This window comes from Quercus robur, chromosome 2, assembly GCF_932294415.1.
Source record: "Quercus robur chromosome 2, dhQueRobu3.1, whole genome shotgun sequence".
NCBI lineage: Eukaryota > Viridiplantae > Streptophyta > Magnoliopsida > Fagales > Fagaceae > Quercus > Quercus robur.
In genome coordinates this window covers 56,087,728-56,157,361 of record NC_065535.1, presented here as the reverse complement: position 1 = coordinate 56,157,361, position 69,634 = coordinate 56,087,728, and the positions used below count along the sequence as shown (strand labels likewise).

Here is a 69,634-nt window from a genome sequence, read left to right as displayed (position 1 = left end):
TGAAAACTTTTTATTTGGCTTCCATTTTTCATACTTTTTTATTAATACAACTCAATTTTTGAGCAACGATGCCATGAAATTTTTTATATTTCTTTGAGGAAAAAGCCTTTGGCTTTGGCATCATACATTTTGTTCCACATTTTCCTAGTCAAACTAGTTTTCGAAGTAACGCCTTTTCAACCCATTCTCTTTTTAGAGATAGACGTTTGAAGAGCCTTTTGACATAAAAATAAATGTGAGATATATAGGAGTAAGTCTATGCATGTATCAAGATCAAACAAGACCACTGGCTAGATATTCATGACAAGCTTAAAGATCTATTTACAACAATCAAACATAGATTTCTAGATATCACTCACACTTAAAATGTGCATACATAACAAGTTAAGCTCGTAAATGCACTATGTCTTTAGTACGAAGGTACTTGACCAAACTCAACATGTGATATGACACAACACAAACAATCAAACTTTTTGAGATTTTATACTATTTATGAGTTTCTGGATTTTTTTACTCATTCAAAACAAAAACATTAAAGTAAAATCAACAAGCAAAACAAACAAAGCAAAAAGCATTGAAAGAAACATCATGATGACATGAGTGACCCCTTCTACATGAATGCACTAATGATATAAATGTGAGGGTCACATCAAGGATATAAGTCAAGGAATGATACTGACAGTGATGGTCTTATGAAGATACTCAAATCGAGGACCATCAAAGGGTTTAGTGAAGATGTCAGCCTTTTGATTTTTGGTGTTGATGAACTCTAGCCATACTTCTTTCTCCTCCACCAAGTCACGAATGAAGTGATATCGAATTTCGATATGCTTTGACTTTAAGTGTTGAATAGGATTCTTGGATAGGTTAATGTCGCTTGTATTGTCACAGAATACACACATGGTGTCTTGAGAAATCCCATAATCACGAAGAAGCTTCTTCATCCATAAAAGTTGGGCACAACAACTACCCACAGCAATGTACTCCACTTCAGTAGTCAATAATGACACTAAGTTTTGCTTCTTGCTCATCCATGACACCAAATTGTTTCCGAGATAGAAACACCCTCCCGATGTGCTTTTTCTGTCATCTACACACCCAGCCCAATCAGTATCCGAGTAACCAGCTAGGAAATCATTTGAATCTCTTAAGTATCAAATCCCATAGTCGAATGTTCCATTGACATAACGAATGATCCTTTTAATCGCCATCATATAAGACTCCTTTGGTTCTATTTGAAAACGTGCACAAACTCCAACACTAAAAGCTATGTTTGGCCTACTTGTGGTGAGATATAAGAGGCTGCCAATAATGCTCCTATATAGGGTTGGATCAACTTCCACACTAGCTGGATCTGAGCTAAGTTTGGTAGAAGAACTCATTGGAGTGGATGCATGTTTCTTTAAGTCCAAACCAAATCTCTTAACTAGAACCTTGGCATGCTTCTCTTGAGATATGAAAAATACCATCTTTTTTTTTGCTTCACTTGAAGGCCAAAAAAGTATTTTAGCTCCCCCACCATGCTCATTTCGAATTCTTTCTTCATTTCTTCCGAAAATTCTTGAGCAAGTGCATCGATTGATGAACCAAACACAATGTCATCAACATAAACTTGAGCTACAAGAAGAGATTTCTCATGTCATTTGACAAAGAGAGTTCAGTCAGCATGACCTCTTTTGAAGCTATGATCCAAAAGATATGATGTTAAACGGTCATACCATGCCCTTGGTACTTGTTTAAACCCATATAGAGCTTTCTTCAATCGAAGAACATGGTCAGAAAAATGAGGATCTTGAAACCCTTTTGGTTGTTTCATAAATTCTTCTTCTTGGAGAAGCCCATTTAAAAATGTACTCTTCACATCCATTTGGTAAAGCTTGAAATTCATGATACAAGCTATGGATAGAAGAATCCGAATGGACTCAAGTCTTGCTACTGGAGTAAATGACTCATCAAAATCTATACCTTCAACTTAAGTATATCCTTGAGCCACTAATCTCGATTTGTTTCTCACAACCTCACCATCCTCATTGGTCTTGTTCTTGAAGATCCATTCGGTGCCAATCACATGAGTGTCTTTTGGTCTTGGAACCAATTCCCTCACATCATTTCTAACAAATTGATATGGTTCTTGGTGCATGGAATCTAGCCAATTTTCATCTTTCAAAGCTTCTTCCACCTTCTTTGGTTCAAATTGAGCAAGATAACAATGATAAGTCACATGATTACACTATAGCTAGGTCCTTTTCTCAAACGAAGGCCCTCATCCAAATCTCCAATTATATTACTTTTAGGATGATTTAAACTCACTCTTGACAATGGTTTCTTTGATGTAGAAGGCTCATCATCACGAGATATTGGAGGTTGCATTTCTGGTGGAATAAGCGGACTTGATGGCACTTGGGACAACCTAGTTTCCCTTCTTGATGTGATAGGAGTAGTTTCCTTTTCCGGTAATTGTTTTTCAACATCACCATTTTGAAAGGAATTACTGTTGTCATCATTCTTCTTGAGACTTGAAGCATCTTCACTTTCATCAACACTCTTTTCTAGAATGGCATCATTTATGACCACATTTATTGACTCTATAGCCATCTTAGTTTGTTTGTTATAGACTCTATATGCTCGGCTATTCACAGAGTACCCAAGAAAAATTCCTTCATCGCTCTTGGCATCAAACTTCCCAAGATTTTCTTTATCATTGAGAATAAAACATTTGCTACCAAATACCCGGAAGTATTTTACCTTAGGCTTCTTTTCATTCCATATCTCATACGATGTTTTCTTAGTACCCGCTCGAAAGAAGATTCTATTCCTAATATGGCATGATGTGTTCACGGCTTCACCCTAAAACTTTTGAGAGATATTCTTGTTTAGAAGCATTACCCTTTCCATTTCTTGTATAACGTGATTCTTCCTTTCAACAACTCCATTTTTTTGAGGGGTTTTTGGAGCCAAAAATTCCTTCCTTATTCCATGCTCATTGCAAAATGCTTCAAACTTTGCATTCTCGAATTCCTTCCCATGATCACTTCTTATTTTGATGATTGAAACCCCCTTTTCATTTTGAAGCCTCTTGCAAAGTTTCTCCATCTTCTCACATGCTTTCGATTTCTCTCTAAAGAATTCCACCCAAAAGTATCTCAAGAAATCATCAAGCACAACCATGTTGTACCTCTTGCCACCCAAGCTTTTTGTCTTTGTGGAACCCATTAGATCAACATAAAGTAACTTCAAAGGTCGAGACATACCAATGTGTTAGGGACATATTTATGTAATTGGCTAATCCTTTGACAAAACACACTTTGCTTGTAATTGGGTAGATCTAGGATGGGTTTAGTACTTCAAGAAACAACTGTTCAAGTTTAGTATTGAAGTCGTGCAAGTCTGACCATGAAACAAGTGAAGAATGTGCTACTCATTAAAGCTCGACACAAGTTGTATTTGTTGAGAATTAAGAAATCAGGTTTTCCAGATCTGATTACACGCATATCTCTGAGTATTTGTGTAGGGTTTCTTTTCTCACAACCCTACACATATACAAGGATTATTTTAAGAGTCGTTACAAGTGATGCAAGGTATTAAAAACAAAATGCATGCATATTGTGACCAAAGATAGAAATTGTTCTACTTCATCATATTCTCTGTAGAAATTACTGCGTCTTTACGCCAAGGGTTTTGTAACCAAAGAGCTTCCTGATCTTCACTGTTGATGAACTGAAGAACTTTGCAGCCAACATCTTCCTTAAGTTGGTGCGTTAGTCACGTAGTGGGATCTGTGCATCATTGGTTAGTCATGTACTAGGATTCGTGCATTGAACAGAGAGATTGCTGCTACAATACAAGTCTAATTGGATATTTGGGTAAGGGTTCAACTGTAGGTTGGAATTGGGTACTGGGATTTCTTTTACTTGTAACCACTTATGATTGATAATAGTGGATTCTCGGGAGTGGTGACCTCATATTCACCTCGTGGGGTTTTGCCTTGGTGGTTTTCCCCATTTGTAAACAAATCACCTATGTCAAACTTATTTTCCGCTACATTTAGTTATTTGGTGATTTGTTTGTGCTACCACACAATTGCATGTTAAATTAAATTAATTAATTAATTGGTTTGCTAAAGGGGTTAATACATTTTTGGCCTATCATAATGACATTCACTTTAGAATGACTTGACTTGGTTTGTTTTCCCAATTGACATAGTCCACAAACGTTCTTCTCAACTTTTCCAAACTTTGGTAAGTCAACCACCACTTCAAGCTTGGAGACTTTTGCCACTGGCTTGTAGTTGGCATGACCAAATTGTTGATGCCATAGCTCTAACAAGTTGACTTGAGCACTTCGGCATGACACATTTGATTTAGGAACCACCCCATAGCAATTGTCGGTAGTTCTAAGTCTCTTCAACACTTGAACACCATCTTCACTAGGGATGACACACCCTTTCTTTGAGAATTGAACCAGAAAATCCTCATCACAAATTTGAGTAATGCTCAACAAGTCTGCTTTAAGTTCCTTTATGTACAACACATCGGTCAACAATGGTAGCCCCGGAATTTCAATCGTTCCTTTTCCAAGAACTTGAGAATGACTACCATTTCTAAGCATGACATATCCATCTTCCTTTTCTTTAAGACTTTTGAAGAGGGATTTATCACCTGTCATATGCCTTGAGCGATTTGGGAACCACACCATAGCAATTGTCGGTAGTTCTAAGTCCCTTCAACACTTGAACACCATCTTCACTAAGGATGACACACCCTTTCTTTGAGAATTGAACCAAAAAATCCTCATCACAAATTTGAGTGATGCTCAAAAAGTTTGCTTTAAGTCCCTTTATGTACAACACATCGGTCAACAATGGTAGCCCCAGGATTTCAATCATTCCTTTTCCAAGAACTTGAGAATGACTACCATCTCCAAACGTGACATATCCATCTTCCTTTTCTTTAAGACTTTTGAAGAGGGATTTATCACATGTCATATGTCTTGAGCATCCACTGTCAAGATACCACAAATAAGAGTTAAACACTTTCAATGCGATATGAACAAAAAGGCAAGCATGAGATAAGCATTCTTGTTTTTCAAAACAAGATTCATCTTCCTTTTTATTGTGATCGGATAAGTGAAGTTTTCTTTTCAAACTAACAAGCTTATCACACAAGTGTCTATTCCTTCTCTTATATTTTTCAATCAAGGAATTTGACTCACACAAACTATTATGAAGCATGTGATTCCTATGCTCTAAACATTTTAGTATGTGTAAGAAAACTCTAGCATGTTTCTTTGATTTTAATAACTCTATGAGCTCATTACTAGGACAATCTCCAAAGATGCTCATCGAGTCATTAACACAAACACATGAACCACAATTCATGTTAGCTTTTTCCATTGCCATATCCATAGCAAGGAAGGGTATAAGATCACGCAAGGACAATGAAATCCACAAAGTGTACCCACTCTGATACCAATTGAAAGCTCAATTAGTGTGAAAACACTAATGCTTGTTTAGATCCCCAATTTTAAATTAAGGCTTAATTGCTTTTACTCAAACTTATCTAAGTGTGGAACAAGAGTAAAACACGTACAATAAACCAGAACACTACTCTAAGCCATAAGTAAGTACAATAAGCAATAAATGTAAAGCTTAAAGAGTAGGGAGAGAGATGCAAACACACGATAACATCGAGACGTGTTATCGAAGAGGAAACCAATCGGCGAAAAACCTCTTTGTGGCCCTCCAAGTTGAAATTGATCCATTAATGAATAAGTTGGAGTACACGAATATCAAATAGACCCTTCAAGCCTAATTTACTTAATGTACTTAAGTCCTCCAAGTTCTTGCTACTAACGGACTTCTCGGAGTCTTGTCTTCACTAGTTATTCGGATCCCGCAATTCCACCCAATTGCATCATCCACTCAATGGCTTCTTCCAACGCTTCCCAAAGGCACCAAAACTTCTCTCAACACTCAGAATGGGTGAGGTAAGTGTTTAGGCTGAACCTCTTAAGGATGTGTAAATGAAAAGGTGGGAGTAGATGGAAACTTTAGAGAAATGATGTAGAGGATTGTGGATAAAACAATCTCTAACTCTTAAGTGTTTGGCTAGGGTTTCTCTCTCAAAAGTTTCTTCTGAAAATACTCCTTCTTCTTTTTACATTTCGTGAGTAATGAGGGTTTATATAGTGTTGGTAAAGAATGGGAAAAGTCATACTCCAAAAAGTAATCAAACAATGAGTTTCACGGGTCACTCGCAACTTGGCCTGAGTCGCGAGTCACTCATGAAATCCAGCCTGTCTTGGACTCTTCAAATTCCAGAATGTGCTTCTCACATGGCTTGTTCCGCGAGTCAGCATTCTCAAGTCAATTGCGAGCAAGTCGCAAAAACCACTTCTTCATAGATTCTTCACTAAACTCTCATACACAACCCTTACATAAAATCCCACAAAATATAGGGAAATGATTGAACAGAATTACAATTAAATTTGACACAAAATTAAAGCCAACATAAACATAGTTGTAAATCACAACTTTACACTGTTGATGTTGGTTTGGTATGAGAATTGACAAGACTTCTACAAATAGTAGTTGCATGGTTAGATTTGTTGATTTTCACTACGTCAGTGATTTGGATAAGAGGAAATCTCTAACAAGTTGTGTCTTCACTGTAAAGTTGTGATTTCCAACTATGTTGTGTTGGCTTTAATTCTGTGCCAAATTTGATTGTAATTTTTTCAATCATTTTCCCTGTATGTATGTAGGTTTAATTGTAAGGGATGAGTGTGAAACCATTAATTGTTAACTAGTAAGTTACCCGTGCAATGCATGGATAATGTTGTAATGTTTTATGTAAGATTATTTTGGAGAATGTTATGTATTATAACATAATTTTTATAAAATTTTATTAGTAATGAGTTCATCATAAAAAGCAACAATTATAAATTGTACACATATATCCATTATAATTATTCAATTACAGGAATGAGAAAAAAAAATTGAGGAATATTATATAATTAAATTTGACATAGAATGTGTTTTTCTCTTTCTTCTTAATTCTAAAACAAAATACACATCTCAAACACTCACAGTCAATCATATCGTTTACAAAACCCACAAATCCACAAAGTCTGACCTAAATATCAAAATCGTAATTGCTATTATCACTCAATATAAAATGCAAGGCCTCCTTCCTTGGTTGCAACCAACTCATACGAGTTAAGATTAGATGAAATAATAATGTTAGAGTTAGGTAGGTATCGTCGAAAGATTGAATGTAAATGACATCGTTATTTGTGTGTATTTGACATGGGATGACATGAAGAGCTATGTACATATATATATAAAGGGGTAGAAGTGTAAGAGGTGAAAATGTTGAATTAAATTGCAAAGAGTTTTATGTATATGTGTGAGGGATGAAAAGTCTTGAAACATTGAACCAAATTATATAAAGAATATTTACTTTTTAAACAGAAAAGCTTTGAAACATTGAACTAAATGAAACAAAAATTCAATATTTAATTTGTTCTTATTTCTGATGTGGAATATTTCAATTCTCTTCACATAGAATGCGCCACTTAGCAAAATCTCATACTTTTTCACATGAGGTCTCTACTTATATAAATATATATATATATATATATATATATATATATATATATATATATATTTGATTGATTAGATAACTATGATTTGTGTTTAGATGGGTAGCTTTATGACAAACTAACTAAATTAGCAAGTTTACGAATCACTAAGCCCTCTCCCCCCCTCCCCCGACAATGTTATAGATTGAATGGTATATAATATTCAATTAGCACAAAATTTGTGTTAAATTGGACATAGAAAGTATGTAATCTAATGGTAAGATTTTCAAAATATTAATTTAATAAAAAATTATTAAATAGTATAACATTGCTTAAAGTCATATAACTTGATAATAATTTATATATATCTGTATATATTAAAAGGATTCAGAAAGTTAGTTATTGCTTTTTTTGCTGTCAAAAATACTCCTAAATTAATTAACCAACAACTTAAAAATGAGGTTAAAATAGTAAATTGGTAAAAGAAAGTTAGTTATTGTTTTTTTTTTTACTGTAAAAAATACCCTTACCTAAAACTTAAAAATGGGATTAAAATTGTAAATTGACAAAAATAATAAATTCCTACTTCTACGTTAAATGTCTTCCTGCTTCTAATAAACTCCTACTTTTACGTTAATTTATATTCCTAGTTTTACTCTCTAATTCCCTTCAAAATATGATTACTCTTTTGTTAGTTTTAAAACTCCTCCAATCTACAAAACTCACCCCACGTATTATTTTATTTTATTATTATTATTTTTTTTTTTTTTGTGATTGGAAAAGGTAGAAATCTCAAATTATAATAAATGCAAATTATTAATCTTTACCCAAAAAAATTGACAAAAATAATAAATTCCTACTTCTACATTAAATGTCTTCCTACTTCTAATAAACTTCTACTTTTACGTTAATTTAAATTCCTACTGCTACTCTTTAACTCTCTACAAAATAGGATTACTCTTTTATTAGTTTTAAAACTCTTCTAATCTACAAAATTCACCCATGTATTTTTTTTTTTTTGTGATTGGAAAAAGTAGAAATTTCAAATTATAATAAATGCAAATTATTAATTTTTACCCAAAAATTAAAAGAGCATATGAGCACGCGCGTGGGCTAGTATACTTGTTAAGTAAGAGTCATAAGAATAAGTTAATAACAACTAATCTTTCCCTTCTCAAAATAATAATAATAATAATAATCATTTTAATTGACCCATTTATAATCCATACGTGATTTGAACTTTACCCAATCGCATCAAAACAAGAGCATCTACGTGACACAACGGTTTGTCAAGAGCGTACGTAAAATTAACATGTTGAATATATAGTATTTTTTACAACAACAATAATAACCACTTGTACAAACGGTTATTTATACTTTCTTACATGCCAAGTCAACATCTTTTATGTAGTTTAGAGCTTTTTACTCTAATTTGTCCAAGAGGGCAGAAACATGTAATATAAGCAAAGCACGAAGCAACATTTGTGGACTACAGCACAATCAATAAGTATGCTGTGTTTTCATAACCAATCAAATTGCCGACACCGTTTCATTAAATACTTGTGGTACCCAACGAATGCGATGATTTTCATGGATCAATTGTGTACTAAAGTATTTATACAAGTTCCATCCCTAAAAGACAATACATCGGTTTTCATCCCATGTGATTTCTGCAGGGAAAAAAAGTACATAAAATAATTGTGCTAAATATTATTTCAAAGTAACTAGTATCACACCTTCTATAACACACACTAACTTCTTTGATTTTCGTTAAATTATTACACACTTTATTGCACACATTAGCTCGTTTGATTTTCGTTAAAATTATGAAATTATGTTTCAATGGAAATCAAAGAAGTGTATACTGAGTGTGTGCAACAGGGTGTAACCAGATTTAACCTTAATGAACTTCTTACACCATTTTGAAATTTCTTTTTGTTTTTTCTATGACAACATTTTTATTCCACCCATTAACCACACACACACACAGAACAAAAAGAAAATCCGTATGGGCTATAAAACAGTGAATGTGTCCAATAGTGACTGTCACATACTCTTTCCCAAAGCAGCCTTTAAGCCAGCCTTCCATAAACCAGGCACACCCATAATGATTCATATAATTTTATCAAACAGAGTTTAGTTCACTCACCTTATTATGTAAACCTCTCTGTAAAGGACAGCATAGGAGTTGGCTTGCAGCACAAGATGGCCACACAAATATCCAGGGCAAAGAAACAATTTAATACAAAGCCAACGACCAATCCAAAATCCAATATTGCAATTGATCATCAGCTTAGGGAGGCTCGTGGCCTACAGGCTGTAAGACTAACTACCGGTACACGCTTTTCCGGTCGTCTTCTATCCCTGAAAACTCTTGCATCCACCACATCTTCCCTTGTACCACAAGCAATTGCATGCCTTGGCCAAAACCCTTTCACTTTCTTCTTCTTTTTCTTCATTCCACCAGTGTCGACCTTATCTAATAGTTTCACGTTTTCTTGATGAACATTATCTCCAGCTAGGAACCTTGTATAAAAATTGTTCCCACTAGATCCTACAAGACAATCCAATTGTCTAGAAATGCTTTCAATTTCAAAGGCATCAAGAAGAGAATTACTGGTATGGATTGAACTATGTGCACTACTTGATCTTGATCCCTCCATGGCTTCTTCGGCTGTTCTCATGGCCTCTAGCCTGTATCGTGAAGGCCCGGGAGCTTGACAACCCTTTGTAATAACAAATTCGCGCATTTGCTTCCCCTCTGATCCTGATCCATGTTGGTACCACGCCCATGCAGCTGCCTTTACTACCGCCAATTCATTGGTGCTGCCTCTAGTCTTTTTCCTCTCCATGAATGGATTCATGTGAAAAAATGTAGATAGCATGAGAGACTTTGGGATACAGGAGGATTCGTAATGTGTGGGAAAATTATGTTCCACGCTATAAAGGTAGAAAGTAAGGTATAAAGTTGGTAATTCTTTTACCGTAGTAGTTGTGTATCATATGTCAAGAAAGGTATTTCATCTCATGGGTTGTTTTCTTTGGCTGCAATTTGGTCCCTTTCTTGTGTTGTCTGAATTGATTAACATCATTTAATTGAAATGGGCAATTTAGCCCACTTGAACCTTGATGTTAGTTGGAAGTTGGGGGGTCCTGTGAGGACTAGTTTGTTGTTCTAGCTGTAATATTCTCACTCATTTGCATCGAGGACAATTATACTGTCGGAAAACGTCCTTATCATGGGACTTAGGTGAGAAGGGCTTTTTAGCCCCACACTGCCCTACAAACTAAAACCACTTCTAAGTACGGCAGGCCATTGCATATGTATGCTTATAATCAGAGTCCCCATATCATAGTCGATGGTGTAGCTTACAAGTTGAAATGACATTGACCTTTGATGTTCTTGGCTTTTTTCATGTACCTAACAAGAAAACAGTATTATTTAATTTCTTTTTGGTTTCATAGATAAACAAAACAAAAAGGATTATTTCTTGAGGCTGACCTGTATTCAATTCACCACATTAAAGTAGGTGGTCCGGCCATAACGGTAATACGGACTTTGAGAGTCATTTCCAGCATGCAATTCTTTTAAAGCCTAGGCTATTCCATGACCCCGCAATCATGTTTTGTTAAATTCTGTAAGACTATTTGGAGGATAAGGTTAAGGTGATTTGCATTTGTACATGTTTTCTTTTAATTCTGAGGATTCGTGGCACATTTGTATTCAATAATTTTGAGGATTATAGCCACCATTTAGCCAATAACCATGAAACACATACATGGAACCACCTTGCTCAGTTAACGGATTCTTTTAGAATTTTTTTTTTTTTTTTTTTTTTTTGATAGGTAAAAAGACTTTTATTGAAAAATTGAATATCATGTTCACGATGGTGAACACACTGTACAAGAAACATACAATATAATCAAGAACTAAAGGAAATAGAGACTAAAAAATCAAATAAAGAAATACAATTCGTATACCCCCAAATACAAGCCCAAAGAAACAGAGTACCAAAGAGGCAAGATTTTAGATGATCTAATATTCTCTCCCTGTCTTCAAAAGTGCGGGTATTGCGTTCCTGCCAAACTAACCACATTAAACACGCCGGGACCATATTCCAAATGGTTGAACGATGCTTTCCAAACCAATTTTTCCACATAAAGAAAAAAGAGTTGACTGAACTTAGCATTACCCATTGGATCCCAAACACTGCAAAAGCCTCGCACCATAAGGCGTGAGAAAACTTACAATGAAGAAGAAGGTGATCTACTGATTCTCCATCACAACAGCATAAACAGCACCTATGAGCCAAAAACCAACCTCTCTTGACAAGATTGTCAATGGTGAGTATCCCATTATTAGCTGCCGTCCATAAGAAAAAAGACACCTGTTTAGGCACCTTTGCACACCAAATGCCCCCCAAGGAACTTCATCAGTGTTTGGACAAATAACAGCTTATAAAAAGAGTGTACATCAAATACCACAAACATAGTCAATCTCCAAACTAGGTGATCACCCCCCTCACCCTTCGGAGACAAAAACTAATAAGTACTTTTGTTTTGTAAGTACAAAAAGTTTGATAAGATACAACCTTATTAATTTTATCTTCTATCTATAGAACAGAAACAGAATTGAATGTGCAATTCCAATCATACAGAATAAGGTCGTCTATCGTTGGCTCTGCAGGTCTGCACCATGATTACTATAGTTACATGCAACAAGGATGTGGTTACAATACTTATCAAAAAATTTTGAAAAATGAAAAAAAAAAAAAAATATATATATATATATATATATATATATATATTTATAACTTGGCATATAAAATAACAATTTCTTGCTGGCCTTATTGCAAGAATCCCGTGTACTTCACACCAAAATCCCACTTTGCTGATAGGAGGGCATGGGCTACTCTGATTTATTGACAAAGGAATATCTAAAATTCTTTCTTTTTTTCCTTTTCTTTTTCCTTTTAAAAGTTATGAAGACAAAAGAGAGTTAATAGAATTATGCAAGGAAACATTTGTGAATGGCAGGTGGCATAAGTGCTGTAACTGCTGCTGCTACTGCAACAAAATCCAGCACCCAGCTTAGTTTTTCTGTTTCCTATAAGGAGAAATTTCAACTTCCAGATGCTTGATTTCATCTTCCAGCTCTTGTAAAGTTTCCCCTTTTAATCTTTGTGTCCCTACAGTACTGCTATAGCTTATCAAGCGTTTCAAACAGGAAAGATACTGGCCCTTCACTTCAGGAAAGTCAGAAATCGACCTCTCAGCTCCAAACTGCACAAAAACATGTGCAAACCTTAGCTTTTTACTATATTCATCCATAAATCAAGCCAGTACTTTGATGATGTAAACAGACTATCACAGATTTCTATCAAAATGTGAACACTTAAGGTGACTAAATTGGAGCAAAAATATCTGCAAATTACTGACTTCATCATAAATTACTGGAGTAGTTCATACAAGAAATGCATGACATTAATACTCATCATTAGTTGATAGAATGATATAAATGCAAGAAGTCACTTATGTTCCAGAAAAGAGAAAAAAAAAAAAAAAAAAAACCAATTAAACAGTCTGAATAATGAAAAAAATGTGTGCAAGTATTCTCCCTTCAAGGCATTCTCATTTCATTTACCACCAAATACTACAACTCTCCCATCTGGCAAAGGATGAACAAAACATTATGCAACCTCACCAGGAAAAAACATTAATTTATAGCAACATACATGCTCAGAAGAATAAAGAAATGACTGAAACAACCAAGCAAGACATGAATAATCATCTTTCACAAGCATATGTGCTCAAATTAAATTAGGAAGTACCACCCAAAGTAGTGCAAAATGTCATAAAGTCCGGTTGTACCTCTCTGTAAGCAGAAATGCATTGGAAAAGTGCTCTCTCAACTTCAACAGGTGAGTGCTCCTATTTCATAATAAAAACATAATATTGGTTTAGCCAATTGGGATAAATTACATAAAAAGTACATTAATAGTAAGATGATGGTAGAAAATCATTTGAAAGGAGCAGAAAATTGGTCTCACTCAAAAGCATTACCAAATTAATTATTTTACACTTGAATCACCTCCTGTTTCCAAACTTTAATGATCACAAAACCAGAAATCAAATAAAATAATTGATTATAACAGACTGATAAGCATTCATTTTTGGCTGAATTGCAAATTTGCAATAAACATGAATCCAAAAGGGGAAAAAATCTTAATGAACAATGTTTTAACATCGGACTGCTTAAAGAACCGGAAAGTCAAAAGGTTCAAGGTTTTGAGGTCGGGCTGGGGTTTGACCAAAGTTTGTACTGTGATGATGTCATAATTAATTTAATATTACTTAAAATACAAATAAATAAAATAAATTTGTAAAAGTAGTAACTTTGTATCAAAAATATCTATAGAAATTTAAATAATTTTCATACATATTTTCATAACTTACATAAGAAACGCAAAAGATAATAAAGCATAAAAAAAAAAAAATGTCAAGACCGTAATGAATCCATTAGATAGGGCTAATTACAATTAAATGACACAATGAAAAACTATAAATATATTCGCTATAGTAATAATTAATATGAAATTTTATTTATTGCCACAGTATGTACCATATTGATTAGCAATTTTTGAACTTCTTTATCCCTCAACAACTCTAATCCGTTTCAATTGAAAAAATATAATATTTTTTCAGTTCACTATATAACGAAAGAGATGTAGCCAAGTGGTTTGGCTCTAAAGTCTTAAGCTAATATTTGGGACATGTACAAGGGCTTGAAACTTCACAGCCGAAATCAACTAATTTTTCTGAAGAGATAAGCTGCAATTAACTAACCTTCTTTGGGCCAGTTTGAGGTTAACCTGATCGAAAAAGGCAGTCTGGTTTGGGTTTTCCAAAAAGTGATAATGACATGTATGGAAAAGTTTTGAGAATAATATATTAAGCAAAAAAAAAAAAAAGAAAAGGTCATCAACATATTTGGAGTTTGAGTTGAAGGAAGATTTGGTCCTATTTGCTTTCTGAATTTGAACTTAAGGGATATATGTCTGACATTATAGGAATAGTAAAAGAACATTTGGTCACTCCTTGGGTCCACCCAATTTATCTGCTGTAAGAAGCTTATTTTCTTGCTGGAAGCAACAAAGATTTGAAGCATGGATAAGTAAAAGAGTAATGAAAGGTGAAAACACAGTTCTGGAGGATCCAGCCTGCCTGTCACAATAAGGATTCAGCTGTACTATCTAAAACAAAACACAATGCAAAATGAAGGTGAAAGAAGGTTATCCGCAGACAATTTATAGTAGAGGAAAGAGCTTATCCAGTGGGCCAATCAAAATTTGAGGATGATATTCTGCAATTGTATAATATGATGTGCTCTTACCTAAAGCAATAATGCCTGCTTCAAGGTTAATTGAAGAGATTTTAGGGTTCAAGGTGAACCTTGCCAAATCATAAAATATAAAGGTTATTGGTGTTCTAAAAGCATGAGTGAGACTGTGAGAGTATCAAACTTCATATGCTATAGAAAGTAAAAAATTCAGATATATGCTGATATTAACCAAATCTTTGATGCACTACTATGGGAAAGTCCAAGATCAGAAGATGTCAACTATGGAAGAGTAACTGGATATGGCGTCTGTGGGGAATTACAAGAGGCAAAGTCCCATCAACAGAACAGATATATTTTCAAGAAAATTTTATCTCCTACCATCCTATCATAACTCAAACTAGTGAAACAATAATCTTCAAAATTCACTTGGAAGGCTCCAGTTCCAACAATTACAGTGTTCTTGGTGTTCAGCTTCCAAAAATCTAATTCCAGGGCATTCGATAAGGTACTGGGGTAACTCAGGGCCTGGATGGCAATAAGGCTCTGGGGCAGATAGCTTCACATTGGCATTTTTCAAACATTGCTGGGGAGGAGTAAGATGTTACGCTTTTTTTTTTTTTTCAGTTTTATATTAATTGTTAGTTTGAGAAGTCCATAAATGCCAATTTCAACCCCCCCCCCCCCCCCCTCCCAAAAAAAAGGTGGAACTGTAAATTACAGCAACAGTATCAATTTTTTCATATGGCAAATCCCTACAACTTGGACACCTTGTGGCTGCAGCTACTGGACAATTTTCAGGCTTCTCTATAGGTTCTACACCTAATACTTCGATGACGGTGTCTCATCTTTTATTTGCAGATGATACTCTTATTTTTTGTGATGTTGAACCTAATCAGTTAATTACTTTGAGCGAGATTCTGACTAGATTTGAGAAGGTTTCAGGTTTAAGGATTAATTTGGAGTAATTAGAGTTGGTACCAGTTGGAGAGGTACATAATCTGGATGTGTTAGTGGGGCTGTTGGGTTGTAGGCATTCTTCCCTTCCTTTGAAATATCTAGGACTTCCTTTGGGCGCTAAATTCAAGGAGGAGTCAATTTGGAATCCTACATTAGAGAAGATGGAATGAAGACTAGCAGGTTGGAAGAGGCTTTATTTGTCTAAGGGGGGTAATGTTACTCTTATTAAAAGTACTCTCTCCTCTTTACGTACTTATTTCCTTTCCGTTCTTCCTATACCTGGGAAGGTTGCCAATCGCATGGAGAAATTACAGAGAGATTTCCATTAGAGTGTTATTAGTGGTGATTCTAAGTTACACTTGGTGAAATGGTCTAAGGTTTGTAAGCCAATGCAGGTTGGGGGGCTAGGTATTAGACGATTAAGGAGTTTTAACTCTGCCTTGTTGGGCAAGTGGTTGTGGAGGTATGGTTTAGAGACAAATGCATTATCGAGGAGGGTTATTGAGGCGAAATATAGGAATGTCTGGGGTGGTTGGTGCACGAAAAAGGTGACCAATTCATATGGTGTTAGCCTTTGGAGGTTTATTAGAAGTGGCTGGTTGAACTTCTCTAAACTGCTACAATATGATGTGGGTGATGGTACTAAAGTGAAGTTTTGGAAGCATGTGTGGTGTGGGGATTGTACCCTCAAAGAGGCTTTTCCAGAACTTTACTGTCTGAGTAGGACAAGGGACTCTTCAGTGGCGGAAGTTATGTGTTGGTTTGGTGGGAGGATTCATTGGAATTTTCAGTTTCGTCGTTCACCACAGGATTGGGAGGAAGACTCTTTTGATCGGTTATGGTCATTGTTTACTCTTTGAAGGTGCGGGGGTTTGGCCTTGACAAGGTTTATTGGAAGCCAACAAGGAGTAGAGGTTTTGAGATTAAAGGTTTTTATCTCTCTTTTTACCCTTCTACTCTTTCTTTCCCTAGGAGGTTGGTGTGTAAATCGAAGGTGCCTCCAAGGGTGGCTTTCTTTTCATGGTCAGCTTCTATAGGTAAGATTCTTACAACTGATAACCTTCACAAAAGGCGTATTATTCTTCTTGATTGGTGTTACATGTGTAAGAGGTGTGGGGAGTCAGTGAATCATCTTCTGCTTCATTGCCCCATAGCATTTGAGTTGTGGTCTTTGGTGTTTTGTTTGTTTGGACTTCATTGGGTTATGCCTCATAAATTAATTGAGTTGTTTGAGTCTTAGCAAGGTAAATTCAGGAGGCAACGTAATATAGATTTTTGGAGACTTGCATTGCTTGATGTGGTGTATTTGGAGTGAAAGAAATGCTAGATGTTTTGAGAGATGTGAGCGGTCCTTGCTAGAGATTAGGTCTTTTTTCTTACATACTCTCCTTGTATGGAGTGTGGCTCTATCGCATTTTTCTTGTTTTTCCCTTCCTGTTTTACTTGATCATTGTAATTTGGTTTCTTGATTTGTGCCCCCACAGTACATCCCCAATGTACTTGGGTTGGCTATTTTTGTTTAATAAAATTTTTCGTTACCTATCAAAAAAAAAAAAATCCTTTGTTTCAAGGAAATTTCAGGCCTAAGAGTAAATCAAAGAAAACGTGAGCTAGATCCAGTTGGTACTGAAACTGATGTGTCACATCTATAGCCTCTTTGTTCGGTTGCAAGGTTGGATGCCTTCCTATGACCTATCTAGGATTACTTTTGGGTTATCCTTTTAAGCCACGGCTATTTGGAATAAAGAAGGTAAAAAGCAGGCTTGCTGGTTGGAAGAAGATATACCTATTGAAGAGAGGACAACTTACTTTAATAAGTTTAATCACAAGTATGTCATTATACTTAACCCACATAATTTAACTCTTTCACAATGCCAATTCAGGTTGCACATACTGGAAAAATTACAAAGAGATTTTTTTGTGGGAAAGAGCAGGGTATGCTCCTATGTTTTCATTAATTGGGGGTGGTGTGTTCCCTGTTAAGTGAAGGTGGTTTGGGTAATCACAAGTCAAGAAATTTTAATCCAGCACTTCTTGGAAAGTGAATATGAAGATTTGGGGTAGAGAAGGATCACTTGTGATGACATGTTATTTTACAAAATATGGGGAAGCATCAATAACAATTTGTACTGGATCCTCCTCTTTTATGAAGATCTGGTCAATGAAGGTGGCGCAAGGTTCTCATGAGGTAAGCCTTTGGAAGAGTAATGTAGAGGTGGGTGGGATTCCTCCTCTAGGCATGTTACTTTTGTGTGTATGTGTGTAGGAGGATGGCACGAGTCCGTTTTTGGTATGAAATATGGTGTGGAGACTCTTGTCTTAAAGACCATTTCCCTGATTTGTTAGATTTGGAATCAAACAAAAATGCCTTAGCAGCACCATGTTTAGGTGGAATGGGCGACAGTAGAGTGAGGCACTGGAATTCTCAGTTCATGAGATAAGTTCAGGATTGGAAAATGGAGTTAGTGGAGAATTTCTTTGATTTATAATTTCCCAACTACTCAAGGTGATGATCGAATTTACTGGATTTTGGCTAAGTGTGGAATATTTCAAGTTAAATTGTATTATGATGTCTTCAGGCGTTCAAGGGATGTTCCTTTCACTTGGCAAAGCATTTGAGGAGCTAGAGTGATTTGTAAGTCACTTTCTTCACATGGACAGCAACCCCAGATAAAATTTTGACCATTTACAATTTGCAAAAGCAACATATTATGAATTTGGACTGGTAATGTATGCGTAAGAATAGTGAAGAGATGGTGGATCATCTATGGTTTCATTGTTCTCTGGCTAGAGAGTTGTGGCCATTGCATTTGCTTTATTTGGAGTTTCATTGGTTATGCCAAATACAGTTGTTCAAATATTAACTAGTTGGCAAGGAAGGTTCCCAATGCATAGGGGTGTAAGAGCTTGGAAGGCTACTCCTTTATTCAGCTTGTGGACTATATCATGAGAAAGAATTAGCAGGACTTTTGACATTGTTGAGCTTGAACACCCATATTCACATTATCAAATAGTCCATGTTATGATCATTATATGATTGGATGAATGCCTTAGGCAACATCCTCACTGTGTCTTTTGTAGATTTCAGATATTTCTTAAATTTCAAATCATAATTGGTAAGGATTAGTTGGTTATACATCCTGTGCAATCTAACTTGTCCTTTGATCAATAAATTCTTTCTGTGCTTCTTAAGTAGATTCAGGATCTTGTGGCTCTCTTAGAGAGTTGTTGCTAGCAGAATTTTTTCAAGAAGTACAATTTTGGGAGGGAGCTTTTCTGGAAATGGTCCTCTTCTAAAGAAAGAAACAGCTCGCCAAGAGCCTTATAGCTCAACAACATAGCTTATTCTCCTTTACTAGGAAAACCAAGGTTCAAATCCCCCCTCCCTCATTGTAACTATTGAATTATCAAAGGATAAAAAGAAAAAGAAAAGAGAGAGAGGGAGAGAAAGAAACAGAACTCTTCACAGAAAAGCAGTTAAATCCGGGCTCCTAATTCCTAAAATTCACTAATTACTTATGATCAGCAGACAAAAGCTGTTAAAAATTTTTCCACTTGATTACTAACCTGAGACTCTTGTAACTCTTGCTTGGTAATCTCTAGATGGCCAAGAGCATCAAATGATTGCAACTGCAAACAGAACCATAAATTCATCAAGATAATGTCACGAGTTAGAACCAACATATATGAAGCATACAAGAACACTGGCTTGTTTTAAGTTTTATCCTTTTTTCTATTCTAGATTGTTTACTATTAGTGTGACATCATAAATCACTTTCACTAGCATCAGATCCAAAAGTAATTGTAAAACAGGTGTAACTACGGGGTTCAGGGGGGATGTGCCTCTTGAAACAAAGGTAGGCAAGTAATCCATAAGAAAGTTGCTATAGATGTGTGAATAGACTTGAAAGGGAATGAAGTGGCGAATCAGTATTGGGCATGAACGCTATCACAAGGATAAGCAAAGGCCATCTTGTTCAGCAGGTAAACTGGTGCCAACACCAGGTACAGACCCTGGTCATGTGTGTTTACAGGCATCAACACAAATGGACGGCCCACTCAGTGACTTTTATGGCTAGATGATGGAGGATTGATTGAGTTCAGAATATATGCTGATTACTTTTTATTTTTATTTTCTCCATTTTTAATGTGATTGATTATGAGCTTAATTATCTCCGTATCTGATGTAATTAATCCGTTTGGGAATAGCTTATTTATCTTTTTGCTTAAAGTTTTTTGCTAAAAATGTGCTGAAATATACTTGTATTTTGAAAAAAGTAAGAAAAAAATGAGATTTTAATAAGTTGTACATAAAAGCTAAAAGCAAAAAAACCTAGCTTATAAGCCAATGCAAAACGGACATTAAATCAATTGATTATGGATTACTTTCATTATGTTATGTAACTCTAGAAGTCCTACTTAAAAGTCTCCAAGGAAATATTGTTGGGCACATTGATTTTGATTAATGAAATGAATTGAAAATTTTCCCGGCTTGGTGGTGATTCCAGCCAGCTATATAGGTTGGGCGGATTCACCCTTGATACCAATAGTCCTTTGGAAGGATGCTTCCTAGAATTCTTGTCAGGCATCAAAGGCATTGGACCTAGTGTTCCCATGTTCAACCTTTGGAGAAAGATCTTGAACGGCTCTTACTAGGGTTTCTAGGGTTTGCTCCATAACAGAAAGTGACTAGGAGATAGACAACATGAAACTACTACCCAAATGCATGCAAAGGTTGTGCTAAATGCAGATGCAGGTGAGATCAATACAATAAACTTTTGACATAAAATAAAGGATAATTGGCTTGAAATTGATGTAGACAGTCAAACAAAATACCAAGGTATTTCATATTTAATTTTGCCACCTCCTGTTTCCAGCTTTGGAGTGGTTTTGAGAAGAATTGATATTCAACCAAATGAATCAAGGTTTCATAATTAATATATTAAAAAAAAAAAATCTGCAGTACAAGAAGAAATCTCCATGGTTCTGCCTCTAGTTGCTACCATTTAACAAAATACCCTAGTACCGAATTCAGAACAGAAAGCTTTCTGAACCATAACAGAATAGAACCTCCCAGTTGTTGTTACTATTATTATCAATAATAACAGAAACTTCAGGGTATGAAGAGGAATCAAAATCAAGTTTCCTAAAATTAGTTGTGGATGCTGATGTTAAGTACACCATATCCCTTTCTGTTATATATTTACTCTGGTGCAGTATTTGAACGTATCTTTAGAGCTTCATGTAAAATGCACCTCTGCACCAAGCATTGGTTCTGGGTTTTAATTTGAATGAGGAAGAAGCCAGAGGATGGATAACATACATACATACATACATACATACATGCTCTGTGATCGTGAATGTTGGGCAGTTAAAAGCAACATATTCATCAAATTGGTGTAGCTAAAAGATGAAGAAGTGGAAATACATGAAAAGATACAATTCAAAATGAGGAAATTCGCCTAAAAATAGGGGTGGCCCCTATTGATGAAAAGATGGAAAGATGGAGGGACAGTCACTTAACATGGTTTGAACATATTTAGAAGGGAGCGATTAATGCACCAGTTAGAAAGGTGAGTTGATTCAAGTTGGGGGAACAAAAAAAAGTAGAGATAAAAAATAAAAAATAACATTAGTTGTAGTAAAAAATGATGAGAGATTACAAATTGTCCTGAAAGCTTAAGCTGTTAAGAAGTTGTGAATTTTATCCTTTAACCATAATTCTAACACTCTCCTTTATGTGTGGACCTAAATTCCCCCTTAATAAATGGGCTCCAAAATGTGGGATTTTTAACATTTTAAATGGGAGGCAGAGTAGAAATAAGGATCGAACTTGAGACCTCCTGCTCTGATACCATGAAAATTACTGACTCAACCATAATTCTAACAAAGGACACATCAATTAAGAAAGTAACAATGTACAACTTATGGGATAGAATGGCAGAAAAGAATACATGTGGCAATCCCAACTAGTCTATTGAGGATCCATCATCAACCTTAAAATATTTGGGATTAAGGGTCCGTTGTTGTTGTTGTTGTTGTTGTTGCAACTTTGATGGCAGTAAGAATGAAAAATGTTAAAATCATTAAAAACAAGAGTTTCAGTTGATATGAGTAAAAGACTATTATCAAATACAGCTCCTGACCACTAATCAAGAAGATAAAAAGAAGAATCATGTCAAAACTAGAATTTCCATGAGAAGCAGATATCTCAATATAGAAAAGGAAACTGACCACTGACCAGTATGAGTAATGCCACACGGCCATCCCTCCTTGTTTCTCCAGGTGCACCATAACCTTTCGTGATGACTTTTTGTTTAATCAATTTATCCAAAACTCGTTGTGAAATCCTATCATGGAAAAAGAACTGTATGACTGGTCTGTAAGAATCTACAAAACAGAAAAAGGGACTCTAGGAAAAATAAAATTAGAGCAAATTTACCAGATTTGCGCATTTTGTTTGTCAAGGAAATTTTGAAAAATTAAAATCAATAATAATAAAAAACATGCAAACCAATAACAGCTGTGTTTTGATTCTCCTGTATATAAAATAAAAGAAGAAAAGAAAAGAGTGAAACATGCTGGACAATTCATGGAGGCTTGTCATGTGTGTGTGTAATATAGAGAAAATTACAATACAATAAAAATGTTAGAAGCCAAATCTGGACAATATAGAGAAAATTACAATAAGAAAATCTGGACAATCTGGGTGCAACTTCCAATCGGCAGTCCAAAGCCACATATCAGCACTTCCATTTGCATCAGAAGTGCCAATCATCACCAGCTCATTCAACGGGGCACATTTTTTCTAGGGAAGCTTCCTCCAGCTGGCATGGACATGTCGGCACCTTGACTGATCAAGTTAGCGCTCAGATTGCAGCTTATCAAGAGTTAGATGTGATAGAGCACTTTTGTAATAGTTATAGAGTTGGATAATACTAGCACATGCATAAATGAGTTGGATAACATTATTTTGTCAGGGTCAGTTTATGGCCTCATTTAACCAAGAAAGCACAGACACGGCAATTTGCCTGCCGTGCCCATGTCGTACAGGTACGGGACACAGCGTACACGTACAACACAGCTGCATGTCTGTCCTTCCCTTTTTTTTTTAATAGTTGGACACAGCCAGGACACGGCTAGGACACAGACGGGACACAGCAAGGAGAGGGGGAAAAAAGGTTAAAAATCCTAATCTGATCTTTTGTTCTTCTTCTTGTCATGCTGATCTTCTTCTTCTTCTGGGTTTTTTTTTTTTTTTTTCTTTAATTAAGAAATAAATAATAAATGGTGAAATTAGATGGTGGGTTTTGCATTTTGGCCTATTTATTTTTACTTTCTTTGTTTTGTGTGCCTTTCACGTGATAATATTTAATAGGGGAGCAGAAAGTTTCAGCTTTATTTGAACCATCTCCACTCCTATTTTCAAGCAATTATCATCTGCAACTTATTCCTTTTATTGAACACACACACACACATATAATTAATTAATATACATATCCATGTCGTACCCATGTCCTACTTTTTCAAAAATTACCGTGTTGCCATACCGTATCTGTACCCGTATCCGTGCAGGTGTTTCCCAACATTTAACACATGTTAAAATGTAATTAGACATCTTTAAATGGCAATTGGGTTTGGCAATGTATATAAGCTCTCATGTAAGCCTTAATTGATGCATTTTTCACCCTCTCTCTCTCTCTTAATCTCTCTCTCCCTAAAGTTTTGGCTCCCTAAATCCCACATACATAATCAACTTCATCACCCACTAATTCCCTCACACCTGAAAACCCTAATCTTGATTTCATACCAACCCTAACCCTTAAACACCCAAACACTTAATCCCATCACTCAACCTAAACACACACTTGATCCTTTCACAAATTCTGTAGTATTTTCACAAAAACTCCCTGGTATCTTCAAGTGAAATCTAAATAGCTTCCGATATAAAAAATGATGTCTCTAAATCGGCTTCATTATTGGAATTTTAAAGCTACTACAATTCCTTTCCTTATGAGAAAGTAAAGTTTCAGTTTGGAGCACAGGTCCCTCAACTCATCCTCAAGCAATAATTTTTTTTTTTTTTTTTTTTTTTTTTTTTTTTTTTGATAAGTAAGAAAGATGTATATTCAAAAAACTGCTTTATGCAAAGAAACACAAAGCATATCAGAGATTATAATGAAGAAAAAAGAAAACTAATTACAAAGAAAGAGAGAGCTAAGGAACAAGGGAAGAGAGTCACTAGATGTGAGCCCCCAAGCCCTAGCCCAATCATAAAGGAAACCAGTAAAAAAAGAAAGCAGCTGATCATCAAATCAATCTAAGTCGTCAAAAGTGCGCTGATTGCGTTCCCTCCAAATGCACCACATCAAACACAACGGAACTAAATTCCAAATGCTAGAAGAATGCTTCCCCAACCAATTCCACCAACCAAACAAGAAATCTGCTACAGATCTTGAGAACACCCACAAAATCCCAAAAGTTCTAAGGACAAAGCTCCATAACCAATAAGCCTTTCCACAATATAGCAACAAATAATCTACTGTCTTCCCACAACAACGACACATAATGCCAGTCAACGAAATCGAAACCCCTACTCCTAGGTTATCACCTGTGAGAATCCTATCCCAGGCAACTGTCCAAACAAAGAAAGAGACACAACAAGGTGCCTTAACCTTCCAAATACCTTTCCAGGGAAAAACCACGGAGGAAGAACCATGCAACTTATGATAAGAAGAACGGATATTAAAATCCCCATTCTTAGTCAACTTCCATCTCATGCAATCACTATCATCTGCTAAAGGTAACTTAGATGCCAAGAACCAAAAGAAATCATCCACCACGTCCACCTCCCAATCATTAGGACCCCGAATGAAACGAACATCCCAATCTCTCCTACCACCCGTTCCTTGCCATAACAAAGAAGATTCTACAGAGGCTGCTTTGTTAGTAGCAAAATTATACAAGACTGGGAAAGCCAAATGGAGAGGAAGCTCACCACACCACCGATCTGTCCAAAATTTCACTGTATTCCCCAACCCAACCTTAAATTGGATATTTTTGCTAAAAGCTTCCCAACCCTTCCAAATACTCCTCCACAAATCACACCCGTGGACACCCCTTCCCAGCTTGAAGGTCCACCCCCCCATTCTTCCCCAAATTTCAAAGCTACTACCCTTCTCCAAATCCAAGTCTCCTCAACCCCGAACTGTCAAAGCCATTTTCCTAGTAAGGCTTTATTGCAGGTGGTCAGTTTCCGAATTCCTAAACCGCCATTAGCAATGGGCATACACACCTTATCCCATCCCAACAGATGTGTATTGTAGTCACCCCACAAGAAATCCCTTTGCAACTTCTCAATTTTGTTAGCCACGTGAGTAGGAATGGTGAAAAGAGATTAAAAAAAATAAGTAGCGAGGCTAGATAGCGTACTCTTAAGCAAGTTCAGTCTACCACCTTTTGACAAATACAACTTCTTCCACCAAGATAACTTCTATTCAATACTTTCCAAAATAGGATTCCAAATTGAGGGAGACTTATGAGACGCCCCCAACGGCATACCAAGATAAGTCATTGGAAAAGATCCAACCCTATAACCAGTGTTGTTAAAAGCGCGCTTAAGCGCAAAGCGTAGAGTGCAAAGCCCTTGGGGCTTTTTCCCTCTAAAGCGAAGCGCCCTCACAAAAGCACGCTTTAAATGCGCTTTTTTGAGCTTTTTTATTAAGTGCAAAGTGCACTTTTTTGAGCTCTTTGTAATTTTTTTTTTTTTTTTAATCCTGATTTGATTTTTAGCCATTAGATCTAAATATGTTTGATATAAGCCATTGATTTAATATATAAAAACTAATAGTGTGATGTGCTACCATACACCTAAGCCTATCTCTTTAGATATTTTTGAACTTTTAACCACAACCACACAAACAAACGCTAAATTAGACACTCCCAAAGATAACATTATTTAACATTCTAGCCATTAAATATCATGGTTGCATATATTTTGTAAAGCACAAAAGAATTATATAAATATTATATAAATTATATAAAATGATTTATTGTAATTTATATGATTAATTGATCACTTGATTGTTGTATTGATCATTAATAATTTTTTTTTGAATTTATTAATTTTTTTTAAATGTGCGCTTCACATCGATCAGGCGCGCGCTTGCACTTTGCGCTTTGCGCCTAGGCTCCAGGAGGCCTTTGCGCTTAAGTGTGCTCAGCGCTTTTAACAACACTGCTTATAACCCAAAATCTCTGCCAAAGCATGCACATTATTCACTTCCCCTATAGGAACCATTTCACTCTTAAACACGTTGACCTTCAAGCCTGTCACAACCTGAGAACAAAGTAGTAACAACCGAACATGTAGGATCTGTTCCACATTTGCATCACAAAAAAGGATAGTATCATCTGCAAACAACAGATGTGAAACACATTCCCTCCACCCCTCCTACCAACAGCCTTAAAACCATGAAGTAAACCTACCCCTTCCATTCTCCCCACCATCCTACTAAACACTTCCATCATAACCAAAAATAACATGGGAGACAACGGATCTCCTTGACACAATCCCCTTGAAATACCAAAAAATCAACAGGAGACCCATTGACTAACACAGAAAACTGAACTGTGAAGATACAAGTACAAATCCATCTACACCATTTCTCCCCAAAACCCATTATCTACAACAAATTTAGAAGAGCCTCCCAACTCACATGGTCATATGCTTTTTCAATATCTAGTTTACAAATCACCCCCGAAATCTTACTCTTCACCGAACTATCAACACACTCATTGGCAATAAGGACTAAATCAAGGATCTGTCTACCGCCCACAAAACTATTTTGAGATTCAGATATCAGCTGATCTAACACCACTTTCAAACGATTTGCTAGAACCTTAGCCAAGATCTTATAAATGCTCCCCAACAAGCTAATAGGTCTGAAATTTCAAATATTAGAGGCATCATTCTTCTTCGGGATTAAGGAAATAAAGGTAGCATTAAGAGATTTTTCAAACTTACAATGCTGATAAAACTCTTCAAAGACTGCTAAGACGTCTTTTTCCACAACTCTCCAACAATGATAGAAAAAGGTCATAGAGAAGCCATCTAGACATGGAGCTTTATCCCCTTCCAATTCTTTGACAACCGATTGAATCTCCTCCATCTCAAACCTCTTTTTCAGCCAGCCCCTCTCCATCCCCCCAATTTGATCAAACTCCAATCCTTCCACAAAAGGCTGCCACTCCTCTATCTCTAGATACAAAGTTTTATAAAATTGAATAGCCACTTCTGATCCCTCCTCATAGATCACCCCATCCACTTCCAAGAAACTCAAATGACTCTACCTTCTACGGGAATTAGCCACCTTATGGAAAAATTTAGTATTACTATCACCCACCTTGATACATAACATTCTCGATTTTTGTCTCCAAGAGATCTCCTCCAATGAAAGAAGATGCTCTACTTGAGATCTCACTGAATTTCTCTCATGAATCTTTGCCACAAAGAGTCCAAGATCCCCTTCCTTAGCATCTAATAAATTTAAAGCCCCTAGTAATTCTTTCTTCTGACGACCGACATTGCCAAACTCACTACAATTCCACTAAATAATGTCTTCCTTCAAAGCCTTCAGTTTTTTAGCAAATACATAACTAGGTGTACCAGAGAAAGAATGGTGATTCCACCAAGAAAAAACTCTATCAACAAACCCATCTGTCTTCAACCATATGCTCTCAAATCTAAAAGGATTCTTCCCCCTCTCCATACCCCCAGCCTCCAAAAGAAGTGGGAAGTGGTCCAAAATAGGACTATGTTGAAATCCCCAATGCAACACCAAGGAACATTCCAATATTGCTGAATACCAACCAATTCATCCCACATATGTTCCCTAACACTATTAGCATTTGGGCCATAAACCCCTGAACATGCTCAAATAAAACCATCTTTCACACCTTGCCACTGAACCAACACAGAGAAAGAACCTACCAAAACCTCCAACTTTTCTAAAACCCTTCTATCCCACATAATCAAAACTCCACCAGCTGTCTAATCAGCATCTAAAGCCACCCAATCCACAAAAGGACAACTCCACAGGCTGCAAATCATCTGTCTATCCATGCTAACAAGCTTTGTTTCCTGAAGACATACAACATCACACTTCCACTCATGTAACAAGTTTTGCACTACCAAACGTTTCTGAGAATCATTCAATCCTCTAACATTCCAAAAGACCATTTTCAGCTTCATAAGGACAAGTACTTCCCAACTGCACTCTCTGCTGCACAACTAGCACTCTACCTCCCATCATAATTAACCGAGGAGATTAAATTCTTCAATTCTCTCTTCCCTTTACATGTAGAAGTAGCAACAGTTCGGTTAACAGTTGCTTTTCTCCGCAACATATTGGCATCCGTCATCTCCTTTTCTAGCCTTTGAAGATGAGCAATACACAGCTTCTCATGGCGACTAATAGGGAGCCCAACCAACTTACCAAAACCTGGAATTCTGTACTTCACCCATTAGAAATATCCAACGGACTTTCGAGACCCATCACCTTAGTACCACAGTGCACTTCACCTAGCAAAGCCAACCTAGAAGGAGCAATAGTAATTAGTGGACTACAATATGAAAACCTCTCCTTAGCACCCAGACCCATTTCTAACAAAACCATTTCCCCCACCATTGATAGACACAGCTCCAGTAGTACACAATTTGCCATCGATGGTAATCCTGCTAAGTTGGGCTGATTGGTCTCGGTAACTACACTTGGCATGACACACTTGTCCTCCATCCCTTGAAACAAGCACACACGACTCTCATTTCTAGCTTCAACCCTTCCCTTGTCACCAAAGTCCACAAACCCAGCATTCGACAAACTCTGAAGAAGATCGGCCAAGAAAAGACCCTTAGATGTATGCAAACTCACCTTGTCAGTCGTGCCCAGAGCCATCTCGAGTCCATCGAAGTTGATATCATTGGAAAATCCACAACTGACCTCCATCAGAGTCTTTGCCTATCGGCCCAATGTTGTTCCCTGAGATTGGATTGGGTGGAAAGTGAGTTATATAACTCAGTTTCCATCACCCATAATCCAAAAAAACGTGGGGCCCAAAAAAAAAAAAAAAGTTTGTTTGGGAAAATTTTTGAGTGTTGTTTCCATCACTCAAAACTCAAAAAATTGAGTTTGAGTGATGAAAAATGAAAACAAATTTTTTGTGTTTTCAAATTATGGAATATGAGTTATAGTGGCAAAGTTGTAAAAAAAAATTGTGGGACCCATTTTTCTGACTTGTCACTATCAAGTCATTAATGCCACTTTGCTTTTTTTTCTTCTTTCTTCTTCCTTTCTTTCTTCTTTAGACAACTCCACCCAACGGCCCTTTTTTTTCTTCTTCAGACCCACTCCACCACCAAGTCACCAACGGTTTTTTTTTTTTTTTCTCTTCTTTTTCCTAGTTTTTTCTTTCTCTCTTCTTCTTCTTTCCTTTTCTTTTTCTTTCTTTCTTTCTTTCTTTTTCTTCAGACCCACTCCACCATGTTCACCGATCAAACCCACAACCATGGCTCTGAATCTTTGGTTCCCTTTGAAACCCGATTCGTCTCAACAATCGGGCTGATTCTTGACAACCACATATACAAACCCTCTCATCAATCATCTCTGTTTTGATTTGGGTGTCTATGGGTTTATGTTTGTATGTTTAAGAGGGTTTGCATATGTGGTTTTTGGGCTGTGGGTAAGAGAGAGAAAAAAAAAAAAAAAATCTGAAACTTGGAGTGGTGTTGGAAGTGGGAGGGAAATCAGTCTCTTGCTGGGTTTTGTGAAATGGTCTTGTGGTGTGCATAGGCATAAAATCTGTTTCTTGCTGGGTTTTGTGATGGTCAAGGCAGAGCAATAAAATGAAAGTAGAAGAGAGAGAATGTCACACACGGGTACACATGTGACCGTTCTATGTAGTGACAGTGGGTGGGCTCCATCATTTTGCCAAAAATTGGAGTTAAAGAGTGAGAGATATAACTTAGATTTGGAACCAAACACAAATTTTAGAGATTTGAGTTAGAGTGGAAATAAAGATATGAGTTATGGGATATGAGTTTGAGTTCTAAGTTTTGAGATATGGGTTATGACCAAACTAAACATGGCCTAAGTGATCGCATGAGACGATAGAGCACTCCTTTGCTGTCGAAGTATGGGCTAGTGGCTTCAAGCCGGTACTGGCTTTGTAGGAGTGCTCGCCCACTTCAAAGAAACTCAGGCCTGAGAAGCAAGAGTTGGGTGGGTAACTGAAGCCCACACAGTGTTGGGTCAACGTGGGATTTGGGTCATAGCCCTTGCCATCAGAGGGCTTTGGATCACAGCCCAAATTTGGCTTGCCATCAGAAATAATTTTCCCCTGTGTTATCCACTTAAAAATGTGTGGTCCATCTTTATTAAAATCCCAAGAGGCCCGCCTCTTTCCTTTCTCACCCACCTCCACAGTCAAACCTTTCCCTGTCTAGCATGAATTCCTAAAATCATTCCCCACACCATAGTCAGAATTATTTGAATTTGAATTAAATCTTAAAGGAAATCTCTTTTTATATCCTACCGGAATTGTCTCCCCTAAATTAATATCCACGTCAATACTCCAGGATTTCACAGATCCTCCACCTACGGCTACCAGACATTTTTTGGTCACCAGTTTACTGCTCATCACCACCTTTGCAGGTTCTGAGTTTAGCATCACCTTCCTCTCCTCCCCTGACTGTATCTTCCCCTTGTCTTTGATGAACAACTGCTCTGGATTCTTGCTGTCCAAAGCTTGTGCATGATGGCCTTGCACATGGCCTTGTACAGTTTCAGCAAAAGTTCTTGAGTTTTGAAACTCTGAATTACAACTATGCGGCTGGGCAACAAACTTTGTAAGGCCTGAACCACCCACAGCATATTGGTTAGGTTCCAACATCTTTCTTAACTCAAGCCCAAATGTCTTCCAACCATTCTTTGCACTGCCCTCAGGGATAATGACAGATCTCCTAGACCCGCCAACTTTGAGTTCAGTCAAAAATAAGAAATTGCCAAAAGAGTTGGAACTCCGTTGGAAAGTGTAGGCAATATCACCATCCCTGAAAGTAAAAAACTGCTTGGAACTAATCCCGACTACAAAGTATTCGATATTCTTCATCAACCAGTGTGCCGCACTCTTACCCATAAAAACTGATTTCATAAAATATTTGCCCCATTCAAAGATCCGTAGCAAAAAATAAATGTCCCCCTTCCTCTACCACCAATTGGAAAAATTTGGATTCAATAAAGAAACTACGAAAACCACCCATACCCGATTGGAGTAGAGGAAAAGAACAAGATATCTGACTAATCTAAGGTAGCCGGGCTTCCTTAGGTGGTGAAATTCAAATTCAAGCAATAATTATTCACATTAGAAGGTTGATAGTTTTGTTAGGTGGGTATGTTTGGCAAGCCTTTTAATCAAATTAACAAACTAAACCTTATAGTTTAAGGAGAGTAACCAAATTAAACCCTACAGTTTATGTTAAATTTCCGATTATCCCAAAAACTTAAGCTATTAGGAAATGATAAATTTAATAATTTAACCCCATAATTCTAACAATTCCCCTCACATGTGAGCTCAAACTACCTTTTAATAGGTAATACTCAACACGTGGGATTTTCAATGAAAGGTAGAGTGGAGGAGACAGGGATCCAACTCAGGACTTCCTACTCTGATATCATATTACCAATTGTCCCAAAAGCTTAAACTATTGGGAAATGGTAAATTGAATTATTTAACCACATAATTCTAATAGTATAAAATTAAAAAATTAAACCTAAGGTTTCAAAAGGTAACAAATTAAGCCCTATAGTTTTCAAATTAACAAATAAAAAAATAAGTTTCAAAAGGAAATAAATTAAATCTTAGCCCATTTAAGTGGAATGGTGTACGTATGTTAGGGATTTAATATGGAATAAGGGTTAATTTATTACTTTTCAAAACCTCAAGGTTTAACTTATTTCTCTTAACACTATAAAGTTTAATTTGTTACTTAAATTTATTATTATTTGTTTTTTTACAAGATGAAAATTCTACTCTAGCCTAATCTAAGTATATATATGTGTGAAGCTCCCTCTTAGAGACTTAAATCCCGGCCCTCACCCCCCCCCCCCACACTCCACAAACACTTATACTTGTGGAGTCATCGCGTCAAGGGTGTGCGGTGGTAATTTGTTACTTATTAAAACCTCATGGATTAACTTATTACTTTTGAAACTATAGGTTTAATTTGTTCCCCTAAATTATAGGGTTAAAATGTACTTTTCCCAAAAAATGTATAAATTTTATAATGTTTGAAAACTTATACTATCCTATAACCCTATCTAAAACTTAGGCGAAGAACACTCCTTAGAAGGTATGAAAGCACTAAGAATGTTGACTTTTTCCATCTTAAGTAAGCAAATCATCAAACTATAGAGCGGAATAGAAGAAAGTAAAGTTTTTCAAGATGCAATTTCATAGCTTCAAAGATGAGAAAGTTGGTATTACTTTTCTAATTAACTGTTAGCACCTGTATCTTCCTCAATATGGATATAAATCAAATAAAAATGACCCCAGTAAGAAAGGAAAACACTAAAGTACATAGCAGAGCCGCGGGGAGGGGGGGAGACAACAAACAATAGATTAAAAAAAATGAAAAAAATAACATAGTAATCAATTGAACAATTTTTTTAATAAATAAAAAATGTATGAAACAATGAAAAACATGAATGGTTATTTTACTCTTGACATTTTTTTTTAAACCCAGTTTTTTTCTTCTTTTTCTTTTTTTAATTTAATTCTAATATAGTTAAAATGTGGCAAAGTGAAACTAACCTTATGGAATTTTCTAAAAGATCCTTTGCCTTTTCAAGCTCAGAAATTGCACCAGAAATATCCAACTTCCTTAGTCTGTTGCAATTAAGCATTGCCACCCTAGCAATGTTAAGCATGTTGGCACCAATCTGCCAATGGGAAAGAAAAAGAAATCCTCAGGCAAGGTGTCTATCATCTTTTCCTCTTGCGCATTTTATTATCAAATATCAATAAAAATGAGAGGGTGGGGGGGGGGGGGGGGGGAGGGGGGGGGGGGGGGTGGAAGACTATTATTTTAGACATCACTTTTCCAATCAAGTCTGGTCACAGTTTAAATCCTTTTGATTGTGTTTCTGTTAGACTGGATATGTTCTAGGATTTGAGTCTGAAATCAACATAGAAAGAAAAGTACCAAAATGTTGAGTTTCATATAAATATTGAGGCATTCAGAGTCTAAAGAGAAAAGAGGCCAGAGTGAGTTAAATTATAAATGTCTTGAAACTCGATAGTTAACGCTTTCAGCATATCTTAGAGGAAAAAATATATATAAAAGGTTATCATAGAGAACCCAAAGCAGTCGCTATCAACAAGTTTCCATGGTGGTATTTCCAACATATGCACTAACAACCATCGGTGGGAGCAAAACCAAACATAGGGAAAACAAATTGCCAAGCAGAGATTAGCAGAAGCAATAAGAGGCATTGTAGGCAGTTTTCTCTTATCTATTTCATGAAATTGAAATTAAATAAATAAATTGATAAGTAATAATTTTAATAGGAAATAGAAAAGCATCAAGTACACATGGGGCATACTAGATGTACAACAAACTAAACTTTGCTCAAAGTAGAGTGATCAATAAACTCTAACAAGTTTCATGAAAAACTTCCATGAATTTGAAATTTCAAGTTTTTCATGAAATTTCAAATTTAAACATTTCTTGAGCTCTTTGAGCCAAGAAAATTGATATTCGATTGTTCCAACTTCAATCTTATTATTTTTTTCTTTACTTTAATCTTATTTGTTGCTGAAATTTCTTCTTTCTCAACCAGACTTAAGTTCTCATCTCACCACATTTTTGTTGGATAAATCAACATGTATTCACTTACACTAAATACAAAGTCAAACTTACTGTTTCAGTTACTGTCCAGAAAACTCCTTGAAATTCTTAACATATACAAATGAACACCTTTTGCTTTTACAAAATTAAAATATAAATAATCTCTATGTTATGGGGATTTTAATATCCATTCATTTTATCATAAGCTACATGGTTCTTCTTCCGTTGTTTTTCCATGGAAAGGTATTTGGAAGGTTAAGGCACCCTGATGTGTCTCTTTCTTTGTTTGGACAGTCACATGGGATAGGATTCTTACAGGCGATAACTTGCGGGTTAGGGGCTTTGATTTCGTTGACTAGTGCATTATGTGTTGTTGTTGTGATGAGACAGTGGATCATTTGTTATTACACTATAGAAAGGCTTATCGGCTATAGAGCTTTGTCTTTAGAACTTTTGGGATTTTATGGCTTCCCTCACATTCGGTGGCAAATTTCCTCTTTGGTTGGTGGAATTGGTTGGGGAAGCACTCATCTAACATTTGGAATTACTATATTTGGAAGGAATGCAATTGGCGGACTTTTGGAGATTTAGATAGATCCGATAACCAGTTGCTTGCTCTCTTTACCGGTTCCCTCTATGATTGGTCTAGGGCTTGAGGACTCACATCTGGTGATTCTCTCCCTTTGTTCCTTAGCTCTCTCTTTCTTTGTAATTAGCTTTTCTTTTAAGTTTTTGCTTTTATCTCTTTTTTTGTATTGTTTGATAGGCTTTGTGCTACTTTGCATAAAGCAGTTTTTTGAATATACATCTTCTTACTTATAAAAAAAAATAATAATCTCTAAAATCTAAGAGGTCAAGCTATATTACTAAGACATTTTCCCACAACCCTACACAGAACCTAATGCTGATGTAGGACAGAATATGGGGATAATTTTTATCGTTTGTTAACTTTTTATATTTCCTTGATTTTAGGTGTATTTTATACTTTCCTAGTCAAATTAGAGCCCTATATGGTAGGGTATCAATTAGGATCAGTTTAAGAATATTTCTACTTGAAAAATAAGTTTTCTGAAGCCTTTGAATAGGCCAGCAATATGTAAAATAAAAATTAAATTCAGAAGTTTAGAATTTCATTAATAAAATTTCAGAGGTTTTCTCTTTTTCTGGTAGATTCCAGGTTTTCCTTGTGGATTCAAGGAAACCATTATGGATTTAAGAGTTTCATTAAGCTAGAACAAGATCTAGACACTGCTTAGGACCAACAGGCCACACGACAGGAGAGCGATCAACTTTGCATGCTCCATCCTTCGTCCCTTTGCCTATCGGTGTCTGGATTCCTTCTGCTTTCATGCATGCTGATGCTTTCAGCCTTACTCAAATAGGGGGTGTCATTATATTCCAAACTAACCATCAGCACCAAGCAAAGAAGCCTTATCCCACAGGAAGACTGCAAAGAGCTCCCAAAGCAATCAGTGGAAGGGAGTTTTCTTAGCTCCCAATACGCCGAATGCAGAATCCTTAATAGGTGACAATGACCATTGCAGTAGCCATGTGGCTCAGAGCTGTCACAGCCCAGGAACAACAATGCAATTATCAGGGTCACACTTTACCATTGAGCTAATAGCCCGTTGTGCGAGCTTGCCATCAGGGCCCAATATGCCAAAAGCGAGAGAAAGCCCATCCCTCTCTATCTCAACCATCCACTACTCGTGTGGAGCCACAGCAGTCGTCAAAACTGACCTCTGTAGGCATGATACCATTGGAATTTGGATTGCCAAAGCCTAGCTAAGCCACTAAGCTATCTATTCCAATCATTATTTCTCCTGATCGGAACTAGACCCAGGCCAAGTGGCAGTTTCAATTCATTCACGGCCTAAGGAGCACGGCAATCGGCAGTGAGGTGAGGCGAACGATGAAGAGCTAGAGAGTTGGTAAGACAGGGTGTAGCACAGTCTGGTCAGCACATCTTTTTAGGTTCAAATCCTTTCACCCTGGTGTGGTGAATTGTAAAAAAAAATTTTATTGGTTTCCTCTGGAAGAGTTATTTAAAGTTGTGGAACCTTTTATTTAAGCAAGCTATTTCTTCCTCATTCTGATTTTGATTTTCATATCACGGATCTTGGTTCACACTTTATGGCATTTTCACTATCCAAAAATACAATCCCACAGCGGATTGTTTATGGAACTACTATTGATAGCCAAAAATGGCTTCTTAACTTTATGAATGGAACCATAGGGTCTCAGAATGCTTCCTCATCTTCTTTCAAAAGTCCCACCTGAATACATTTAAATTTTTTTACAGAATTAAATCTATGCTCAAAAACAAAAACTATATATATATATATATATATATATATTGTCTTTGTTTTCGAGCATGGATTTTTCTGGTCCAAGTGTATCTTGTAAAAACATTTCTGGTAGGTGAGCTTTTTAGGTTCGAATCCTTTCACCTTGGTGTGGTGAATTGTAAGAAATTTTTTTATTAGTTTCCTCTGGAAGAGTTATTTAAAGTTGTGGAACCTTTTATTTAAGCAAGCTATTTCTTCCTCATTCTGATTTTGATTTTCATATCACTGATCTTGGTTCACACTTTATGGCATTTTCACTATCCAAAAATACAATCCCACAGCGGATTGTTTATGGAACTACTATTGATAGCCAAAAATGGCTTCTTAACTTTATGAATGGAACCATAGGGTCTCAGAATGCTTCTTCATCTTCTTTCAAAAGTCCCACCTGAATACATTTAAATTTTTTTACAGAATTAAATCTATGCTCAAAAACAAAAACTATATATATATATATATATATATATATATTGTCTTTGTTTTCGAGCATGGATTTTTCTGGTCCAAGTGTATCTTGTAAAAAAATTTCTGGTAGGTGAGCTTTTCAATGATCTGGTATAGTAAACAACCAAGGCGAACGTAATTGGTACTGCACTTTCATCCTGCATCAGTTGGTATCTATCCTATTGTGTTTCCTTTCTGCGCTAAATACACAGGAAGTATACAAGAGCAACAACAAAAAATATCTAACCTCTAAAATCTAAGAGGTCGGGGAATCTGTTAAAAACTTAAAATTACATGATGAGGCTCATAATTCCTATTCCATGCTCATGGAAAATGATTATAAAGCTTTACAATTACTAAAATTGTACAACTACAAAAATTTACTTGGTCCCCTTAGGTACTTGTGACTTTTTTTTTTCTTTTTTTTTTTTTGCTAGTTACACACCCACCGGGTGAGTATTGAACCTACAACCTTACCCTTCAACTTGCTCTTACAAGAGACGTCATTTGAACTAGAGCACACTGAACTCATTGGTGTGCTTAAGATTGATTTTAAATGAATGTTTCTTTCGAAGAGTATATTCATTGATATGTTATATTTGAATTCATTATTATCCAGCTGCAAATAAGAAGTAAGCAATTTTTCATTTATCCTTGTGCAAGATCGGAATACATCAATGTCTTGAGATCAAATTCTTTTAAAGATTATTGCATACATTTTGCCCCAATATACTTGATTCAGCATTTTTCATTCTTGTCTTACCATTTAAACAGGTCTTATCTACACTTTGGTGTGCTTCCAATGCATAGTATTTTTCTTTTCTTTTTTTCTGTTGCATTTGCATTTTTCAAAACATCTTTTGAAATGTGGTCATCCTTAGATCACACAAAAGTCATTCTAACAGAAAAAGATTATAACGCATGATAAGACATGATGAGACATAGATACAATGACTCCATAATGAATCATAAAAACACAGAGGAATACTATATAATATCTTATATGAAAATTGTTGTTTCTTAGAAGTTCTTTTGCTAATCCCTGATGCTGTAACTTAAAGTAAATAATTAAAAGAGAAATCTTGTCTATACATCAAGACTGAAGCCTATATGTAATAAAAATATATCTATTAGTTATGAAAAATATAAAAATCCAACTTTGACAATATATAAGATGAGTTAATGAGCAAAAACATCAAACCTGAATATGGTCTTCTGGAAGTAACATTTTCCGGGCATCAAGACACCTGCAAGGATAAGAAATACATTCCATTTGAAATCATCAGAATATTACTTTTGTGGACAGTTGTATACATTACTATTCACCTTTCAAAGAGCTCCTGTGCTTCCTTTAAGTTCTCAGCTGATTGTAGGGTCATGGCCAGCCCTTCAGCTGCAATAATAGTGTCCAAAGAATTCCATCCCTGTCTTACATGAATGATAGCAACGTAAAAATGATGACAACAAATAAGTAAAAACTCCTTACAAATATATACATATAAATATATATATATATATATATGTACACATATAGATATACATATATATGTGTACACACACACATGTATATATATGTATATGTACACATATATATAACGTTCATTAAATGTATGAAGATCAGTCATAACATAGCATTTCAATCAAAGATCTCCAATCACATCACAATATGCATTGAAAGCACCATGTAATTAAAATGCTAGGTATTTTGATAGATCTAAATTATCACTAGACAGTAGACTGAAATGTCGTATTCCGGGGGTGGTGTGTAAGCTAGACATTGAGAAAGCATACAATCATGTGAATTGGGACGCTTTGTTTTATCTGTTGGAGAGGATGGGCTTTGGAGATAGATGGAGGAGATAGCTAAAGACTCGTGTCTCTACCGTTTGCTTCTCAGTTCTGGCTAATGGATCTCCTACTGGTTTCTTTGGTAACTCTAGAGGTCTCAGACAAGGCGATCCTTTGTCTCCCCTTCTCTTTCTGTTAATCATGGAGGTTTTAAGTCGTATCCTGAAGAAAACTGAGGAAGGGGGTTTCATTCAAGGTTTTCATGTGGGTCCTGTTAATTCTACTAGTATCCGGGTTTCTCACCTCCTATTTGCTAATGATATCATTCTTTTTTGTGATGCCTCTAGAGAGCAGATTCTTTCTATTAGGCTAGTTTTGACTTGTTTCCAAGTTTTTACCGGTCCAAAGGTGAATGTGGGGAAAAGTGAAATTGTCCCTATTGGGAAGGTGCGTAACATTCAGTATTTGCCTAATATCCTTAAGTGCAGGGTGGGCAGTTTGCCTATGATTTACTTGGGTATGCCATTGGGTACTTTGTACAAAACAGCCTCTATTTGGAATCCGATCCTTGAGAGGATGGAAAAGAAGCTTTCAAGCTGGAAGCGGCTTTATTTGTCAAAGGGTGGTAGACTCACCTTGCTGAAGAATACCCTTTCAAGCCTTGCAACGTATTACCTTTCTCTTTTTACCATCCCTAAAGTTGTGGCGACTAGATTGGAATGCATCCAAAGGATCTTTTTGTAGGGTTCATCAGTTGAGTGCTTCAAATATTCTTTAGTGGCTTGGGAAAAGGTTTGCTTACCGCGTGAGTTGGGTGGTTTAGGAATTCGGAAGTTGGTGCCTTTTAATCAGGCTCTATTAGGGAAATGGCTTCGGAGGTATGGCCATGAAACCTCGCATCTATGGCGAAGGGTCATTGCCATGAAATATGGGGAAAGAAAAGGGGGTTGGTGCACTAGAGTTTGTAGTAAGGCTCATGGTTGTGGGTTATGGCAGAGTATTAGTGAAGGGTGGGAAACTTTCGCTAAGCATTTCTCTTTTGTGGTGGGGAATGGTTCTCGTATTCTTTTTTGGCATGATAAGTGGACTGATGATGTTCCTCTCAAAATTCTTTATCTTCAGTTATTTTTGCGTTCAGCTAATAAGGAGGCTTGTATTTCTGAGGTGTTAAGCCCTCCTGTGGGTGATAATGACAGAGTGTGGAGGTTAAGTTTTCACAGGGACTTTAATGATTGGGAGTTGGCGGCTTCCTACTCCTTTCTTCATTTCATCCAAACCCGAATTCCTAGGGAAGGAGGGTGTGACAGATTTTGTTGGGATCTTAATGGCAATGGGAAGTTTGATACTCGGTCTTTTTATCATAAGATTCGAAATGCAGCTCCTTCCACTTTCCCTTGGAAAGGAATTTGGAAAATTAAGGTTTCTAAAAAGGTGGCTTTTTTTATGTGGACAGCAACCCATGGTCAAATTCTAACTTTAGATAACCTTATGCTTCGTGGTCGCCCTTTGGCGAATCGTTGTTGTTTGTGCTGTTGTAATGCGGAATTTGTGGATCACTTATTACTTATTTGTCCGATAGCTCATTCTTTGTGGATGTATATGCTTCGGTTGTTTGGGATGGAATGGGTCATGCCAGGTTCAGTTGTGGACTTATTATTTTGCTGGTATCATTGGCTTGGGAAGCATAGTTCAGATATTTGGGATTTGGTTCCAGGATGTTTAATGTGGACTATTTGGACTGCACAAAATCGACGGTCTTCTGAGGATGAGGAGAAAACGGTGGTTCAGTTATTAGAGTATTGCCAGCGGACCCTCTTCAATTGGTCTCATTGTTGGGGCTATTTGGATTGTTCTACCCTTTTAGATTTTCTTTCATCTATTAGTATAGATTAGGGGCTGCTTCTATCCTTTTGTTTCTTTCTTCCTTTGTTCACTACCGTGAACTTTGTGTGCTTTTCTTGCTATTCTTTTATTAATAATATTCTCTTCTTACTTATCAAAAATAAATAAATTATCACTACTTACACTAGATCACTTTTTGATGAGAGAGATTGGAGGTTTTGGCTACAAAAATTGCAAAGCCTTAGTCCCAAAACTTTGAGGTCGGCTATGAATCCTTAACAAGCTAATCGAGCTCAACCACATTTATTCTTCTCTGCCATTCTATTATATTTAAAATCATACACTATATCACCTCCTTAATAAACATGTCTTTTACTACTGCTACCATTTTTATTTTAGGTCTTCTTCTATCTCTTCCCATCTTTATACTTGAATCAAATCACTCTTCCTCCCAAGTGCATTAATCGCTCTCCTTTGCACATAATCAAACCATCTCAAGCAACTCTCCCTCATATTTACATCAATATAGACACCCCATAATTAAACAAATTTCTTCATTTTATTTACTTATCTTTTCTTGAATTTCCACTTATCTATCTTAACATCATGACTTACACTACACACATTTTATGAATATGTTACTTCTTAATAGCCCAACATACAGGCATCTTAACATCATGACTAAAACTACACACATTTTATGAATATGTTACTTCTTAATAGCCCAACATACAGGATGGTTAGTCATTTACTAGCCTTGTAAAACCCCCCTTTAACTTACTTATCAAAAAAAAAAAAAAAACTTTCCCTTTAACTTAATATGTATTCTATGAGTATCCAATACCCTTGAGACACTTTTCCACTTTATCCACTTTGCTCTTATCCTATAATTCATATCCCCTTCAATCTCTCCATCCTTTATGAATTATTGATCTAAGATATCAAAATCACTTACTCCTTGATATCTTTTTGATAAGTTAAAAAAAATATAAGTATAGAAAAAGCATAACCACAAGTTATGTACCTAAGAGGCACCACAAATTAACAAAAATTATAAAAATAAGAATCTCTACCGTATTATAGAATGAATGACCACTTGAAAAAGCCATCCAATAATAAAAGTAATGTAAAAAATATTTTTTGTTATGTAGGTGATAATGAGACAACTTCATGGACAAATAAACAAAGTAGCCTAAAGAATTACAATTGAGAAAATATCTACACTGAATCGACTCTACAAAGGATGGAACATAGTTACTATCTGTGAGACTAGATACAAAAGACCACTCATAAAGAGAACTAATGACGAATGCTTGCAATTGAGTTGATGTGCAGTCCACATCCTCAAAAGTATGCCAATTTCTTTTCCTCCATATAGTCCACATCAAACATAAAGGAACAAGAATCCAGATATTAGGTCCCCTACTCCGCCACCCACATAATAAATCAAGAACTTTCCCCGCTAATACCCATTGAATCCCAAACATCTTGAATATAAAACTCCATAACTCAAGCTACACTACAATGTATCAAAAGTTGGTCCACAATCTCCCCACTACAACAACACATACAATACCAACTCACCATTGAATAAAACCCCTCTTTATAAGGTTTTCACAAGTTAGAACTTTCCTCCAAGCTGCTGTCCATACAAAAAAGGAAACTCTCCAGGGAGCCAACCCTAATGTAAAAAAGATTGTCTTAAAATCTAACATAGCTCATTCAATTCCTTCAAGCATATAGTTATTACACTCTCTCCAAACAGTCCACATTATCATAGGACCACATTCCAACCATCACCACTACAATGTTTAGCAAACTACCAATTCCACCAGGTCAACAAATCAACTATCCTATTAGGCATAACCCAATGTACCCCAAATAAACATAATAAGATAGACCATAATTCTTTAGCAATATCACCATTAGAATAATGGTCAAGTGATTAAATTCACACTTTCCTATCAACTAAAACTTTAAAAATAAGTGATACTTTATCGTGGCTCTAAATAAGTGAGTTCGAACATTAACTCCACTCTACCTCTCATTTAAAAAGTTAAACTCACATGTTAAGTGCCACTCTTAAACTAGGAAGCACAGACACAGACACAGGTACAATACAGTAACACAAATAATTTCTAAAAAAATATTAACATAAAATGACCGATACAACACGATATGACATGAGTACAGTACCCTAAATGAAATGTCCATGCTTCCTAGCTTTTAAAAGGGAAATATGGGTGCACAATTGAAGGGAAGTGCTAAAATAGTGGTTAAATGATTAAATTACCACTTCCTATTAGCTTAAACTTTTGGGACAAGGGGTAGCTTATCATGGTATCAAAGTAAGTGGTCCTAAATTTAAATCTTGTGTCAACTCTACCTCCCATCAAAAATTAAAATTCCAAATGTTGGACCTTGGGGGAGTCTAGACCCACACGAGCAGACATTGACTCCTAAGCTGCGACCTTGTTAGTGAAACATGCTAGCCCTTCAACAACTTTACTAGCCAAACCACCAAGCTCAATTGTAGGTGTTAGCCCAATTCCATAAAAACCATCCATGACAGCGGGCCCAATTCCGTAGCTCTTTAAACATTTTCCCTATTAAAAAACTCAAAAGCACATAGCCTGTCCAAGCCCAACATTATGTGCTTTTTAAAACATTTTGGCCCGCTATTTTTTCCAGCCTAATTATAGAACACTAGGGACTAGCCCCAAAATGGGGCGTTTCAAAACTCCCCTTAAAGTTGATGCATGGAAACCACTTGGTAACCACCCTCTTAGGACCCCTAATCTCCCATGACACCTGCCTCTTCCCATTTTCATTCACTTTAATAATGAGCTTATTTTTTAATTCATGTTTATAACATGCATTAGGTTCACTCTTTTGGTATCTCTTGACCATCAAGTTCTACAACTCCATTTTTATTTCTCATTTTACTAAGCTCACACTTCATGTACTCTATTTTAGACCTACTTAACCTAAACCCAGTAGATTCTAAACCATCCCTCCATATTTCCAATTTAATGCTGACTCCATGCCTAGTTTCATCTACTAAAGCTATATCGTTTGCAAAAGGCATATACCAAGGGACTTCACCTTGAATTAGTCTAGAAAGTTCATCTATAACTAGTGTAAAGAGATCAACTTAAAGTTGATAATTGTAAAATCCTACTGTGACAAGAAACTCACTTACTATGCCTCCACTTGTTCTCACAATAGTTACAGTTGTCATACATATCCTTAATCACCTTTATAAATGTTAAAGAACTCTCTTTTCTAAAATCCACCATATAACCTCTCTAAGCTCTCTATCAAAAGCTTTCTCTAGGAAAATAAAATCATATGAAAATCTTTACAGGCTTCTCTATATTTCTCCTTCAAACATCTGAATAAGAGAATTACTTCCATAGTAGACCACTCTGACATAAAACCAAAATAATTATCCACTATTGTTTATTGTCTTAACCTATGTTTCATAGTGTGATTATCAGATTTGGGGTTTTGCTTCTTCCTCCATTTTGGATTTTTTTTAATCTAATTATAATTTTAGATCTTGGCTTTTTCCTTCTTTTCTATGTATCTCTTGTATACTTCTCATATTCTAGGGTTGCCCTTTTTTTTCTAATAGAATCTTAAATTTATCAAAACAATTAAAAAAGATCTCATGCGAAAAGAAATACTAAGCTAAATGCAACAATCTAAATTTCAAACCTTAAGAATACCATGCAACCTTTGTCTAAAATATTTAAGTACAATGAAATATCAAGTGAGAGACTTTAGCAGCACAGAATCAAAATATAGTATATACAAAAAGAGGAAAAAGAAAAGAAATTAAACCTTTGATAATTCCATTATATGCAGTATCTTTCTCTGCAAATTCTCAGCTTCTGTGGGACGATTAGACTTCAGATAAATCTAGGTAGAAACCAAAATAATAAAATTCAAAAGCAAGAAAAACCATAAATAGACTTAAACAGAAGATCAAGAATAGAAACTGAACAATGTAGAGAATAATCTAAATGCAAGTGGCACAAACATAAACTAGTTTCAAGCAGGCATCAAAAGAAAAATCACAATTGTTAATACACATGTGAGAGCATAAGGTGCTGCCACGTGGCGCATTCTTAGAGAACTTTTTCATTTAGCCTTCCACTCATCTTCTTCTAATTACTTTTAATGTGTCACTTTTTACCCTTCCACCTAAGCGAAGCTTAAAATGAATGTATCCATTTAACCTTCCACCTAAACAAAAATTTAACAATTTATTTTAATTTTAATAACATTTATGGGAACCACTTAGCATGATATATATATATATATATATCCTTTGTAGAAAAAAATCCCAAAATAATGTGTAAATGCCAAGCCAATTATGTAAATGCTAAGAAAGCAAAACTAATAGCCAGTGTGTTAAAGCTAAGAGAGGAAACAAACTACAAGTTCATCTTGATGTGATTTGAAGAGGAAATTGCCACAAGATTGAGATAGATATGCTTGAATTTTCATTTTCAAAAAAAAAGTAATGCAATAAGACCTCATCATGTTCATCCTTACTAACATCCCATACAAAAAATGAAATCTTTTTTATGGTCTGGATTTTTTCAATCACCTTAACGAAGAAGGTGGACTTCAACCAAGCCAGCCCTTCTTACTTATGAAGTGGCTATGAAGATTTCCAACGGAAAAGAAAAGGCCATGGTGCTCATATTTGGCTGCTAAGTACCTCTTCCCATGGCAAAAATAGATTGACCAACCTACGTCTAAAAGCATTGTGTAAATCCAAGAAAGCAAACTAAGGGCTTTCTCCATTAAATAGGAGTTATAACACAGGTCTATTCCCTATCATAGCAAATATTTTTTATATTTTGGTTTCCTCTGTGTTGAGAATTTAATCTTCCATAATTTTTCTTACTATACTTTGGCTTCCCTTTCTGAGAGGCGTGTTAAATTCCAAAGTATTTTGTTCCTTTGAAATAGTTTGTGTAGATATATTGTGTCCGTTTGGGTACAGCTTATCTAGTTTTTTGTTGAAAACTTTATGCTGAAAGTGTGCTAAAGTATACTTTTTACCTTGAAAAAATGAGAAAAAGCAGAAAAAAATGACGTTTTAAAAAGTTACATAAAAGCTAAAAGCTAAAACTAATGCCAAACAAACTCAATTATCACCCATCTTTGCTAATATTGTTGTTAGAATTATGGTTAAATGATTAAATTCATAATTTCCTAACAACCTAAGTTTTTGGGACAATCAATAATTTAATATAGTATCAAAGTATGAGACCTTGAATTCGATTCCAGTCTCCATTCTACCTCCCATTTCAAATATTAAAATCTCATATATTAGGCCCCACTTATTAAGGGTAAGTTTATGCCCACACATGATGAGAGGAGGTAGAATTATGGTTAAATGATTAAATTCACCATTTCCTAACAATTATGGTTAAACGATTAAATATATGCAAAGGGGAGTGGTAGAATTGTTAAATGATTAAATTCACCATTATGGTTAAGTTTTGGGGACAATCGGCAATTAAACAATTGTGCTTTTGAAACAAAAAAGAGAGTAAAAGTATTGAGTTGCTCATCCACAAGATCAACATCATTAGGCTTCAATATGTATTTCATTTAGCACTGAAAACATCATGTGGTAGAAGATATAAAAAATGGTTTACAAGGAAGTGATGGTAGGCCCCAAATTGATTTTTTGAAACAAGAACAAAATCCTCGAATACTTTGAGAAAAGTTTTTTTTTTTTTAAGGGGGGACAAAAAACCCAAAACAATTTGAAAATGGAGGCCGCAAAGCTTGCATGCCAAAGGAGACATATCATCAAATACAAGAAAAGATTATCCGTGATATAGAGAGATAGCATTCTCACAAATGATGGGCAACAAATGCTACTAAATCGTTCTCACAAATGTAGTTGTGCATCACATGGGACACACCGGCTACTATTATAGAAAATTTAATTTAACAAAATAGACATTATTAAGTTAGAAGAAAATAAATAATACTCCCTTCGTCCCAAATTGTTTGTCCTCTATTCCAAATTGGTATGTTCCAAAATGTAGTCCTCTTTGAAAAGTCAATATATTCAGCATTGATACATTTCCTAGCTTACCCTTTATTTTATCCAAAAAGTCAATATATTGACTAGAGTTTAAATTAAGGAAAACTTGGACCTTTTTATTTGAAAGATAATGCATGAAATGATGTACCCTTAAAAAGTTAGATTTTTTTTTTTATAGGTAAAAAAATAAAAAGTAAAAAAGGTTAAATTTTAAACACATGACCAGCAATATGAACGGAGGGAGTGGTAAAATAAGAATCTGTTTTCATATCAGAAAGGGAATCCTCATGCATACAGTATGCATCCAAAAGGTTAACCTAAGAAGTTCAATCTAAAATCTAATAGACCAATAAATTCTACGAAAAAAGAAATAACAATAACACCAAAGGCAAGCACCATTCATATAAAAGATTTCAAAAATAAAGATTTAAGCTCAATTATAAACACTGATAAATTACTATTTTTTCCCAAAAACTCAAACTATTAGAAAATTATGAATTTAATAATCTAGCCCAGTGTTGGTAAAAGCATTAAGCACACTTAAGCATGCAAGCCTCTTGGAGCCTAGGTGCAAAGAGCAAGGGTGCAACTGATTGAAGTAAAGCGCAAATTTTTCAAATTTATTATATAATAATTTCCAATAAAAAGGTAAATAGAATATAATAAAAAAAAAAGTTAATAAAGTCAAAATAGTGATGTATTTTGCTAATTAGATAAAAATAGATTGTACAATTTGTAAGTTCAAATTTTATATACATTATTTCAATTTCTTAAAAATTTTATATAGTAAAACTAAAAACAATTATTAAATTTAATGGACAACAATTTGATAATAATCTACTCATAGAAAGTTTAAATAAAAAAATTTGTATAATTCTCTTGTACTTTATAGAAATACATAACCAAAATAGCTACAATCAAAAGAAGTATATGGTTCAATGAAAATAAATCCAAAAGGCAAAGATCGAAAACCATAAGAATAGTAAATTATCCTTGTTCATGCATTGTAAACAAAAAATTGTTTGAGTGATACAACACCTTAAGAACAATGTTTGTTTATTAAATCAATGTCCATGTCATTTCCTTTAAGATCAAAGAGTTAATTTAATCATTTATATTTTTTTAGCAAAAAAGAAAAAAAAGCACTTAAGCGTGCTTTTTGCATCTTCAAAAAGCACCAAAAAAGTGTGCCTAAGGCGTGCTTCATTAAATGAGCTTTGCTTCAACCAAGCAAAGCACTGAGACCTTGGGGTTTCAAGCTTTGGAGCTTTAAGTGCGCTTTTAACAACACTAATCTAACCATTATTCTAACACTCTTAAATAAGTGGGACCCAACAAGTGGGATTTTAAGTTTTTTAAATGATAAGTAGAGTGGAGACAAGATTCGAACTAGGACCACCTACTCTAATACTGTGTTGTCTACGGGAAAGTGTATAGGGTTTTTATGGGATGGACACCAAAGTTTGGAAAATATGACGGGTGTGGTCACTGGAAATGGGTAACACAAAATTGGTAGTGGCAGACCACCAATGGCAACAACAGAGTGAGATAAAATAAGGCTCTAAAGTCATAATAAATTACCACTTGTCCCAAAAGTACAAGATGTTAGGTAATGGCGAATTTAATCCTTTAACCACTATTCTAACAGAAATTATCCTCAATGAGGTCATCAACAGCTAGAATTTTCCCAAGGCAGCTGTTTTAAAAAAAAGTCAACACTTGTGAGGACACTATGTCAACTGTCAAGTACTCTTCCAAGGGAACTACGCACAACCAGACCCTCTCAATGCCTCATAAAAAGAACAGATACCAATTTTCCCACTGACATTCAGCTTCCAAAACATTTTTTTCATTCTATTCACCCAATAGAAAATTAGAATACAAGAGATCACAAAAAGAGTAAACAGATTAAAATTCCCATCCTAGAAACCATGAAAAGATCTGAAATTTCAAACGCCATTTCCTCATCATCCTGAGTACTCCTTAAAGGATAAACAAAAACATCTTTATCCTCAACTACCAAGCAAAAAACAAAATCAGGGAAAAGCTCATTTAAGACTTCCACATGAAGCATCATGCAAAAAATGTACACTCCTACTAGTCCAACAACATACTTAACAAAACCAGAAAACCTCTCCCAACCAACCCTAATGCATTCCAAATGGCTACACACTGAAGCATGCCCCATATAAACTGCTGGAAACTCCAAATTTTTTTATTTATTATTATCAATAAGTTACACACTCACCCAATAAGTCTTGAACCCATGACCTCACCCTCCATCCCATTATCATAGGTAACTTCAAATTTTACTAGGATTATGACTTTAAAACTAGAAACTATAAAAAAAAATTAAGCTAATTAATTATTTTTTTGTTTATAGAAAGTGACTAGCAAAATTAAGTTCAAGGCGACACAAAGCAGGCACTAAGGTAACCTATCCCATCTCAAAGTAAATTAACCCGCAAGCCTCTATTGCTGTTAATGTCCAGAAAATCAAGACCATGGCTCAGATATATTTGGGAGCACTAAAATAAAATAAAACCAGCAGCATACAAGTTAAATTAAAATTAAAAACAAGACTGAATCATAAATAACTTAGATTAGCCTACAGAGGATCCCAACTAGCCTGGGGCCCATGCATCTAAATGAGCACCTGGCTTTCCTTTGAAAACCATGAGTCCCTCAAACAGGTTTCAATGTCCATCTGCTCCAAGCCTCACCATTCTTCATAGCTATTACCTGCCACCATAAATTTGTATCTTCTGTCCCAAAGCACCATAACTATTTCTCCAATAAAACTTTATCGAAGGTTCCTATCTTCCTTACACCCAATCCTACATTAGCAATAGGAGAGCATACTGTATCTTACCCAACCAAATGGTATTTGAACTCAACTCCTGAATAATCCCACATCCTCCCCCCCCCCCCCCCCCCCCCCTATTGATCTTAATTGATGTTGATTGATGCAATTAGCAAGATTTATTGCTATTTAATTTTACTTCCATATGTGAAGTAATCTCATTCTTAATTTATTTTCTTTCCATGTTTCATGCACTTTGGAAACCTATTTAAAAGGCCCAAAGTTTTTACTTTTTACTATTGAAAACAACTTATGATGAATTAATAAAACTTTGGTTTGAAATCCCAAGCAACCTTAGGTGGTGAAGCCCAAGGTTTGTTATGTATTTCCTTTGCTTTTTTCATACTCTTGCAAACTTTGTGCTGCATCAACTTTCAACATAATTTATCCTCTCCATTCCTTCCGACCTGGTACAATACAAGAAATCCATAAAAGGAGGCTAGGGACACCAATTCCCAGTCCTGTACAGCTCTAACCAAACTGATATCCCAACGAGTATACCATTAGTGTTGCATGAGATCTGCCACTAAAGCCTCCTTATTTCTCACCATATAGTACAACTCCAAAAAATTCTCCTTGATTATTTGATCTCCATAATCATAAATCATGCCAAAACTTGACACGAGTACCCACACCCAGTTCAAAAACTAGTGGGACTGAGAATAATTTCCTCACTCTCTACTTGTACATTTCCATAAATATCACCATTTGGACCATTGACAATATTCTACTCACCACACACTACCATACTTCTTATCCACCATCCTTCTCCAGAAAACCTCTCTCCATAGCATATCTCTATAGTCATTTCCCCAATGGAGCTTGATTAAACAAGATCAAATAATACCCAAGCCACTGCATTAAATTGGTTCACTGATTTTGTTTCATTGAACTAGATGAAATTTAAACTCATCGTCTTACCTCTCCATAATTTTTCACATTGCAACTTCTCGATCTGGCAAGCTACACTCACTAGAATAGAGAATAAAAAAAAGAAATAGGAAGGTTGATTAGATTAAGTGTTTTTTATTAAAGTAATTCTACCTCACTTGGATAAATATAACTGTCTTCCAACCTGCCAGATGTCTCTCCACTTTCTCCAAAATGGTGTTCTAGATCGCTTTCACCTTACAAGTCGAGCACAAACAAAGACCCAAATATTCACAAATTTCATTTTACTACACATTCTAGCATAGGGTCAGTATAATGTCTGGAGAAGATCATCTAGATGACACCTTTCAGTCGATCCAAAACTAATGAGAATGAAGGTGCGAGGAACAACCTTAGCAAGATATCGTAATCTCTTGATACAAACAGAAGATTCCCCTTGGCCACCTTCCTACATGGTCAAACAAAACTTCACAGTAAGAAGGAGGGCCAAGACAGAAAAATGGCCACAGTTACTACTACTTTCAAGTAAATAATGATGTACCTCTAGTATCCTAATGGAATCCTGAATTAGAGCCTCAGAATCCTTCTCCTTTCCTTGCAGATATAGCACCTGTACATTAAGATATACACATTAATGAGAGAAATAAATAACAAATAAGAATATACAAGAAAACAGAAGCAACATGGTTAGATTAACATAATAAAACCGAAACTGCGTCACAAGTGAAACATTCATGTGACCTATGTCGTGTAGGACACTTTCCCCCCAAACAAAAATAGTATGTCAACCTAATATACATTCTAACACTTGCTTGGGCATTGTCCAAACCATATTTACTTAGGAGATGTGAAATGATATGGCAGATTGATCCCTTTTGTAAAAAGAGCCTTATTTTGATCTGAATTTATATCTTGCATTTACACTGTTTAATAACTCCGCCTGTGCTTGTGCATAGTGCCATATATATATTCAGTTCACTGTCAGACCCAAGCCTGAGTAAATGATGGAAATCAAGATCAAATAATTGAGAACTGAAATAGAATTGCATTAGAATGAAGAATCAAAGCAGGAATTACAGAGAAAACTAGAGAAACAGGGTTTCTGTCCAGATCTGAAACTAAGATAAATTCATCAAAAAACTGATTCTTCTCTTACCTAACAAGCCTCTTTATAATTAGGGGTGGCAAAATTGGACATAACCAACGAACCCGACACGACACGACACGAAATTAGCACGTAATGGGTTGAGACTTATTGGGTTCGTGTCATATTCGGGTCGACAAGACTGACCCTTTTAATAAACGGGTTAAGTTAGTGTTCAATCTATAGAACCCGTTTGATCCGTTTAATTAAATGACATTTTACTAGGTATATAAACTTATTAGTTGTTGTGGTTTACTTTCTTTGACATATTGTGATTGATTATTTGTAATATTGAGATATGCTTTAGTTTTAAATGATTATTTGTGATGTAATTACTCATTAGTTCTTAATTTTAAATTTTTTTAAAAAATTATTTGTTTGTTTTTTCATAAATATTTTTTTTCATTTTGATAAATCTAATAAATTAGTCGACACGATTGACCTATTTAATAAATGGGTCGTCGTGTTAGGGTTGAGGAATCTTGACCCATTTAATAAACATGTTGGGTTAGTATTGACCCATATAATCAGATACTCTTGAGTTGACACGACACAAACCTGATACACAAACAGAAATTGTCACCCCTATTTATAATCCTTAACTACTAGGAAATAAACTAGCTAATAGTTACAGCTAGGCTGGCTGTCAACACCATAAGTCAAAACTGAAATTAAAGAGAACAGATGGCAGATCCGAGAAGTCAAAATAAGTGGATGACTGCCAGCACTAAGAGGTCAGAAAGGGTGACTAGCTGTTTTCACTTTAGAGTAGAGGGGTGGCTGGTTGTCAGTTAATAATAGAGAAAGGGGGGGGGGGGGGGGGGGGGGGGGGGGTTTGTTGGCTGGCTGGCCCAAGGGTAGATGGTGATTAATTCAGTAAAAGAGGAGGGTTGTTGTAGGTTGATGGCCAGTGTAAAATTTAGTCACTCTCTTATGAATGGATCCAATACATATTCACTATTAAATATAAATAGAACTAACAAAGCAAGTCCAAAAACATAGTGATTTGCAGGAGGCTCGAAGAGAAGGTCAATTTAATTTAGTTTATTTTATTTGAATAGAATAAGGCAATTACATTACATGGCTATATAAGAAATAAAATAAATAAATAAATAAAACAGATTAGGGCCTCGCATCATGTCTTCATGGCCAATTTCCTATCAAAATCAGACAAAACAAGCTCCTCAGAACGTACAAATCCAGCCACTCCACTGTAGCATAGCCATCTCTCACTACCCTTGTTCATGTTCCACCTTACTGTATGCTTTGATATCATTTTTGGAGGGAAAATTTATCTGTCCGAGCTTCCACTGTTCCATTTTCTTTCCCATGTGCATTTGGTGGTTCTTCATCTCTGCATACCAAGGCTTGGTCATCCTCAGAATTTTTTTATTGCTACTTCCACAATTTGGTCTCTGTTTGCTCTTGGGATATGTCAATGCCTCCTCAGGTCCAGATTCTGTACCCAGGTCATTGCCATAACAAAGGGCTAAAGTTTGAGCATCCATACTAGGACCTTTTACCATCTTATCGTTTGCTCTTTTCAGCTGTTGTGGCTCAGATTAAAATGCCTGCATGGATAAGGGGATAACTCCACTTTTGTTAAATGACTTCTTCAATGGGAAACGGTATTAGGTAATGGAGTGTTGATTGTGAAAGCTGATTTCTCTTTGGTTTAAGATCCACAAAGAAAAGGTGGGGTCCGATTTTGCACGGAATCTTTGTTGGTTTGAGATCCACAATTCAAGATAAATTTATTCATTTGCCTGTTATAGTGGCATCTTTATTCACCGCAAGAGGAAACAAATAAGGGCAGATATCTTTAAGTGTCACATCTCTACACAATACATCGTGCCAAAAATCAAACTCCAATGCAACTCTCATCCCCAACAAATTATCTAATATACTTTGAGAACATCTCTTAAAAATATATTCTTCAATTTGTTTTCTTGATGTTTTATAGATGCTAAGATTTCACTGTTTTGTTTTTTGTAATATTGGGTTTACACCTATAGACACCCCATTTATAAGGGTGCTACACGTTCTTTTTTGTCATTAATGAAAGTGCACATCACTTACACTTGATGAGGAACAGAATAACAATAAAATTAAAATCTATCAACTTGGATCCCTCTCTTGGAGCAGAGAACATCAGAGTAACACAAATGAACATAACTCAAGAAAAGAATATTAAATGCACAGTTTATGAGGAAAAGAATAACAATAAAATTATTTATTTCAGCTTGGATCCCACTCCTGGAGCAGAGAACACCAGAGCAGCACAAGAATTTCTCTTTCCAGACAAAAGCATAGAACAAGAATGCAACACAAACAATAGTATAACACATGGCTTTAAAAAATTACCATTCCAAGATGATACATAGTATCAGAATAGTCTGTATGGCCATATCCCAGAACACGCCCCTCAATCTGAAAGATTACAAGGTTGGAGTGCATGACAATTTGATATTGAGAATATAACACAAGAACTACATGAATGGGTAAAACTGAAAAGGAACATGTTGCAAAGCATATTTCTGGTTCATACCTTTAGAGCACGCTGTCAAGAGAACCATCAGACAACCAAGAGAGAAACAGCAGCACAAGTTGTCAGTAAAAATAATACTAAATTATCAGTCAAAATATAGAGAATAAATAAATATATATATACACACACATGGTTCAGAAATTATGTGGGTTGCATGTCAGAAACATGTGCATGAAAAAAACAAGTATCCCATAAATGTGCATTTACAGATCACAAAATTATTAAATCAGTTCAGTCAACTTTGTTAATGAACAAAAAATCAATGCCCAAAATGAATTAATTCAATGTGAATCCCCCAAAATATCTGAGCCAGTGATGATATGAGATAAAAGTCTGGAAGACACCAAAGACGTAAAATTTTGTATTCATAATCAACAGCTTGAGATTATAAAGCAACCAATGTTGACAGGTAAGAAAGCCACTAAAGATGAACAAATACTTAAAAGGCTGTAAAAGGAATCCCAAAAAACAAAAAGTAAAAAAATAGATACTGTGATACTCATTTAATACATCTCAAATTTAGAAGGTCCAGTAATTCAAAACACCTGAGACTCCCGATTTAATTTTTCTATCTTGCAATTAAAACTGAATCAAGAACCTGTATACCTTTAATAGAGGAATTTTCTTATTTTGAGATGATATTCTCTAAAACCATTGTCAACCTATTTGCTAGAACATAGGTAATGATCTTATAGACCTCGTTAATAAGGCTAATAGGTTGAAAATCTTATACCTCCACAGGACTAGATTTTGTGGGAATAAGAACAATGAATAAAGCATTAACGCTGCTTTCAACATAAAGAGCTCATGGAATTCATGAAAGATTCATGATATCATCCTTGACTACATCCTAGCAAGTTTGAAAGAATGCAGAGGTATATCCATTTGGACCAGGCACTTTTAACTCCACTCAAACTACCTCAACAATCACTTTCCTCAAAAGCTCTTTCTAACTATTTTGCCAAGAAATCATGCGATGTGATTCTCTGTTAACTAACCAGGCCTTCACCTATAAGCATCATCAGCAGTCCACTGAGGTAGTTGACATGCCATGATGATGTAATGCATCACATTAACATTGCCAACCATACAGAAATCTTGAAAGGTTACCATTCGTTTGGCTTAAGATGTATTTTAATATTCTAGTACTTCAAAATGTTCTATATGCCAAGCACTTTCTAGTCTTTTTTTATCCACTAAACTCAATTAAGTAAGGTCAGCTATATGGTCCTTTTATGCAGCTTGTCCCTATCAAGAGAAATGTCCTAGGATCCATGTTTATAAGATGTGAAAAATGTTTTAAGTTGGCAATCATTATCAACCCACCATAACCTCTCTCTTTATCTGGGCTTGGGATAAGATATTACAAAATAAATGATGCTACTCTATAACATAACATATGTAGCAATTTGCTACAGTGATTAAGACTTCTAGCTTCTGGGTGAAGTTTACCTTCCAAGACTAAAGTGTAAGATTTTCACATTTTATGCACTACACTAAGATCAATGAGCACAGAAGAAGAAGGTCACGGATAGCAAAGCACTACACTAAGGTCAATGAGCACTGTAGATAGTTAGGTGCCATGAAATTCCTCTGGTTTTCACAATTAAGGATGTCTACGGGCATATTCTGTGTCCATGTATCTTGTGTGCATCCCATTACCTTCTTGTTGTATTTGTCATAAAAATTATCATGACTATGACCAGAAAAATTTATTTAACATATCAGAGCAGCTGGAAAAAAGTTAAAATAAGATGGAATAAGATAAGGCATAACGTAAAACAGAAAATGAAATAGTAATTTAAAACCATTGATAACATGGGGGAGGGTTGCCGTGTTAGTGTTTGGCATGATCCATGGAGTGGGCCTATTCCTTTGAAGGAACTCTTTCCTGCTATGTTTGCTTGCTCTTATCTAAAGAAGCATGGGTCTCTGACTTGGTAGTATCTACTTCAGAAGGAGATTCAGAAGGAGGTAGTAGGAGCTGGAATTTACTTTTCTGTCATGATCCTCAAGATTGGGAGGCAAACACTATTTATTCCTTTTTTGAGCTTATTTATTCCTCTATACCAAGGGGTGAAGAGGATGATCACCTAGTCTGAAGACTGACTACGTCTGGAGTATTTGATGTGCGCTTTTTTTATAAGCTATTATCTGGTCCTAACACTGATGAATTTCCTTGGGAGTGCATTTGGTGTGCAAAGGTGCCTAAACGGGTGTCTTTCTTCTTATGGACAACAGCTAATGATAGGATACTCACTATTGATAATCTTGTTAAGAGATGGCAGTCTTTGGTTAATAGGTGTTGTTTATGCTGCTGCGATAGGGAATCAATGGATCACCTTCTTCTCCATTGTAAGTTTTCTCACACCTTACAGTGTGAAGCTTTTGCAATGTTTGCGATCCAGTGGGTAATTCCGAGGTTAGTCAACTCTTTTTTCTTTATCTAGAGAAATTGGTTTGGAAAGCATCTTTCAACCATTTGGAATATAGTCCCAGCATGTTTAATGTGGTTAGTTTGGCAGAAACGCAATACCCACATTTTCGAAGACAAGGAGAGAACATTAGATTATCTAAAATCTCTCCTCTTTGGTATGTCATTGGGCTTGTATTTGGGGGTGTGCAAATTGTACTTCTTTATCTGAATTCTTAGTCTCCATTTCCTTTAGTTCTTGATTATATTGTTTTTGTTTCTTGTTCAAAGTGTTCACCATCGTGAACATGATTTTCAATTTTTTTCAATAAAAGTCTTATTACCTATGAAAATATATACATACATATATATATATTTAAACCAAACAAACTCTCTACAACACAACTTGCCCAATACCACAGCTCTAATCATCAACCCAAAAAAAGTGAACCATATTAGAGCATTCGCATCAGCTCATACAAAAATTCATGTATATTTTAGCATAAGATCTTACTTTTTCTATTTTACATACTCACTTTTCAAAACACCCCACATTTAGATTATTTATTTTACACTATATTTTATTAAAATATCAATTTTTCTTGATTTTTTAATTGTTTCTCTTTCTTCATACACAGCAACCACCATCCACTCTTCCTTCATCCTCGGGATGCAGAAAGAAAAAATAAATAACTAAATGCAAAATGAATAATGCCAATATGAATTTACACGGTTACTATAACAACCATGTATTTTTACTCAACTTTGCATGGCCTGATATAGGTGAATTTTGAATTTGGTTGGCTAAAATGCGGTCCTTTTTCTATTATACAAGAACTGATGCAAATGCTGTTAAGGGATTCTTGCCTCATTCCACATCAATGAAGACATTTATGAGGTCTGAAAACCAACTCCAAATATGCATCCATTGCATATAAATATGAAGGAATCCAATTATCCAACACATATATTTACTGATACATTCAGAAATATGAGACAGCTAAGCACTTGCAATTATGACTTCTTAGTTGATGCACTGATTACTAAACAAAAAATAAAAATAAAAATAAATTAATAAACTCAAGATGTAATAGAGATCAAACATAATTATTTCATTACCTCATAGCAGACACGAGCTTCTTCCAACTTTCGCTGCACAAGATATAACTGCCCAAGGTTGTGAAGAGCAGCTCCCACACTGTATTGACAACAGGTTACAGTGCTCAGATTAGCATTGGTAATGCAACATATTGAAGAAGACAATTGCTCAATTATCTAGCCTATCGGAACTAATGCTTCTGATTGGAGCGAACAAATCATCAAACTACATTCGTGAGCATTGAAGCAATGTAGATGGAAAGAATTCACAACTAGCGCTCCATTTGTTTCAGCTAAACACATTTTCTGGAAAATAATTCATTTCCTGAAAAACAATTTCTATATTTGGTTGCAACCCAAAAAATGAGCTGGTAAACATTTTCTATTGTTTAGTTCACACAGAAAATCATTAACAAATCTTGTAATTCTAAATAGTTATATAAATCAAAACTTTCATTCGTTACATGAAAATTTTTAGTTTGAGTGTATTTTGGTTTTGTATTCTTGTAGCTTCTATTTATGGCTAGACAACGTTTTGCTTTAAAAAATTTGTAATAAAATTAAAGAAAGCAAAGTAATAAAAACGGCATTGCCTTAGAGTTATGGCACTCAAAGTTCAATTTAACAATCAGCAAATTATAAGTCAAGTGAATTCTCTATAGAGAAAGGATTCACTAACTACCAAACCAAGCTATTCTACATCTTTTTCCTCCATATGTATTCCTGGTACATCATTTTTCTTTAATAAGTAATAATCACGAACATATGCTATACCGTATATCCTCAGGACCAAATGATTCCTCCAGTATGTTTGTGGCCTCCAAAAACAATGGTTCTGCTTTATGAAATGCCTTCGTAACTCTATACAGCTCCGCCTGAAACAAGAACAGTAAGGAACTGTGACTTTTTGTCAAATAAGAGCCCTGAATATAAAGTAGATAGACACATTTTTTTCATAAATAATAATTAATAAAAAATATTTGTTGTCTTAATACTTATTTGACTGAAGAAAATTCCCAGCATTAATTTCTTCAAGATAGTTCTAACAATTGACAATAGTGCTCTATCAAATGGAGGTGGAAGTATTCTCATATAATCCAGTTTACATATAGATCACCATTCACCAGTTTGAACCCTTCAAAGCAAGATAGTGTAGACAAAAGGATTTAGAGAAGTTTAACCATGTCAATAACCAAGGAAACACAACTAGATTATCTGAAGTATCTCAATAGTGAACCCACCAGATTGTTGCATGCAGATGCAACATGTGGATCCCTCTCGCCAAAACCTTCTCTTGCTTCTTGTATCGCAGAAAGGAATAACTTTTCAGCCTCCTCAATTTTTCCCTAACAGAAAACAAAAGGTATGAGATAGTTCAAGAAAACCACGTAGAACAGCAAACAAAGTAATGAAAATAACAAAGTCATGTATGCTAGAAATGCTTGCCTGCAAGAAGAAATCCCTCCCATTATCCGTAAAAATTCTCCATTTAGATGTATGTATGTTTGATATGATAGAGCCATCCTCAACCTTGCGTAATCCAATTATGCCATCCCCTTCAGCGCTACTTTCAAAACTTGATTCAGTTGAGATATCTTTTGCGAAGACAGGATTGGCATTTATCCCAAGAATTATTGCTGCAAGTCAAAAAAACATAACATCAGCATTTTTTCCAATAGTCAATTGAATTAGCAAGCAGTTTTTGTTAGTGTAAAACCCAAATGAAACTGGAACACTCCAACATCAGAGGATGCCAACCCCATGTGAAAACACGTGAATCAGCTTCTTCTTCTTTTTTACAAGTAATTATATTAAATCAATAAACAATGATATAAAGAGTGATTTTATCCAAGTTGAGGGAACGAAAAAAAAGGTATAGGAAAACCAAAAATCATATTAGTAGAAGAAATAAAAAATGACATGTCATTTAAGGGAGTAAAAAAAATATGACTTTAAATAGAGTAGAATGGAGACAAGGAATACATATGTCTGACCCTAACTAATTTGATGAGGATTCATAGCTGACCCCAAAATTTTGGGACTAAGGCTTTGTTGTTGCTGTTGTTTTAAAAAATGATATAAAGGAAAACAAAATGGGGTATACTGGCTATATATCCGAGATCAGCTTCTTGACTGTGATTGTATTCTTTAGGAAGGGATAGATTCACATCTTTAATATGTGATCTTCCCTTCATATCTAATAAAATTATATACTTGTCAAAGAAAAAATGATCTAACAACTATCTGACGCTATGAGAAAGAAGTATACCAGCATTCCCACATATAACAATCCATAGATGATGGTTCATCTGGTTCGTGCTCCAAGTATAGTCTCCAGAACCAAATTTATAAGAAAATTTCATTTTTCCTGCAGCAATAAGGGATGATGAGAAAAGCACAACTACATCTAAATATCTGATTTCTGACTTCAGAACAGAAAAGCATCACTTAGATAATAAATATAATTAATCAATTAGTGAACCGAAATTTCATGAGACCAATACATTAATGACTAGGAATGAAGAGCACTAATGTCACTTACAGGGTAATACCAATAACGATATCAGACAAACCTAATGCTTAAAAAGGATTCCACATGCTATGGAAATTGATAAAGGTTATTAAAGCACCACTTAAGTAAAGGGAACATAGTTAATAACAACAGACATTTTTCTTTGTTTGTTTGTGTACTGTTTATGTATGTATGTATGAACCATAATAATCAAAAATACTGGACCACTAAAACAGTCATTGACATGCACAACATGTACGCGGTGGATTCAAACCTTGGTTCTCCTCATAACTAAGACCAAGAAATGCCACTAACTTACAAGACTCTTAGCTTCTTCCTCTTCTTCTTTTCAATAATTCAATTGTTGGGGGAGGGGGATTTGAACTCTAGACGACTCCATTGGAAAGACCATTTTGTGTCAGCTGAGCTACAAGGCTCTTGACCTAATGTTATTAGAAGCCTTTGAATATGGATGCATTAGTCACTAGAGCAAGGACTTCTAGGGAGTATATATACATATATCATTTGCATCAAAAGAATGAACGCAGATTGCAAAGTAGAAGCCCACTTCACTTCACACATGACATGACATGACATCTAGTACCAAATTTGACATACTATGAAATAATCAACAGCATGATCAGAATAAGTTTTGAGAACCTTATATTTAAAATTGGCAATAGAAAGCTTGGTACTGCTCCATATAACATGGTCTAATTGATTTTTTTTTTTTTTTTTTTTTTTTTTGCTGAATAAAAAAGGGCCTTCCGGTATGAACCTGTCGACCTCACACCACATGACAGGCAATGAGTAATAGCATGTGTACAACGTGCTCTTACTTGAATTGAGTAAAAAAAAAAAAGGCATGATTATTTTCCCAATTGGCTTTCATAAACATAATAAAACTAAACATTTCCGAACGAGTAATGAAAGGAAATGTAAGATATAGGGTTTGGAAAATAAGAGATAAACGTAATGCTTACTGGAGAGTGAAGGAATAGGGAAGACATTGCGGGTTGGAGTTGAAGACATCGCGGTTGGAGAAGTACTGAATCGGATTCTTCTAACCAAATTAGCCGCGGCTTGTCGCAGAAACGTCATCTCTGTCTATCACCTTTGATTTTAGTGTGAGTAAGAGAAAGAGAGAATTTGATGAAAGAGGCGTGGGGTTTTAGTTTTACGGGTGGGTTTCTTCTTTGTTCTTTAAACCCTCTATTTTTTTTTTTTTTTTTTTTTATTAGTTATACCCTCTATTTTTAAGTTAACAGTCTAGAAATAATTGAGCGGTTTCATTTGTTAACAAAAGCGGGCGGATTTCCGGATTCCATCACTGGCCCGATCCGTTCTGGACTGGACCTGCACCTCCAACAAAATCATTCTACTTTCTACTCTTTGACTCAATGTCTAATTGTCTGTATTTTTTTTTTTTTTTTTGAGAAATAATTACAACATGCTGCTAACTTTGCAACTCGAACTATTTCCCCCTTAGACCCCCAAGCACTTTGTACCTGGGGAGGTGCCAATTCAGCTACAAGGCCTTTGTCTTTAATTGTCTGTATTAAATAAGGAATTCAACTCTATTTTTTTTTTATCATATCATATCACATACTATATAATAAAAGTTAAACTTAGAAATTGTTATTTCTAAGTATCAACCTGAAACATATCTAGTTCTCTCATCTTTGGTGGAGGAATCCAAGTGCAACACTTTTCCATAACTACAAGAGAGACTAGATAATTAATTATTGAGGTAGAAAGAAAAGATGTTATACCATGTGGTAAAGGAGATCCTCGTTAAGGCAATGGCTCCTAGCTCAGGTAATACATATGTATACCATGAGTGTCTTCAAACTTCAAAGTACTTAATGTGATAAGATGACAAGCATGGTTCAAAATTTTTGGTGGGGACAAACAAATGAGAAAATTAAGACAAAATGGCTTAGATGGAATAATGTTTGTACGCTAGAGGAGGAGGGTGGCTTATGCTTTTGTGATTTTAAGGTTTTTAATCTTGCACTTTTAGCCAAACAAGGGTGGCTTATCATATGCCTAATAAGATTAAGGCCATGTTTAGATGCATATTTTTCATCACTCAATTTCCGTCACTCATCACTCATCACTTTAAAATACTACGCCAATTTGGCACCATCACTCAATTACCATTACTCAATATTTTTCACACTATTTTTCACTCAGTCCAAGGTTTTTTTTTTTTTTTCTTCCCTAGTACCCAGAAACCTGAACCAGGAAAAAAAAAAAAAAAAGGTAGATTGGTCAAAAGGTGCAGCTGAGTTATGACTGGTGGGTCCTCCATGTGTGTTTAATTACAAAAATGCCATAGAGTTATAAAAACTGAAAACAGCTAAAATGTATTTTCAGTTTCCATAATTCATCACTGAAAAATCAGAGAATTGAGTGATGGAAACAGAGTGATGGTGGTGCCAAACAGACTTCTCGCTATGGGTCCCACCATTTTTGAGTTATGAATAATGGAAACAGAGAATTAAATTATGGAAATAGGCCATCCAAACACCCCCTAAGTCTTTTGCTTGGAGAGTGTGCAAAAACATTATTCCAACGAAAGCAAACTTGTGTCGTTAGAGAGTTATAGATGAAGCTATATATGAAGCTTGCGGCTCGGATGAAAAAACTAATGGCCATATGTGTTTCGGAATGTGAAAAAGCCTGTGAAGTGTGGCTATACCAAGACATGTCTAGTTTTGGTTTCTAACATGTCAATTTGGTTCATAACTTTTCAAATGTGTCAATTTAGTCCATAACCTTTCGCTATTGTGTCAAAAGAGATGGATTGAAATAGTCGACATGACCGTTTGTTGATTTCTACTGTTTGTTTATTTCTTTTTCTTCTTTTTATTTATTTTTAATTATTTTATCTTAGGGTAAACTACATATTTAATCCCTATCCTTTACACCATATTTCAATTTGGTCTCTAACCTTTCAATTGTATCAATTTGGTCCCTGACTTTTCAGTCTCGTGTCAATTTAGTCCCTACTGTTATATCTTGTATGAAAATTAATGACATGGAAAACGGCCAAAATAAAATTTTAGTTTATTCTCACATCAAGGGAAGCTAATTTTTTATTTTGGCCATTAGACATGTCATCAATTTTCATCCAAAAGATAACAATAAGGACTAAAGGTCCGTTTGGATTAAGCTTATTGTTGCTGAAACTGAAAACTGAAAACTGAAAACACTGTAGCAAAATAATTTTTAAATGTGTAAATAGTACCGTGGGACCCATTTTTAATATTTTTTAGTGCATGAACAGTGTCAGCACAGTGCATGAACAGTGTATTTACTGTTCATAACAGTAAAATTTGTCCCCCCCAAAGTCAACAATTGCGGGCCAAAAAAAAAAAAAAAAGGAGAAAACGTGAACTCATCAAAACGTGGACGCAAACACTCACTAAATTAACACGGTACTAAAAGGTTAAGGACCAAATTGACACAATTGAAAGGTTAGGGATCAAATTGAAATATGGTGTATGAGATAAGGACCAAAAACGTAGTTTACCCTTTATCTTATTTGGTTTTACGTTTCGTTTGATAAACGGTAGTATTTGAGTCTCCTTTTCTTTTTCTTTTTTCTTCATCTCCTCCTTCTTCTTCTTTTCTAAATTCTATCCTTTTTTTTATAGGAAGATTCCATCCTATTTATTATTCGTTTTGTTGATAATTTTAGATAGATACAAATACAACTATATTTACGTTTTCTTTCTTTTCTTTTATTTTCTTTTTTTTCATATCTCTCTCTCTCTCTCTTTGGTAGAATCTCTCTCTTGTTTTTAATTCTATCCTTTTTTGAAGAAGAAAATTCTATCTTATTTGACTTTAGGTTTTGTTGATGATGTTTTAAAAGACACAATATTACTTACGTTTTCTTTTTTCTTCTTTTTTTTTCATTTTTTTTTTAATCTCTGCGCTAGTATGTTTTGTCTATTACACCACTATTAGTTTAACTAGTCACTAACCCGTGCGATGCACGGGAAACCTATTGACTATGAAAAAAAAATCCAACAATGAAAGAAGAATTTAAATTATCATTTATGCAATGTTGTTGACAGTGCCAAACAGCCTTAAAAATAAACTTATAGATCATAAAAATATAATTATAAATTAATATAGTATTGATAACACACCTGAACTTTAATATGTTTAATATAGAACTCTTGATCTAACTTCAAAATAAATTCTACAAAATAGGAATTTTTTTTTTTAAATCAAGTTAAGAAAATAGAAAAACTATTAAATTCATGAAAGCAATCTTAGAAGAAAGTGAACAAATAACAATGCTATTTCCATTCAATGACACATATTGAGAGTATATAGGAACAATAACGAAACAACTCAAACTTGTCTACTATGAGTAAAAAAAAAAAAAAACCTTGTGTAGTAGCCTCAATTGATGGCTATTACATACTAGATCTATTTCAACTGACTTTCAATTCAAGTGTTTATCTAAAATTTTAAAATTTTCATCAATCTTTGGATTGAATTTTTGCATAACTTGGTTAATTGTATAGTCACTCTATTTCCACCCGTAGACACCACAGTAAACACACAACTATGATTAAGTTGTCACAAAAGGTTTTTTTTATTTTTTTTATTTTATTTTTTATATTCTTTTTCAATTCACCGATCTATGAAGGTTTTGGGGTTAAGGTGAAAATTCTAGATAAATCAACAAATAGTCAAAGGTTTCGATTATATTGTACAGTCACACTATTTCCACCAAAGTTTTAAATTCTGTTTTAAAGGTTGTTCCGAATTAGCTACTGGAACGGGATATTTTGGTATCGGTGTGTGCCGGTGCACCATTTCAGGATAACGCACCAAGTATATATTTAAATATATATAAAATAAAATTACTATTATTTATTATTATTAAGCTAAAGTTTTAAATTGATTTCTTCAAAAAAAAAGTTTAAAAAATGATTATATATAAAATTCTAATGAAGGAACGTTCAAAATTATATATGCTATTATTGTGAATAAGCAAGCATAAAAGGGTATTTGTAAAACATGCAATTTCCTGGAAACTTTTCAAAAATTCATCATTCCCAAGCACGTGACTCACCGCTCCATATCTCCTCAACCACTACCCTTCTTCCTTTCTTATTTTTACTTTTTCATTATCACAAAACCTTTTCAAACTCTCTCCTCATCTTTTTTCACCTTTCTTTAATGTAGAGTCTTTAGCCAGAACTCTAACCTTCTCGCCAAATCACAATAGTGTTGAATACCTCATAGCAATCAGACCTACTCATTCCCCATGATCAACTGAGATCAAGTACATGGAATCAAGCAAATCAGCAAGTAAGGCTAGCTTTTTATTTTGGCCCTGAAAGAGTATTTCGGCCAAAATGCTGAAATTTCAGATTTTTTTTTTTCCCTCTTAGAAGATGTGGGTGGTTTTGGTTTGTATTGGGCTTGTGGTATAAAGGGAGATGGGAATGAAAGGAAGCAGAAAGGTCAATCGGGACAGATGAGTGGTGGGGGAACAGCAGAGAGCTATATTGGATTTGGCTGTGAATCTGCGTTTTAGAGGAAGGAGAAAGCTATATTGGGTTTGGCTGTGGATCTATGTTTTGGAGGAAGAGAAGGTAGAGCATCGTGAAAGGGAAAGGCAGAGCATTGGGTTTTAGAAAAGTTTTATTACGTTTTTTTTTTTTTTTTTTTTTAAATTGTGCTGATGTGGAAAATGATGGGAGTTTCATATATATATATATATATATATATATAGATAATAGAGCTTAATTGTTTTACTATTAGAACCTATTTTATTAACAGTTTTTAACATATACGTTTACAAATATATAAATATATTATTATTATTATTATTATTATTATTATTATCTCCTTCTCCTAGTCCTAGGTTGATTGAAAATCCTAACTTGATTACAATTTGAAAATATCATATAAAAAACTAGTTATAGGCCTGTGCGTTGCACGGTTTTATGAAAAAACTTATAAAATATATGTATAAATAATTATATATTTTAATAATTATTATAAAAAAAATAAGTACAAATTTGTTAGTGACTTGAAGTATTGTTAAAAATAATATCAATGATTAAAAAATGTTAGAAGTATTTTTTTCCTTTGGAAATCTTTGAATACTTATTTGTACACTAAGTTTTTAGAGTATCATTGTTCTTCTTCATCATTGTTCTTCATTAAAATCTTTAAGCATAGTATTATAAATATTGGCCACTTTTAAGAGATAGAACTATTCGAAGAATAATAACCTTTAATTTGTTCTAATTGTAGAACCTATCATAATTTTTGCTTCCTGTACGTTGCACGATTTTATACATAAATTCATATAATACAAAATTTATTTGAGAAACAAAAAGAAAATGAATAGTTTGAATTGTAAGAGAGACACTACGTGTAAATGAAAAAAAAAAATTGCAAAGCTCTACATATAGATTACACACCTTTCTTAGGATACTTGGAATCTTTTATGACAAACCTAAAAAACAAAATCAAGAAAAAAATTAAACCGAGTAAAAAAAAAAAATTGAACTATATAGATTGGAAAATTGCATATAAGTCTATGACCATTTAATACCAAGCTTTAAAATGATTTTTTTTTCTATAAAAAGCTATCATTTCCACTTTGATTTTACTACTTTAGTCAAATAAGTTCCATAATCGCAAGGAAAAAAAAACCCTATTTTATAATGATGGTCCAAAATTTTGCAATTTAAAACCAAAAATATAAAAAGATTAATGAAGAATTTGTTGGGAATAGAAAATTATACTAATAATTAGCAAAAAAATATTAATTAATGTTGCAAACAGATACATAATTCTATGCACACTTTACATAAATAAATGCTGATATTCAAAATAAAAATAAAAAGTAAAAAGGGAACAACATGAATAAATCATACTTGAATTTATTTCATTTTGTTTGATAAATTATATAAAATAAATCCTATTAACTTAGTTTTAGTGCATTTAAATGATCTATAAAAATAATGAAGCATATACTTTTGAGCCTAATCACATCTAGCAAAATAATAAAGCATTCAAAATATTGAAAGGCGATTTAAGTTCATATATGCTTGCATGAGATACGTACTTGTCCATAGTAGTAATGGAAGCCTCATCTTTGAGATGAAGAATCAATGTAATGTTAATAAAAATAAATAAAAAGAGAGAAAGAGAACGTGGTTGATATATATATATATATATATATATATATATATATATATATATAAATGATGCAAAAATTCATATCTAGTTAAACATCTAGATGATGAAAGACAACCTACAAAAATGACAAATTTAACAAAAAGAAAAACACGGCTAAGTTCTTAGTTACGCTGACAAAAAAACAAAATGTATCACAGATAATCAACAAATATTAAGTACTAAATCCAACACTACTTTCACTCATCATTCTCATCATCATCGGCTACGGAATTAAAAACATTCAATCTCTCAATCAATTTGGCCTTCCTTTCCTCGTATGAAAACTTTTTCAAGTCGAACCTCTTGTGTTCCTTTGAAGGCTGTTTCTCAGACTTCTTATTCTAATAGATTTTTTTTTTTTTTGTTTAAAATGTCATCAACATAGAAATTATCAAATTAATTTTGATATATACTGTTTTTTGGCATAGATAAAGATTATCAAATTAATGGAGATATATACTATTTCTTGGAATAGATTTATATTAATCACCTCTTGAAGAATTTGGATTTTGCTTATCCTTAATAATCAAGTTTTGTAACTTGATATTTTGATAAAATAATATTAATTTAATAATAATAATTAATAAAAATTTTAGTTGCAACTTGAGAAAAATAGAAACAACAAAAACGTGGGATGAGATTTAAATTTAGAAATTTTTTAAAATAAACTTTTAATTAGAGTAGAATTAAAATTTTGAAAATTTCGATGATAAATATTATCTAAATTAAATTTTTGTATGTTAAATATTATCCCTTAATTTAAGAAATATATCCTAACAAATAAAAAAATAATGTTAATCTAATTTTATTTAATGATAAGAATGAATTAGAGTCCTAGTAGTATACTATTCCTTTTTAGTTCTTTAAAAATCTAAAAATTGAATAAAATTTCTACAATTTGGTGAAGACACGTGGCGTAACCACGACGTCTAAGCCCAACTTTTATTATATACTAGTCGCTAACCCGTGCGATGCATGGGATTGTTTTAAATCAAATGTTAACATGTTCAGGTTTAAACATTTCTCAAATTTCAATTATTGAAAGCTAAATTGGCACTAATATAAGATGAAACATGTAATATTATGAAGTAATATTAAAAATGAGATAACTACAAATATTATGAAGTAATATATTAGAATAATCATAATGTGTTCTTACATTTGGTTTAATAAGTATTACAAAAGAACCAGTAAATAGAATAAATATACAATTATGCTTACATCTTCAAGCTTTATCCAATGCTTTTCAAGAATGTATTTCCTCCCTTTCTTAGGCTCTTCTCTTTTCTCAACTTCTTCAAATTAGTATCAAGTATAACACCAAATTATACCAATTCATCAAAGATTTACAATGTAAAACCAAACACTCTTAATGTCAATAAATTTCATAATAACCCCACCCCAACTATTGAATTATTAAAAAAGTTCAACATTTCTATAATCTTCATGAAAATAAGTATTCCATTGGTTTTCATCATGAAATTCAGAAAAAAAAAAAATAGATTATTCACACACAAAAAAACTTCAATATATCCAAGTTATAACTAAAATACCAGTACGAATTGTGCCAAGGTGGAAAATGGTACTATCTTTTGCCATATATAAATACAACATTACCTGACACCTCAAAAGCTTATGTGAAACATGTTTAAACTGTACTATATGGTTTTATTCAAACATTAAGAATACAAAAGCCAAAAATCTAGATATTTATGGCATTTGTTTCAAGTTTATGCCAAACCAAAACTAAAGGCATGCCTGAGTGCAGTTCACAATGGCTTTGTGGCTTGGTAGTGTTGTTAAAATTTGTGCAGTCTTCCAAACAAAAAAACAATCCCCAAAAAAAAAAAAAAAAAAAGTCAAAATCTGTGTGGTCTTCCAAACTAAAAAACAACCCTAAATAAATAAATAAAGATGCAGATGATATGAAAAAGATTGGTATTTAATAATGAAAATTAAAAGGGTGTGAGTTAAAAGGGAAAAAACCTTGGGGGAGAATATAGTGATAGAGCAACCCTGCAAAACTATAGAGGAAATGTATTTATAATCAAAACTATAGAGAAATAAACAATAAAAAAATTAAAAAAAAAAAAAAAAAAAACAGTCATAGTCACATGTTCATACTAAACAAAGGCTAGACTTGAGACATTGTAGTTCATGATGTTATGGTTGGAATGACAAAGACTACAAACAGAGAGTTAAAGCAAGAACTGGGTCTTTTAAAGGGAAGGGAAAGGTCTAGAAACCATAAAATATTCCAAGTGTATAGGTTCCTTAACTCCTTGGCATGATTGGCCAAAGCATTGTCTAACTTATTAAGCATTGTGGGATATACATTTAACTAAAGCAACAACTAAACCACAGACACTAAAATTAATCATTCCTGCAACCATAAATTCATTGATGCAACTTAGATAAGTATAGTTTACAGCTTTTGTTATGTTAGAGAATGAATAGAGCATCAAGCATAATTGTAATCGACCGATCAACAATTTTATCAACACAAATTAAGTTTGACTCCATGACATCTAAATTGTAATCAAATAGCACTAAGAAAAGATTTGGTCTAAGTTTCAAAACACTGACTAAATTTGAGAAAATATTATATAATAAAGAATTGAATACAAAACATTACCTTATGCAACATTAGCG

General features: G+C 34.7%; 2 protein-coding genes across 4 annotated transcripts; both read right to left on the bottom strand.

Annotated features, from left to right (window-relative positions):
• Positions 1-9,637: 9,637 nt before the first annotated feature.
• On the bottom strand, positions 9,638-11,385 carry LOC126714097 (uncharacterized). The gene has a single exon (XM_050414096.1). The coding sequence runs from the start codon at positions 10,464-10,466 to the stop codon at positions 9,870-9,872; it is 597 nt and encodes a 198-aa protein (XP_050270053.1). The 5' UTR covers positions 10,467-11,385; the 3' UTR covers positions 9,638-9,869.
• A 116-nt stretch (positions 11,386-11,501) lies between these two features.
• LOC126714096 (uncharacterized) lies at positions 11,502-61,003 on the bottom strand. Of its 3 annotated transcripts, XM_050414093.1 has the most exons (18): positions 60,739-61,003; positions 59,513-59,611; positions 58,690-58,880; positions 58,485-58,589; positions 58,018-58,118; positions 57,265-57,343; positions 53,733-53,744; positions 53,549-53,614; positions 50,582-50,650; positions 50,432-50,488; positions 44,054-44,131; positions 37,904-38,001; positions 37,779-37,824; positions 32,750-32,877; positions 22,122-22,230; positions 19,448-19,510; positions 13,453-13,512; positions 11,502-12,864 (listed from the first exon to the last, which is right to left on the bottom strand). In XM_050414093.1, exons 1-18 carry the CDS (start codon positions 60,854-60,856, stop codon positions 12,673-12,675), a joined length of 1,671 nt encoding a protein of 556 aa, XP_050270050.1. In that variant the 5' UTR covers positions 60,857-61,003; the 3' UTR covers positions 11,502-12,672. The 3 variants fall into 3 exon arrangements, with proteins under 3 accessions (XP_050270050.1, XP_050270051.1, XP_050270052.1); XM_050414094.1 differs by lacking the exon at positions 53,733-53,744; XM_050414095.1 differs by lacking the exons at positions 11,502-12,864; positions 13,453-13,512 and having other exon boundaries at positions 19,449-19,510; positions 22,115-22,230.
• Positions 61,004-69,634: the final 8,631 nt, after the last annotated feature.

Bases quoted from the DNA above. Each gene is read 5' to 3' on its own strand.
- LOC126714097 (XM_050414096.1), bottom strand. From the start codon at position 10,466: ATGCTATCTACATTTTTTCACATGAATCCATTCATGGAGAGGAAAAAG.
- LOC126714096 (XM_050414093.1), bottom strand. From the start codon at position 60,856: ATGACGTTTCTGCGACAAGCCGCGGCTAATTTGGTTAGAAGAATCCGA. The intron at 44,132-50,431 runs GTTGTTCCTCGC...GTTTCTACCTAG, and splicing joins GATTACGATATCTTGCTAAG to ATTTATCTGAAGTCTAATCG. The intron at 32,878-37,778 runs GTTTGATGTTTT...TCCCATTGGCAG, and splicing joins TTCCAGAAGACCATATTCAG to ATTGGTGCCAACATGCTTAA.